The sequence below is a fragment of the Protopterus annectens genome, chromosome 4.part0 (genome assembly GCF_019279795.1).
Source record: "Protopterus annectens isolate FY-2018-M chromosome 4.part0, PAN1.0, whole genome shotgun sequence".
In the NCBI taxonomy this organism is placed as follows: Eukaryota; Metazoa; Chordata; order Ceratodontiformes; family Protopteridae; genus Protopterus; species Protopterus annectens.
In genome coordinates, this window is record NC_056733.1 from 977304759 (window position 1) to 977376847 (window position 72089).

A 72089-nucleotide genomic window follows, 5' to 3' on the forward strand; every position below is an offset into this window, starting at 1 on the left:
TACATAGAATAGAATCATGCATACATAGAATAGAATCATGCGTACATAGAATAAAATCATCCGTACATAGAATAGAATCATCCGTACATAGAATAGAATCATCCGTACACAGAAAAGAATCATCCATACATAGAATAGAATCATGCATACCTTGAAAAGAATCATGCGTACCTAGAATAGAATCATTCCTACATAGAACAGAATCATGCATACATAGAATAGAATCATGCGTACATAGAATAGAATCATGCGTACATAGAATAGAATCATCTGTACATAGAATAGAATCATCCGTACATAGAATAGAATCATGCATACATAGAATAGAATCATCCGTACATAGAGTAGAATCATCCGTACATAGAATAGAATCATCTGTACATGGAATAGAATCATGCATACATAGAATAGAATCATGCGTACATAGAATAGAATCATGCGTACATAGAATAGAATCATGCGTACATAGAGTAGAATCATCCGTACATAGAATAGAGTCATCCGTACATAAAAGGGAATAATTTGTACATAGAATAGAATCATCCGTACATAGAATAGAATCATCCGTACATAGAAAAGAATCATCCGTACGTAGAATAGACTCATCCGTACATAGAATAGAATCATGCATACATAGAATAGAATCATGCGCACATAGAATAAAATCATCCGTACATAGAATAGAATCATGTGTACATAGAATAGAATCATCCATACATAGAGTAGAATCATCCATACATAGAATAGAATCATCCTTACATAGAATAGAATCATGCGTACATAGAATAGAATTATGCGTACATAGAATAGAATCATCCGTACATAGAATAGAATCATCCGTACACAGAATAGAATCATCCGTACATAGAATAGAATCATGCGTACATAGAATAGAATCATCCTTACATAGAAAAGAATGATCTGTACATAGAATAGAATCATCCGTACATAGAATAGAATCATCCGTACATAGAATAGAATCATGCGTACATAGAATAGAATCATCCATACATAGAATAGAATCATACATACATAGAATAGAATCATCCATACATGGAATAGAATCATCCATACATAGAATAGAATCATGCATACCTAGAATAAAATCATGCGTACATAGAATAGAATCATCCGTACATAGAATAGAATCATTGTTTCGTAGAACAGAATCATGCATACATAGAAGACAATCATGCATACATAGAGTAGAATCATCCATACGTAGAATAGAATAATCCGTACATGGAATAGAAACATGCGTACAAAGAATAGAATAATGAATACATAGAATAGAATCATGCATACATAGAATAGAATCATCCGTACACAGAATATTACAATCTGTACATAGAATAGAATCATGCATACATAGAATAAAATCATCCATACATAGAAAATAATTATCTGTACATAGAACAGAATCATCCGTACATAGAATAGAATCATGCATACAAAGAATAGAATCATGCGTACATAGAAAAGAATCATCCATACATAGAATAGAATCATCTGTACATAGAATAGAATCATCCATACATAGAATAGAATCATCCATACATAGAATAGAATCATGCATACATAGAGGAGAATCATACGGACATAGAATAGAATCATTCATACATAGAATAGAATCATGGGTACATAGAATAGAATCATGCGTACATAGAATAGAATCATCCGTACATAGAATAGAATCATCCGTACAATGAATAGAATCATCCATACACAGAAAAGAATCATCCGTACATAGAATAGACTCATCCGTACATAGAACAGAATCATGCATACATAGAATAGAATCATCCTTACATAGAACAGAATCATGTGTACATAGAATAGAATCATCCGTACATAGAGTAGAATCATCCATACATAGAATAGAATCATCCGTATGTAGAATAGAATCATCCATACATAGAATAGAATCATGCGTACATAGAATAGAATCATGCGTACATAAAACAGAATCATACGTACATAGAAAATAATGATCTGTACATAGAAAAGAATCATCCGTACATAGAATAGAATCATGCGTACATAGAATAGAATCATCCATACATAGAATAGAATAGAATCATGCGTACATAGAATAGAATCATCCATACATGAAATAGAAGCATCCATGCATAGAATAGAATTATCTGTACATAGAATAGAATCAAGCATACAAAGAATAGAATCATGCATACATAGAATAGAATCATACGTACATAGAATAAAATCATGCGTACATAGAATAGAATCATCCATACATACAGTAGAATCATCTGTACCTAGAACAGAATCATGCGTACATAGAATAGAATCATCCGGACATAGAATAGAATCATCCGTACCTAGAATGGAATCATGCGTACATAGAATAGAATCATGCGTACATAGAATAAAATCATGCTTACATAGAGTAGAATCATCCGTACATAGAATAGAGTCATCCGTACATAGAATAGAATCATGCATACATAGCATAGAATCATGCGTACATAGAATAGAATCATGTGTACATAGAGTAGAATCATGTGTACATAGAGTAGAGTCATCCGTACATAGAATAGTCATCCGTACATAGAGTAGAATCATGCGTACATAGAGTAGAATCATCCATACATAAAATAGAGTCATCTGTGTATAGAATAAAATCATCCGTACATAGAATAGAATCATCTGCACATAGAAGAGAGTCATCTGTACATAGAATAGAATCATGCGTACATAGAATAGAATCATCCCTACATAGAATGGAATCATCCGTACATAGAATAGATTCATATGTACCTAAAAAAGAATCATGCATACATAGAACAGAATCATGCGTACATAGAATAGAATCCTGCATACATAGAATAGAATCATGTGTACACAGAATAGAATCATCCATACATGAAAAAGAAGCATCCATGCATAGAATAGAATTATCTGTACATAGAATAGAATCAAGCATACAAAGAATAGAATCATACGTACATAGAATATAATCATGCGTACATAGAATAAAATCATGCGTACATAGAATCGAATCATCCATACATAGAAGAGAATCATCCGTACCTAGAATGGAATCATGCGTACATAGAATAGAATCATCCGTACATAGAATAGAATCATGCGTACATAGAATAGAATCATCCCTACATAGAATGGAATCATCCATACATAGAATAGATTCATACGTACCTAAAAAAGAATCATGTATACATAGAACAGAATCATGCGTACATAGAATAGAATCATGCGTACATAGAATAGAATCATGCATACATAGAATAGAATCATCCGTACATAGAATAGAATCATGCATACATAGAATAGAATCATCTGTACAAAGAATAGAATCATCCATACATAGAATAGATTCATATGTACCTAGAAAAGAATCATGCATACATAGAACAGAATCATGTGTACATAGAATAGAATCATGCATACATAGAAAAGAATCATGCGTACATAGAATAGAATCATGCTTACATAGAAAAGAATTATGCGTACATAGAGTAGAATCATCCGTACAAAGAATACAGTCATGCGTACATAGAATAGAATCATCCTTACATGGAATAGAATCATGCATACATAGAAAAGAATCATGCATACATAGAATAGAATCATGTGTACTTAGAATAGAATCGTCCGTACATAGAGTAGAATCATCCGTACATAAAATAGTCTCATGCGTACATAGAATAGAATCATGCGTACATAGAATAGAATCATGTGTACATAGAATAGAATCATCTGTACATAAAATAGAATCATGCGTACATAGAATAGTCGCTTAACAGAATCCACAAGCAAAGGAGCAAAAAAAGTCAAAACAAAATATTGAAAATTACAAATAATAAAAAAACACACAACAGCATATACCACTGTGCTCTCCAAAGATAAAAACGCAGCTTCAATGGGGCCTGATGATATCACAGGTTGTCTCTTAAACATCGTAAATCAGGACTTATCAGGCCTATTAGGAGCTCTATTTAACCACAGTCCCTGGACTCGCTTTGTCCTGATCGATTAAAGGACAGCAGCAGTCATCCCGCTGCATAAATGGGGACCATCTACTGACCAAGGAAATTACAGTCCCATAATTTTGATTAGCCTTATATGTAAGGGCCAGTGTATTAGCTATAGTGGGTCAAGTGAGCATGGAAAACCATATTTCTTTCCTCCTTGGCTTATTAGTAAGTGTTATATCCACCTGTGGGGTTTTAATTCCTCTTGTGATTTTTAGTAGAAAACTCCTATCACTGTGTGAAATCTCAGTTCAGCACCTGGCAGGTTTTAGAAGGTGCTTTTTTTAAAGAGTTTAGCCTTTACAAAGCTGTTTGAGCCCTTAGAAGGGCTGTTGTGTGAATCCAGAGGGCCCTAAAAGTGAGCCGTTGAGGTATGTTTAGCCCTGAAAAGGGCTTTTTGGTTTCCCTTTATGTTTCAGGGAAAGAGCCCACTAGGGAGTTTTAGCACTGATAAAGGGTTGTTGTAATAGTGAGGTATGAACTTGGGGGCTCTCTCATGGAAGCTCTCAGAAGGAGCCCTGATAATGGCTGCAATCCAGTCCAGTTTCCATGGCCCTTTGGCCCTGGGGAAGGTAAGAGCCCTTAAAAGGGCTGTGGTCACAGACTCAGATAGGCAGGGCCCGAATGCTCAGATCCCCTATATTAGCCCTGAAAAGGGCTGGTGAGTATAGTCCATGGCCTTGGTGGTCCTGTGTATATCAAGTTCCCTGATCACCAAACCCAGGGGGCTTTTTATGTGAACTGCTGTGATGGGAGTCTTGCCAGTCTAAGCGTTAGCCCTGATAAGCACTTTTGAGCGGATAATTAGGATAGTCAGTCTCATTCTTAAAATCAGCCCTGATAAGGGCCATTAGTATAGTGTTGGTTGACAAAGCTGCAATCTTGCACAAATAAAGAATCAAGCTGGAGTCCCTGTTAAGTTCCTCTCTGGAGTCCTTTATTGAGCTTCAAATATTACAGATGTTTGCTCTGCAAGCGCTAGTCAGAATGATCTGATAGCAGTTGGCAAGTTACAATTTAAGGAAAAGTCACGGAGCGGTTCTCCAGGCCTGGGCCAATCATTTGTGGGGGTGTGAGAGGTGGAAATTCCCTTTATTTCGAACAATTGTCCCTTGTATGGATGGTGGACCTAGTTGTGAACCATGTGTGTCCTGTAGTTTACATCAGCACATCATTACACTTTATTTACCAACTGTTTTACATTTCTTGCAGACAGTTCTTAAAAAACTTGCTTTACAAATGTTTCAAATTATTATTATCTACATGTCCATTTTAACAAGTTTGGTGCCAATCCAAGTATTAAGCAATGCATTCTTAATGTGTGAAACAGGTTTGTAATAAAGTACTATTCTACTTTTTTTCCTTTAGTTATAATTCCACTCTTGTTTTCTGTATAAAAATATCTACATTGGAGTGCTGTCATGTTTAGGGTACCTTGCAATGTCTGTACCTTTGGTGGTTACACAGTTTATCTTTAAAAAAACTTTAAGATTTTAGCCATTTTTGTGGTGTCACCATTATCTGAGAAGTAAAATAGTTAGTTGAGACCATATGTGAAACATTTATAAAAAAGGTCAATGCGTTCCCTACTAACATGATTAAAGTTCCTTTTATAGCTTCTTGGATACTATAGAAAATGCCCCTGACTGCTCTTGGGTGTTACGGCATAGGTATGCCAGGGGGATTCTGGGTTTTCCGGCGCTTTCGACTACTGTTTTCAAATAGATGAAATCAAATAAAATATTCTTCTTCAGAGAGAGCTACATGAGTAATTGGGTCTTGGGGATTATGGTGAAAAAACTCAGAGGGAATCGGCTATTGGAGATGCTTACTATTAGTTATGCAGTGTATTTTACAAGTTCGAGTATTAGAGTGCAGGTTTTGGCACCATTTGCAAAGTTAGTATATATAGTTGCCTTAAAATGACAAGCAAAAGCAAATTAATCTAGCCTAAAATCAAATAAATAAATAGAAATAAAAATAAAATGATGGAGTGATCTATAAATATGTTTTAAGGTCACAGAGCGTCTTTTCTTCCCTTTTTTAGTTGTACAGTCTTCTTCGGGTAGGTTTTAAACCTGCATGTCATTAATATGCATTTAATTCAACAGGGGAAAAGATTGAGTGCGGCTGTTTGATGCCAGCTGAATGGTTTCTTATCTTACATGCCAGTGGGTTTGGAAGGTGAAGTGTAGTATGGAAACATAAAAAAAAGTAAATTACAGGTGGCATCATATCGCGTAAAATAAAAATGAAACAACTAACATAAACACACTACCAAATAAAACAATCTTAAGTACATTACAGAGTTACTGCATAATTCAGTGTGCTCATTTGTAAAAGAAGATGTGTACTTGTGCTCAAAATCAAAGTGGAAGTCCACTGTCAGGTAGAATGGATTCATTAGCATTGTTTGACGAGTGAATAGCTCAGAGAATCTGGTGCTGGTCCAACTGAGTATCAGAATGGGGAAGGTGCCAACGTTTAGCTAAACCTTGGAGGGAGAGCTGTATAAAACATTTTATATAAAACATTTTATATAAAACATTTTGTATAAAACATTTTGTATAAAACATTTTATATAAAACATTTTGTATAAAACATTTTGTATAAAACATTTTATATAAAACATTTTGTATAAAACATTTTGTATAAAACATTTTATATAAAACATTTTATATAAAACATTTTTTCGCCTTAATTATGTTCATGCCCTGCCTAAGGATATGCTTAGGATTTACCAGTTTTTAAATTTTAATTATAATAGCCTAAAAGTAAAAAGTGACCAAAAGGTAATGAATTAAAATTTTTTTAGTTGATCAACCAGATAAAATTAACTCCACTAGTTTGAAAATTAAAATTAATTAACAGTCCAACCACATAACCCTAGCCCAAAAGAGCATGAAAGTAACTCGGCATGCTGGCTGGAAAGAGAATCCCAGTCAGTGAATCTTTTTAGCCAGGGTGGGCTCAGGGTGGACAAGCATGTCAGTGCTGTGTTGGTTGCGGGTAGATGAGGAAACCCTGAGTTCCAGAATTTATAAACCCAATAAAGTCGGGTGGATGAGGTTGGAGAACTACAGTATTTAGTTAATTTGGTAGTGATCTTGGGCTTATCTACCAAGTAGGACTGGGTCAAGTGTTGACTGCTACAGTTGCTTTGTGAGTGCTTTAATGGTCGGGGTGCTACTAACATGGTGTCTTGTTACGGTTGCTGCATAGTGATTGGGGAAAATGGCAAGGACCGGCCTAGGGGTTGTATTTTAAAAAAAGGAAGAAAGAGCTGATGGCTAAAAAGTGGGGGAGTGTGTGAATGAGCACGAGTCACCATCTATTTGTGGTGACATAACGTTTCAGCCTGGTGGCAGAACCGCCAAGTTTTCGCCTGTGGGTTCCTGGGAGGAAAACCTGGGATGAATAACTACGTGGTCCCTGGGAAATTACAAATATGAATGGGAAAAGCTCCCCATTGGTTTGAATGTGTGCTAATGCATACGGGTGGGAGCCTGACAGTGGCTGAGCTTATATTACTAGATAAATGTTGATAGGGAGACGTCCCTCTAGTTGAACATGAAGGCTATACCAGAAACAAGAGATTGTGGAGCTATGGTGTTGTGGGGAAATCAGCGAGTACACAGTGTGACCTAATCTAATCCCAGCCAGCCAGTGTGTGAATGAGGGTGGGACCTGTGTGAGAATCCTCTTTAAGTTAATAAGGAAATTAAAAGTGAAATCTGCATTGTATGGGAAAAAAATAATAACTATGGAATTAATGTAATATGAACCTTATTAACATCAGCATTAGGGACAAAAGAAACCTTATTAAGATTAATCAAAAAACTGAACTCTTCAAAAGCTGTATAATCACTTCGGCCACTATGCAGGCTTAATGGAAAACGTTGGTAATAATCCTACATTAAACCCAAAAAAAAAAAAACAGAAGCTCAAAACCAACAGAAAAAAATGACACACATTTGCAAATCTTATTAATGAAAAGTAAACCATAATGAACTGATTTAAGGAAGTAAACCGTAATGAACTGATTTAAAGAAGTAAAGCCTAATGAACTGATTTAAGGAAGTAAACAGTAATGAACTGGTTTAAGGAAGTAAACCACAATGAACTGATTTAAGGAAGTAAACAGTAATGAACTGATTTAAGGAAGTAAACCATAATGAACTGATTTAAGGCCCTATAATCTATCTAGAAGGCAGGTGTCATGAAAAAATATAATGCCAAAATGTTTTACTAAACCCTTGAACCTAAAAACAGTGGGTAAATGTCAAGCCTTGTGGGATAAATAAATAAATAAACATACCGTTAGTGTCCATAGTCCAATCCCTCGGAAGTTCTGGGTGTTCATCCATAAAAAGTGTGGTTCAATGTCCTCAGGTTTAAAACTGGGATAACTGATTCCATTGTGTTATATCCAGGGGGGTTTCTGACTTTGAGTTCTATTTGCCAGAGCAGTTCGTTTTCTCCAGTTTTGAATTAAAGTCCCCAGATAAAGGGTCTTTTTCCAAAAGATCTAGAATAAGGAAATGGAAAGTGTTATGTCCTGGTCTCTTGGTGGCATGGACTGTGGACTGCAAGAGGGTTTGTCTTATTGAGGTGTCTAATGTCGAACAAGTGCTTGGCAATCCTGATTTTGAGGGCATTGATGGTTTTCCCGATGTAAAACACTTCGCATTTGTGACACTGCGCCTGTAGACTACCCCCTCAGTGGTGCAGCTGCCTAAGATCTTGGTTGTGAAGATATTCTTGTTGTTGAGGCACATGAATAGGTCAGTGTTGCCCATAAATCTGCAATAATGGCATGGTGGGCTGCCACAGGGGAATGTCCCTGTTGTGCAGTATATCTTAGGAGGGCATCTTTCCATGTGGTCTGTGATATCAGCGCCTCTTTTCATGGTGAAGTTTGCTGTATCAGGAAAAATGTGTCCAAAGAATCTGTTGGTTTTGATTATTGGCCATTTGTTCCTGATGACCTTCTATATCTCTCTGTAGTCCATGGAAAATTCCAGGATGCAATTGAGTTTAAATGCTTCTGCATTGGGTCTGTGGATTCTGGAGCTTTGGTGTAGCCTAAACGGGTTTCCCTTTCTATTGTTGATGAAGGGGTTCAGAGTTTGGTGAAGCATCTGATCGTAATATCCTCTGACTAGAAAGGCTCTTTCTAGTTGTTTTAAATTATGCAGGAAATCCTGGCAATCCTGAGCTTGTGATTTTACAACATTTCTTTTTCATTTGTAGATGCTTTTTCCATGAAGCAAAAAGTTGACTCTTGTGGGTTTTCTGTACAGGTTCTTCATGTTGTTATCTTTCTTTAGTAGAAGATCGAGGAATTCCACACAGTCTTGGCTGGTTCTGGATGTAAATCTCAGGAAGCTGGTCATATTGTTGATATAGTCCAGGAATTCGTTTAATCCCCCTGTGCTACCGTTCCAAATCAGAAAGATATCAATGAAATGGTAGTAGCAAGCCATGTCCTTAAAGTAGGTGGAGTTATAAATAAAGTCTTGCTCCCATTTCCTGAGGGCTGTATTTGCGAGGCTGGATGCCATTGCAGCCCCCATTGCGATACCTGTGGTCTGCCTGAATATGTGTCCATTGAAACCAAAAAAAGTTGTTCTTGAGGACTAATGAGAGAATTTGGCTATACTTTTCTGTCTCAGCTGGTAGTGCTGTGCAGTCTGTGTTGTATGCTTCCACCATGGCTTGGATGCAATAGTCGTGGGGTAGCACTGAGTATAATGCTTCAATGTCAGTGGTGACTAAAGTTGCCTCTTCATTGATGGGGATGTCCTTAATCTTGTATAGTAGGTCCATAGAATCCAAAATGAAAGACGGGTTCCCCTCCACTAGAGGTTTTAATATAAAGTCCAGGTAAATAGCTAGGGGTTCCATGATTGATCCACCGCTTGCTATCACCGGCTTGCAGGTTCTTATGCTATATGCTTATATTATGTTATATTTGCTTGTGTTTCTTCTTAAAAGTACTCAGTTATATTATTCTGCTGCAGTTATTACTGCTTGGTAGTAGCCTGATTAAATTGTAACTGTTTATGCTAAGCCTTTTGGTTTAAGCACTAGGGCTTCAAACCAGTTGTTTTACATTAAGAAGGTTTGTGGACTGCATTGTTGTATCAGGACAGGTAGCTTACATCCTTCTAAGTTGGGAATTGCTGATTGAAAGCTCAGTGTCTGTTATTCTAAAATTGCATTAGTTCTGGTTTAAGCACTTGGGCTTCAGGCCAGTTATTTTGCATTAAGAATGTTTGTGGTCTGCACTCTTGTGGGCGGAGAGGCTAGATTCTGTCCTTCTGAGCTGGGAATTTCTGGTTAAAGGCTTATTGTGCCTGTTTATTTGATCTGTTTCTTTCTGAAATTTGCATGCCTTGTTTGCTGTAGCCCAGAAGTTAGTAGTTTATTGGCCATTTTGGGCTAATTTCTTTCATTTCCCTGCTATAAAAACCACATTTGCGTGGTTTTGCGCACCAGGCAGTGCTGGTTAGCTAGGGTTAAACTATCCCCGGCTCCACGAAGTCTGCTTTTCAATTTTTCCCTTGGAACTAGACAAAGTTTAAACTTAAGCATTCAAACCATTCATTTCACAGCTCAGCACTTGCGCAAAACTCATAGCAAGCACTAATTAATCCTAGCACTAGACCCCCCTATACTGTCCAGAAGGACAAGGCTCTCTATTCGTCACTACCAGCTAATCAGTAAAACAGTTCACTTTACCTATTCAGGCATGTCCAAAGGGCAATTTCAGGTGTACTGTCCAGTCAAACTGGTGAATCTGGGAATTTTGAGGCAATGTTACAACTGCCTCATGTATACAGACAACCCTCTCCTCCTACCATCAAACACTAATATATGCGAGAGATGCAGGTATACAGCCAAACTGGAGGCAAAGCTCTCTCACCCCAAGACTGAAACTGACAGTCAAGAGGAGAAGGAAAATACTTGCACCACACCACCAGTCTCACATAGACCTACTAAACCAACACCGGCAAATAACACACATAAATACACAAAAACATACTCGGAGGCTCTAAATAAAAATCTGCAAAAGCAACAGAGACCTCCAAAACAGACACCCAAGCAACCTCCACACCCCATCACAAACCATGAAACACATACTTCACATAATCAGTGTGCCACGCAATCACAGCCCTTAAGGCAAAATAACGTACCCAACATGCTACTAATAGACGACTGTATAGTCAGGCACACTGATGTCCCACTAAATAGGCTGGACAAGGAGAAGGTTACAGTTAGCTGCCTGTCAGGTGCCAGGATCTGCCACATAACACAAGCACTCAGGTCACTCCAGAACAAGTACAAATATGACTCTGTCATTGTCCATGATAGTGTAAATGATCTGAGAAGTACCTCAATGGACTACATGAAAAGAGACATGGAAGAGCTCTGTGATCACTTAGCCCAAGCCAGTAGGACCCTGACCCTGAGTAGCATCCCACTCTTACCAAGAATGATGCCACAGTATAAAGAAAAAAACGATCAATTTCAACAATTGGCTAAGTTTCTGGTGTCATTCAAAGGGGATCCAGTATCTGTCCACCTTGGCATGCACCTGTCACCGTTAGGCTTTTGAATACTGGCCAAGGCTTTTGCCACCCCATAGTGCCTTTTTTAGGCAAGGCTCAAAAGACAAACCCACCACCGTAAATAGCACAAGTAACAAAAAACTGAGGGTAATACTATTCAACGCCAGAAGTCTAAACCTCAAAATACATGCACTCGAGGCACTCCTCAGTATGCAGAACATCGATATATATGCAGTAACAGAAACCTGGTTTAAAGCTCCAGAGAGCACACCAGCACTACCAGGCTATAACTCATACCATACATTTTGGCCACAGAATCTGGACCGAAACACAAAAGGTGGGGGTGTATCCATATTCGTCAAGGATATCCACACCTCCAGGTTAGTGGCACAGCACAATGCCTGAGCGATCATCCATGTACAACTAACAGGCAAAACTACAGTTCAAATTGTAGCTTGTGACAGATCACCCACCATGACCCAGGACCCCAATTCCTCATTTCTGGAGACACTGGAAAATATGAAGGTCCTACCAAATGCCCTAATATTCGATGATTTCAATTACCCAAACATTAACTGGGAGAACTACTCAAGTACTAACTCCCTTGCCCAATACTTCCTAGAATTTATAAACTCAAACGCCTTGGATCAACTGGTCAACACCCCCACCAGAGGTGACAACATATTGGACGTGGTCATCACCAACATGGGAAACCAGTGTTCTACACCGGATGTTAAACCCTCGCTGGTTAAATCAGACCATAGACTAATCACTCTGGATATCCACATTCTGTCCCCACCCCCAATCATGGAAACCACCGTGAAAAATGTTTCAAAAGCAAACTTCACATTACTTAAGACCAAGGCGGAAAGGTTCACAGCCCCCATGCTAAAGGACAATGTTGTCCAAGCTGCTGAATCCCTTACAAAGGCACTCTATGAGCACCTGCAAGATTGCATGGATCATGCTATCCCAAGCAAAACCAAGACTCACTCCTCCAAGAAAAGGAAACCAGCCTGGTGGACCCCTGCCATAAACAAGCTATACAATAGAAGGAGGAAACTAGTACAGAAAAGAGTAAAATCCCAAGAAGGGAAGACATCCCTGATCAGTATCAGCAAGAAACTACGTTCCCTCATAAAATCATCCAAGGCTTGCTTCGAAAGAAAAATTGCCAAGGACTCCAAGGATAACCACAAAGCACTATTTAGCTATGCCAAGAACCTAAGTGGAAACTCTCAGATCTGCTCTGAGTTAGTGTAGAATGGCACAAAATACATAGAACCAACTGATATTTCCAACATTCTGGCAGACAGGTTTAGTGCAAACTTCACCCCCCTCTCTCCCCCGAAAAGGGCCCATAACCATACCATAAGAATGTAGTGACCCAGCAATCACTGACACACAGGTTAAAACAGCCCTTTCCAAAGCCAAAAATACAGCTTCAATGGGACCAGACAGTGTCCCAGGCTGTGTCTTACACGAGCTCCAAAATGAACTAACCTCTCACCTAAACACCCTGTTCAAACTCAGCCTGTCTACAGGCTACGTACCCATAGAGTGGCACGCAGCAACAGTTATCCCGGTCCACAAAGGTGGAACCACAAGGGACCCTGGGAACTATCACCCTATAAGCCTGACTAGCCTGGTCTGCAAGGCTATGGAGCGCATCATCATGGAATTCATTAACAAAGACATTGGTAACCTTCAAACAATGGACCCTACCCAGTTTGGCTTTGTTAAGGGCAGATCCTGCTTCCTAAACCTGGTGGACTTCTTTGAGACAGTTACCAAGGCTTTAGATGAGGGAAAGGAGGTTCACACACCCTACCTAGACCTTGCAAAGGCTTTGGACACCATTCCCCATTCTGGTATTATAGACTAGCTTACCAGCCTGAACATAAACCCCTACGTCATGAGATGGGTTGCCAATTGGCTTATGGATAGAACCCACACAGTGAGAGTTGCAGGCTCTAGGTCTGACTCTAAACCAGTTACAAGTGGCGTCCCCCTGGGCTCAGTCCTGGGACCCCTCTTGTTCGGTATATACTTCTCAGAGGTACAGACAAGCACAGGAGGACTATGGCTGACCAAGTTTGCAGACGACTGCAAACTGTGGGCCTTAATTGACTCTCCAGCTGATACAGACATCCTCCAGAAGAGTCTCACTGAGACGGATACCTGGTGTCAAAATCATGGTCTCATGCTAAATGTCAAAAAGTGCATAGTCATCCCCTTTGGAAAAAAAGTGCCCGCGAACTATCACATATGTGGTATTCCCCTAAATACAGAAAATGTAATAAGGGATTTGGGGACCCAAGTAGATAGTAATCTCTCCCATCATATTGCCAAGGTGGTTAGAAAGTCCTTCTATGTGGCCCACCTAATCACAAAAGAGCTCGCATCTAGAACAAAAGAGGTTATTATGCCCCACTACTCATCACTCATCAGACCCATCATAGAGTACAACGCCCCATTTGGGATGTACCTTACAAGACACCCGCACTAGCTGGAAAGACCACAGAAGTACCTCACCAAGAGGATTACTGGCCTCAAACATATGCCCTATGCAGCCCGACTGAAGACACTCCAGCTGTACTCAGTTGCATACCACTTACTCACAGGTGATCTCTGCCTGACATACAAGGCCATGTCTAACCCAGAATTGATGGACATGCTCCACCTAAAAAAAAAAAAACAAATCCCCAAGAGCCACACACTCTAGGGATCTAAACCTCACCACAATGATAAATAGGACATGCTGGAGGGATAGATTCCTGTCCCAGAGACTCCCCATGCTTTGGAACAGGATTCCAATATACATTAGGCAGAGCCCCTCACTAACACTCTTTAAGAGAAACCTTGACGAGTAGATGAGAAACAGAAAATTTACCCCGGGGATCACTGCAGTGGCTTTTCTGGACAGATGCACAGGGAACTAATGGCTCTGCTGGACTGAGGCACAGGGAACTAATCTAAGGGGGTGGCAAAAGCCAACACATTTTGGCTAGGCTTATAGATGCCCTCGGGCAGATAGCCTAGTACTTACCTATGAACCTTATGCGGTTTGGGGATCCCAAAGAAGTGTGGTGGGAAACCTTTGTAAAGCATGTTTTTTAAGAACTGTCTGCAAGAAATGTAAAACAGTTTTTAAACAAAGTGTAATGATGTGCTGATGTAAACTACAGAGCACACATGGTTCACAACCAGGTCTGCCAACCACACAAGGGACAATTGTTCGAAATAAAGGCAAAGCCCACCTCTCACACCCCCCACAAATGATTGGCCCAGGCCTGGAGAACCGGCCCCTGACTTTTCCTTAAATTGTAACTCACGACCTGCTATCAGATCATTCTGACCAGTGCTTGAAGAATAAACATCTGCAAATTTTGAAGCTCAGTAAAGGTCTCAAGAGAGAAACTTAACAGCGACTCCAGCTTGATTCTTTACTTGTGCAAGATAGCAACTTTGTCAACCAACACTATATTAATGGCCCTTATCAGGGCTGATCTTAAGAATGGGACTGACTAGCCTAATTACCGTCTCAAAAGCTCTTATCAGGGCTAACCCTTAGGCAGGCAAGACTCCCATCACAGCAGTTCCCATAAAAAGCCCCCTGGGCTTGGTGATCAGGGAACTTGATACTACACAGGGCCGCCAAGGCCATGGACTATACTTACCAGCCCTTTTCAGGGCTAATATAGGGGATCTGAGCATTCAGGCCCTCCCCATGTGAATCTGTGACCACAGCCCTTTTAAGGGCTCTTACGTTCCACAGTGCCGAAGGGCCATGGAAATTAGACTGGGTTACAGCCCTTATCAGGGCTCCTCCTGAAAGCTCCCATGAGAGAGTCCCCAAGTTCATACCTCACTATTGCAACAGCCCTTTATCAGGGCTAAACCTCCCTAGTGGGGTCTTTCCCTGAAACATAAAGGGAAACCAAAAAGCCCTTTTCAGGGCTAAACATATCTCAATGGCTCCCGTTAAGGGCCCTCTGGATTTACACAACATCCCTTCTAAGGGCTCAAACAGCATTTGTAAAGGCTAAACTCCTTAAAAAACACCTTCTAAAAACCTGCCAGGTGGCTGAACCGAGATTTCACACAGTGATAGGAGTTTTCTTCTAAGAGTCACAAGAGTAATTAAAACTCCACAGGTGGATATAACACTTACTAATAAGCCAAGGAGGAAAGAATTCTGGTTTTCCTTGCTCAGTTAAGCCACCATTGCTAAGAGTGTTCTATACACAGTTTATACCACCAACATGGGATAGGCTACACTCTTTTAAGGATCTAAACCTGCTCTAGTGGTTATATGTAAGGGCCCAGAAAGAATAATCATGGACCTGATAAATAATGACATAGGAGACTTCTAAACACTGGGCCTGATCCAATTTGGCTTTGTCAAGGCCAGGTCATGCCTAGTGAATCTGGTGGATTTCTTTGAGAAAGCCACTAAGGCCATGGATGAGGGTAAAACAGTAAATACTGCCTACCACAACCTGGCCCAGGCATTTGACAGAATTACCCACTCAGGTATTATAAATAAACTGACAAAACTGGACATAAATCCCAGGTCTATATTATAAAGGTTCAATGTATGAAAACTTCGAATCTCATATGGTCGACTCCATATGAGTGAAATGTTCAAACATTGAACTTAAAATGTAAACAAAGTAAAAAAAAAAAAATACCTGAGCACTAAGCCCCCCTGCACCCCCCACACCCCCGCTACTTAAATATACCAACTCCGAGATCGCACTACATTGAAGTGAAGGGAAGAATTACCTACGGTGATCTCCATTGAAGCATTTGATGTTTGAAAACTTCCTTCATATGATGTCGATCATATGAGATTCAAAGTTTTCAGACTTCGAACATTTAATATAGACCCTAAATCCCTACATCACCAGATGGATACAGTTAGCTCACAGACAGGACATGTGGTTAAACTGGCTGAATCCAGATCCACGAACAAAACAAAGAGGTGAGTTCAACAAACCACAAGAAGCCGAAGTGGAATCCAAAATATCTTTTACTGGAAACTTGTAAGCGCTTTCGTGTTATGGTATCCAAACACTTCTTCAGACAAGTTCTTTTCGTTTCCAACCACAGTTTAAATACACATCTCTATTACCACATTTATTCAATTACATAAAAAAACAATTAAACCAATGTTTCAATTAATTAATTAAGTAAGTTCTGCCCAAATGAAAACTGAATGCTGTGTTAAAAACAGTTTCTTTTAAAACCAATGTTATTTTTACAAAATTCATTACTTAAAGTTAAAAACCTAAGTCAAAGTAAGTTTAAATACCATTAAATATGTTATAATATCTAAAAAACATATTTATTTTCTAACCATAGCAAGCCAAACTTGTTCTTATTAAATTTACTATTTAATTTTTTAATTTTTTATTTTTTGTGTATATATATATGATGTATATATACTAAAATTGTTCATATAGACAAATAAATAAATGAATATATAAACAAAATATTTAAGCATTTAAACAAAATGTATAGACAAAATGTATAAACAGTATCCCCAACTTACATATATTAAAATAAAACAGTTGTTTTTTATGTGACAGAATTTTTATTATTATTATTATTATTATTATTCATTTGCTTGTAAATAATATATATGAATATAAATATATTTATTTATTTTTTATAAATATATTTATATATGCGATTAGTAGGCGGACTATGTCTAATGCACTTGCAAAACATATTTCAGAAAACATCAATCATAGTTTTATGTTTAATGTTGTGCAAAAAATAAGAACAAACCCCAGGGGAGGACCGTGGCATTTAAAGTTAGAAGAATGTGAGTTGCTTTGGCAACTAAAAACAAATGCACACATCCACCCTGGGATAAACGAAACATGTTCCATTAAATGTCTATTAAAACATAAAACAAAAAGCACTTTTAAGATAATATAAATATATTTATATTCATATATATTATTTACAAGCAAATGAATAAAAATTCTGTCACATAAAAAACAACTGTTTTATTTTAATATATGTAATATATATGTAAGTTGGGGATACTGTTTATACATTTTGTCTATACATTTTGTTTAAATGCTTAAATATTTTGTTTATATATTCATTTATTTATTTGTCTATATGAACAATTTTAGTATATATACATCATATATATATATACACAAAAAATAAAAAATTAAAAAATTAAATAGTAAATTTAATAAGAACAAGTTTGGCTTGCTATGGTTAGAAAATAAATATGTTTTTTAGATATTATAACATATTTAATGGTATTTAAACTTACTTTGACTTAGGTTTTTAACTTTAAGTAATGAATTTTGTAAAAATAACATTGGTTTTAAAAGAAACTGTTTTTAACACAGCATTCAGTTTTCATTTGGGCAGAACTTACTTAATTAATTAATTGAAACATTGGTTTAATTGTTTTTTTATGTAATTGAATAAATGTGGTAATAGAGATGTGTATTTAAACTGTGGTTGGAAACGAAAAGAACTTGTCTGAAGAAGTGTTTGGATACCATAACACGAAAGCGCTTACAAGTTTCCAGTAAAAGATATTTTGGATTCCACTTCGGCTTCTTGTGGTTTGTTGAACTCACCTCTTTGTTTTGTTCGTGGTTTTCAACTCTTTGGAGTTCATCTTGGTGTACATGAATCCAGATCCAGCAAGAGGCCACAGGGCTCAGTGCTGGGACCAGACCAGTTACTGGTGGAGTGGCACAGGGCTCAGTGCTGGGACCAGACCAGTTACTAGTGGTGTGGCACAGGGCTCAGTGCTGGGACCAGACCAGTTACTAGTAGTGTGGCACAGGGCTCAGTGCTGGGACCATTCCTGTTTGGAATATGCTTCTCTGAAGACAAGGCAAATGTGGATGGTCTCTAGATGACAAAGTCTGCAGATGACTGCAAACTGGGGACAATCAATGAATCCCCCAACAATGTAGATATCCCTCAGGAGGATCTATTTCAGACAAATTATTGGTGCCAGAACCATGGCCTAAAACTAAATGTAAAAAAAATGCATTATCATCTCCTTTGAGAAGTCAAATACCCCTGCAGATTACAACAAATTGAAGGCGTGAAAAAATAAAAGAGGCAGTCTATCAATATTCATTAAAGATAAATACACCTCCAGATTGGTTAAACAGTATGATTCCCTGGAGATACTTCAGGAGCAATTAACTGTTGGGAGGACACCTATTCAAGTCACTGCCAACTACAGGACCCCCTTCATGAGTCAAGACACCCACTCTGCCTATTTGGATCGACTTGACTCTCTCAAGATACATCCAAACACCCTGGTTTGGATGACTTTAACTACCCATCCATTGACTGGGTAAATTACTTGTGCTCAAACTCACTTACCTAAAGGTTCTTCAGCTTCATTAACTCCAATGCACTGGACCAGCTGGTTGACAGTCACACAAGGAGTGGCAACATCCTGGATCTGGTGCTTACTAATAAGGGGGACCACTGTAGCACACCCACTGTGAAGTCTTCCCTGGTGAGGTCTGATCATAAATCCGTCTCATTTGAAGTAATTATCACACCTGAACTCCCCCCCCCCCCCGAGCAGCAACTAAATTAAAAAAACTCTACAAAGCAGATTATTACCTGTTACAGGTTGGTATAAATAGCTTCACTGCACCTCCCCCCCAGATGGAACTGGCAACTATGCTGAGTTCTACACCAATGCTTTATACAAACACCTGTACAACTGCATTGACTTAGCCGTACCTGATAGGACCAAAACAAGCTCCTCAAGGAAGAGCAAACCTGTCTGGTGGACAACTGCCATTAACGGGCTTTACAATAAGAGGAAGAAATTACTGTCTAAGAGTAAGAGGAAGTGAGCCCTCGTACACTGGAAGCACTCCCTCCTCAACTTAAACAAGAAAACAAGACTTCTTGTGAAGTCCTCCAAAGCAAACTACAAATCCAAATTAGGTTCCTCAACTAAGGACAACCATAAGGAGCTCTTTAGTTACATCCATAACCTAAAAGGAAAGGCCCAGATTTGTACTGAACTTGTAGTTAATGATACCACATATACAGAGCCTGTGGACATAGTTAACCTGTTGGCTGACAGGTTCTGTGAAACTTCAGTCCTCTATCCCCGCCACACGTACCCCATGAGGGTCTATATCATATTATCAAAGAGGCATCACAGCGAATGCCTCTTTATCGACATGAAAAAAGCAAAATGCGAATTATGCAAAAGGCTGATCAGCATAAATTTGCCCCTTTCCCCACTGTAGTGCAATCTCGGACTTGGTATATTTAGTTAGGGGGACATTGGGAGGTGTGGGTATCAAAACCCCCCACTTTAAATTATTTTTAGTGATATGTCATTTCTGGCCAAATCAGTGATTTTTTTTTCCCCTAGGAAAAAAATTGTTGATTCGGCCGTTTGCATAATTCATGGTTCGGTCTTTTCATGTCGACAAAGAGGCAGTCGCTGTAATATAGACCCACCCCATGACAGCCCTACCACCTGTCCCCCACCTTGTATCTCTAAAGAACAGGTTGTAAATGCCCTCTCTAAAGCCAAAAACGCAGCATCTATGGGAGCTGATAACATCCCGGGCTGTGTCCTACATGGGCTCCAACAAGAATTACTAACACCACTGGGTACTCTTTTCAGTCAGTCTGAGCACCATCTTCATCCCAGCTGAATGGAAAATGGCCACCATTATTCCCTTGCACAAAGATGGCGATTCCTCTGACCCTGAGAACTACAGACCTATTAGCCTGACTAGCCTTACCTGCAAAGCCATGGAGCAAATCATCATGGACCTTATCAACAAAGATATAGGTAATCTCCAAACACTTGACCCTACTCAGTTTGGATTTGTCAAAGGGGGATCACGTCTGTTTAACCTGGTGAACTTCTTTAAGACGGTCGCCAAGACCCTGGATGAGGGGCAATCTGTGCATACAGCCTACCTAGCCTTAGCCAAGGCATTTGACACTATCCCCCACTCAGGCATCATTGAAAAACTCACCCAGCTAGGTATCAATGCAGGAATGGTTAAGGACAGGTAAATTCAAACCAAAAGATGAAAGGTTAATATTGGCAGCCCAAGATAGTGGGTTATGTACACTTTGGTTTACAAAGTCCATTGAACATGTGGGAGGAACAGACAAATGTAGGTTTTGTAAAACAGAACTGGAAACAGTTGCACACCTTGTTGCTGGTTGTGACATATTAATGGCAGAAGGACTGTATACTGAAAGGTATAATAATGTGGCAAGACTTTTGCATTTGGGATTGTGCAAACATTATGATATTGAAGTAGCTGAAAAACACTGGAAACAAGCCACAAAGCATTATAGAAAATTAAGTTTATTTCATATGGGATCACCCACTAGCAATGGTTCAAAAATAGATGTTAGAAAAGCAGATATAGTAGTTCATGAAAGTAGCATTGATCATTGAAATTGCTACACCCAGTGACTGCAGTGTGTTACGTACAGAGACACAAAGTCATAAAATATCAGGATTTGTAGGCAGAAATGAGAGCAATGTGGAAGAAAGATACCCAGATAGTTCCAATAGTAGTAGGAGCAATGGGTCTTATAAAAAAGAATCTACAATCATACTTAGATACATTACTGATACATGTAACTCCATACGACTTGCAGAAGGAGTCATTACTGGGCACACTGCGGGTGCTACGAAGAACACGTTTGGCTGATATTAAATAGTGAAACAATACTAATTTCATGAACTTTAATTGTACTTTGACTTAGAAATGGGGGTCCATTCCCATCATGGCATTAAAAGGCCAAACAATTTGGAGAAATAAAAAAAAACAAGGTATCAACCCTGATATCATTAGATGGGTTGCTAACTGTCTCACTTATAGAACCCATGTAGCCAAAATAGGGGAATCCACCTCCAACAGCAGACCAGTAACCAGTGGTGTTCCACAGGGATCTGTCTTGGGACCTCTACTTTTTGGAATCTATTTCCATGAAGTGCAAGCTAAAACTAAAGGTCTGTGGCTGACAAAGTTTGCTGATGACTCCAAACTGGGAGCGGTCATAGAATCTCCAAATGATGTCAACATCCTATAAGAGAGTCTTACACAAACAAATGATTGGTGCCAAAGTCATGGCATTAAACTCAATGCATAAAAATGTATTATCATCCCTTTTGGTAAAAGTGATGTTCCTGCTAACTACCACATCAATAGGAACACCCTAAGTATGCACTAAGTGGTGAGAGACCTGGGGACACAGGTCGAGAGCAACCTTACATTTTATCACTTGTCTCTACAGTAGTAAGAAGGACATTCTATACTGCTCATCTGATAATTAAGGGCATTGCCTCCAGAAAAATAGAAGTTATGACCTCCCTGTACTCTTCTCTCATCAGGCCAATAATTTAGTACAACACCAGTTTTGCTATGTACCTTTCCAAGCACCTGCAGCAATTGGAGAGACCACAAAGGTTCCTCACGAGGAAAATTCAAGGTCTTCATCATCTGTCCTATGTGGATCATCTGAAATCACTGCCACTTTATTCTGTTTCATACAGACTACTCAGAAGTGATCTCTGCCTTGCACATAAGGCAATCTCCGACCCTCCTTTATTGGAAATGCTGCATTTCTGCAAGTCAAATGGTACACGGGTTACTCGCTCTAAATACCTTAATGTGGTATGTGACATTAACAGAACCTGCTGGAGACACAGATTTGTCTCCCAGAGGTTACCACACCTTTGGAACAAACTCCCACTTCATGTCAAACAAAGCACCTTATCAAACACAATCTGGACAATTGGATGAGTACCCATAAATTCACTTTGGGGGTTGCACATGAGTCCCTCTTGGACAGGGACAGTAGGTGCTGACCATGGAAATAAGGGTAAAACTTGGTTAGGCTTGTAATGGCTCTATGGTCATTAACTTAGTAACTTCTTATGATCCTATGACCACTAAGAGTAGACTCAGAGGGGAGAGATCTAGGTACACAGATGGTAGCCTGAACCTTGACCACCAGGTGTCCACTGTGGTGAGGAAATCCTTTTAAGTGGCACAACTTATAAGTAAAGGTATGGCATCCAGATCCAAGGAAATTATAGTCCCGCTGTACTCAACCCTCATTAGACCAATAATCGAGTACACTGTACCATCTGGCATATACTTGGCTAGTCACTTACAGCAGCTGGAGTGACTTCAGTGGTTCATCACAAAAATACAGGGTGAACACAACATGAACTATGCAGATTGACTAAAAGCCCTAACCCTTTACTCTGTCTCCTACCAAATATTAAGGGGTGACCTATGCACTAATGAAGGTGCTATACATCCGCAAGTGACACACCATGAAGGTCAGCTGATCTTGGGATCTAAACTTAGTCAGCAACTCAAAAAAAAATGCTACAGACACAGATATGTGTGTCAGAGATCACCCTTCTTTGGATCAGACTTCATATTCACATTAAGCAGAGCTCTTCCCTGGCCATTTTCAAATGCAGTTTGGATCAATGGATGGGAACTTACAAATTTCTGTAAGGCAATCTGTAAGGTACTTGGGTGAACAGGCACAAATCCATGCTGTCTTCTTGCCCCTAGGGTCCATTTATTGGATAAAATCAGGTTATATTGACTAGACTTGTAAGGGCCCTTTAGCTATTATCCGTGTAATCTCCTGTGAACCTATGAATATACAAACCTATGAACTAACATCACAGCTGCACTACAATGTAGCAACAGCCAACACCAAAAAAAAATACTATGTTCCCATCCCACACCAAATATGTAGCACTTTGACAAAAAAATAGACTAGAAAAAAGAATACAGAATGAAACATTATAGTGCAGTGAGCAATTCTCTGAAGTAGAAGCTAATGTGGAAGGCCTCTAGGAGATAAAGTCTGCAGACGACTGCAAGCTGAGGGCAATCAATGAACCCCCAATAATGTAGATGTCCTTCAGGAATGTTTAGATAAGACAAATGACTGCTGCCAGAAAAATGGCCAAAAACTAAATGAGAAAAAATGCATTATCATATCCTTTGGGAAGTCAAATACCTCTGCAAATTACAACATAGCACACCCAGGCCAATCAGGAATAGCAAACGCACAACTAAAACAGTATAAGTCAAGTAGACATCATCCAAACAATCCTGCTTTACTAAGTAGGGATTCTTTCAGTTTGCTCTCAGTAACACACCACTACATTTTCTTGATGAACCAGATGCCAAATGCTACAGTCTGCTTTCAAATTCTGCAATAAAAATGAGCCTGAATGTAGGTATTAGGTGATGCCATACTCTAATTTAGGTATCACCACCCACTGCTGACAGGTGTATACATCATGGCTCTGCTCCCCTCCCTCACTCACCATCTCCAGTAGGATGTGGTATTCAAACCTGGGCTTCCTGCACTAAAGGAAGCAAGGAATTCCCCAACCCATATGGGAGTGGGTACTGTGCTGCAGACTATGTTCAGGTTGGCAGCATATCAGGTTTATGCTGCTGGGGTTGTAGGTATGGGCAAAGTCCACACCATACCTCTCAACCTATTAGTTCAAGATTTGGGAATAAAGACACAACTTAAGGACAAAAACCCAACATCAGGGCTGACTTTCACTAATGCTTAAAACTTGCTCAATTAACAGGTTTTGCGCTAGCATTTCATGAAGGATGTGATGTCTGAAACCCAAAATGCCATCGTTCTTTAGTGATTACAGTCTTCAACTACGTGCTGGAAAACCACAAATGTTATGAGGAACAAACCTAATATATAAGTTAATATCCGGAATAGTGTCTGAAATCAGAGATACATGAGAATTATGTCCAAAAATCTTTTAGCACAAGAAGCAGGAACAAAGTCAAGGTAACGCTGGGAGAGCTGGCCAGTGTCAGTGACCACGTGGATGTACATTCAGAATGATGTGGGAAGTCAAGGTAACATTGGGAGAGCTGGCCAGTGTCAATGACCACGCTGATGTACATTCAGAATGATGTGGGTTTAGCCTCCTAGTGGTGTGAACACTGGCTCTAGATAATGGTCACTGACCCCAGGTACAAAATGGGAAAAAGGGTGTTGATGCCAATGCTGATGGCATGTTATTTTAACAGTTTGCACATTAGTATAAATGTAATGATGGATATGACATCAGACAGTCAAATGTCTGTCATTATTCGGGGACTCCAAACCCCAATGTAAGACTAGAAACCATGGATTTTATGGGGAATAACACTGACTTTGTGGTATATATATATATATATATATATATATATATATATATATATATATATATATATAGAGCCATTCTGTTAAATCAGTGATGGCTGATAGTTATGGGTGCTGGATCTTTGCTTCCACATGGATTTTGGGACTGCATTTATAAATTATACCTCTATAACTTCCCAGATCCTTGTGGTGGTTAAATGGCATATAGCAGATTGATTTTTTTACGTTTTTGATCGTTCCTGCGCTAGCTTGATTTTTTTTATGTTTTTGATCATTCCTGCGCTAGCTTGATTTTTTTATGTTTTTGATCGTTCCTGCACTAGCTTGATTGTTTTTACATTTTTGATCATTCCTGTTATAACTTGATTTTTTTATGTTTTTGATTGCTCATAGTTTCATAGGTTCATAGGTGTGTACTAGGATAATGGCCCTGGAGTCTTTACAAGCCTAGCCCATAGGATTACCCTGGCATCGTGCCTCCCGACCTTAGTTCCTAGTGCCTCTGTCGAGTAGAGCCACTGTAGTGATCCCCGGGGTGAATTTTCTATTTCCCATCCACTCGTCAAGATTTCTCTTGAAGAGGGCCAGTGAGGTGCTCTGCTTGACATGTATAGGAAGTCTATTCCATAGCATGGGCAGTCTCTGGGTTATGAACCTGTCCCTCCAGCATGTTCTGTTAATTGTGGTAATGAGGTTGTGGTCTCTGGAGTGTGTGGTGTGGAGGGATTGGGATTTCTTTAGATGCAGCATTTCTAACAGAGCTGGGTCAGACATGGTTTTGTAAGTCAAGCAGAGACTGCTTCTAAGTAGGTGATATGAGAAAGAGAATAGTTGGAGTTTTTTGAGTCTGTCCATACAGGACATGTGTTTAAGGCCTAGGATCCTGTTTGTGAGGTACCTTTGCAGCCTCTCCAGTTGTTGCAAGTGTCTAGTGAGGTACATGCGAAATGGGGCATTGTACTCGATGATTGGCCTACTAAGGGAAGAGTAGTGGGAGACAATGACCCCTTTCTTCCTGGATGCAAAACCCTTAGTAATGAGATGTGCCACATAGAAGGACTTTCTGACCACAGTGGCAACGTGGTGGTCAAAAGAGAAGTGGTTGTCAACCTGTGTTCCATGATCTCTTATCACACCTTCTGTATTCAGTGGACTACCATCAATGTGGTAATTCAAGGGAACCGGGTTTTTCCCAAGGGGGAATGATGACACATTTTTTGGCATTGAGCTTAAGGCCATAAGGTCATGGTTCTGACATCAGTCATTGGTCTCATTGAGTCCTTTCTGTAGGATGTCAACATCACTTGGGGAGTTAATAATAGCTCCCAACTTGCAATTGTCTATTAACTTTGTCAGCCAGGGTCCCTTCATGTTGGCCTGGACTTCAGAGAAGTAGATACCAAACAGGAGAGGACCCAGGACAGAACCCTGTGGGACTCCACTTGTGACTGGTCAGAAGTCTGACTTGGAGTCAGCTACTTTCACACTGTGGGTTCTATCTGTGAGCCAGTTTGCAACCCACCTAGTGATATAGGGGTTGATGCCAAGCTTAGTGAGTTTTTCTATGATTAATGAGTGGGGAATGGTATCATAGGCCTTGGCCAGATCAAGGTAGGCTGTATGAACCACCTGGCCTTCATCCACAGCTCTGGTGACTGACTCAAAGAAGTCAACCAAGTTGATTAGGCATGCTCTACCCTTCACAAAACCAAACTGTGTAAGATCCAGAGTTTGGAGATTCCCTATATCTTTGTTTATTAGGTCCATGATGATGCGTTCCATAGCTTTGCATATCAAACTCATCAGGCTAATTGGGCAATAATTCCCTGGGTCTGTAGTTGCTCCTCTTTTGTGGGGAGGGATGACTGTAGCAGTGCGCCATTTGGTAGGGACAAAGCCTGAGGTGAGGCTGTGATTGAACAGGTGAGGTGCCAGTTCACTCTGTAGTTCACGCAGAACACAGCCAGGGATATTTTCATGTTCCATAAAAGCTGTATTCTTGGCCTTGGACAGTGCTGTTTTAACCTGTGCAGCAGTAATACTGGGTGCCTGGCAATCTACCAGTATTGTGATTGGTCTTTTGAGGAGGAGGGGTGGAAAGCTAAAATTAGCACTGAATCTGTTGGCCAGTATATGGGCAATATCTGTTGGCTCTATATAGGAGGTACCATTGTGCAGTAGCTCAGAGCAAATCTGGGTATTGCTATGGAGATTATTTACATAACTATAGAAAGCCTTGTGGTTGTCTTTACTATCTGCTGCAATTCTGTTTTCATAGATAGCTTTAGAGTATTTGATGAGGGATCTCAAATTTTTGTTGAGGCTGATAAGGGAGTTTTTCCAGTCTTGGGACTTCACCTTATTCTGCATCAGCTCTCTCCCCACACACCAAAGCAATCTACCTAACCATACAAATTTCAAATCTCAGCTACTCACTCATCTTTCTTCCAAATGGGAATGCCCTTGCCGCGCTCCAACTTAACCCCCCCCCATTCCACCTTGCACTGACTCATCCAACTACCTCTACTATTACTTCATCCCACCCAAAACAATCCCTCCCCTACCAAAAACAAATTTTCTCTCTAATATCTATTGTACTATACTCTCCAATCTCAATTATACTATTACCCTTTCCATGCATATTTTCCTAACCTACTGATGGTTAGTAGCTATATATTTTGAAAGGTTAAACCTACAATTGAGTTTATAACAAAAATATTCACTTTATGTAAATATTGAAACTTCTGTATTGAATTATGTCTTTTCATTTTTGTAACATTGTGACAAGCCAATTTCAAATATCATGGAGCTTATTTGTAAATGTTTAATTAGCTGTATGAGCTATGTCCTTTTGTAACATGTGAAATGTAATTTGCAATTATTGTGGAGATATTCTCCCTGGGCCTCCACTAAAAACAGGCTCTTCTTGGCCCAGTGGACTTCCCCGGTCATCAAACTTAAATAAAATAAATAAATAAAATAATAAAATCAGTTTCCTCCTTCTGTTGTAGAGTTTGTTTACCAGATCGGCTTCCTTTTTTTTGAGGAGAGTGTCTTGGTTCTATTGGATATGTTGAGAACCATGCATTTGTGTATGTGTTTATACAGTCCATTGATGTATGATTCAGTGGTCATGCAACTATTCTCCATTTGCATGGGTGCAGTGAAGTTAGCCACCTCTGTTTTTAGGAGCCCAAAGTTAGCTTTGGAGAAGTTTTTCATGGCGGTTACCTTTGTGGGGGGGGGATTTCCAAGGTGATTAGATTTTGGTCAGATCTAACCAGGGAGGAGTTGACTACTGGTGTAGAACAAAGGTCGCCCATGTTAGTAATGACCAGATCAATGATGTTGCTACCTCTAGTGAGTGTAAGAACAAGCTGATCCAGAGCATTGGAATTAATGAATTCCAGAAAGCATTGGCAAGTGTAATAGTAAATGAGTAATTTTCCCAGTTAATGGAGGGGTAGTTGAAGTCACCCAGTATGAGAGTGTTAGGTTGGACCCTAATATTCTCCAAGGTGCTTAGGAATGTGGAGTGTGAGTCTTGGGACATGGTTGGGGACCTATAGCAGGCTACAACCTGAATCGCTGTCTTAACCAGTGTTAGCTGCACCTGAAGTATCTCAGATGTGTTATGTTGGGCTACCAGTCCGAAGGTATGGGTATCCTTTAGGAATATGGAAACAGCACCGCATTTGGAGCTTCGGTCCAAGTTCTGGGGCCAAAAGTTGTGGAATGAGTTGTAGTCTGGCAGTGCAGGGGTGCTTTCTGCTGCTTTGAACCAGGTCTCTGCTACAGCACAAATGTCGATGCCCTCCATTTTAAGGAGTGCTTCGAGCAAGTGCATTTTGAGATTTAGACTTCTAGCGTTGAGCAACATGACTCTCAGATTGCATTTGTTTGTAGCTGTTACAGTGGTAATTTGGTCTTTGGAACATCACCTAAAAAAAGGCACTATAGGGGTGGCAAGAGCCTTAGCCAGTATCCGGGAGCCCAGGGGTGAGAGATGCAGGCCATCTCTGGCAAAGCATCGAGGTCTGTCAGTCATGTCATCCCAGGCAGACAGATACTGGATCCCCTTGGAATGACACCAGAAACTTAGCCAATTGTTGAAATCAATCATTTTCTTCTTGTACTGTGGTATCATTCTGGGTGACGGTAGGATGCTGCTCAGGGCTAGGGTCATACCCGCCTGGGCTACATAATCTGAGAGCTCCTCCATATCTCTTTTCATGTAGTCCAGGGAGGTACGTCTCAGGTCACTCACACCCACATGTACAATGGCAAAGTCATATTTGTACCTGTTGTTGAGGGACCTGAGTGTGTGTGTTATGTGGTGGATCCTGGTGCCTGCCAGGCAGCTGACTGTTACTTTCTCCTTATTCAACCTACTGAGTGGGACATCAGTGCACCTCACTATCGAGTCACCTATGACTAGTGTGTTGGGCCTGCTGTTTTGCTTTAGGGGCTTTGGTTGAGTGGCATACTGTTTAGGAGAGTTATGTGTCTCATGATTAGTGTTGTGTTGTGGTGGTCGAGTGTGTTTCTACCTTGGAGGTCTCTGCTGTTTGGGTAGATTTTTATTGAGAGCCTCTGCAAAGGTGGGTGTATGGTTTGTGTTTTTATGTGAAGGCAGTGCTGGTGTGTGTTCTGGAGGGCCATGTGTTCCATGTGGTGTGGTGCAAGTGTTGACCTTCTCCTCTTGACCAGCTATTCCGGTCTTGTCTGGAGAGTGCGTGGCTTCCAGTATGGATATATATAAGTGCATTTCTCGCAAATCTGAGTGTTGGGAGGTAAGAGGAGAGGGCTGTCAGTGTACATGAAGCAGTTGCTACATGGCCTCAGGATGCCCAAGTTCACCAGGTTAACAGGAGAAAGCAAAGGAAACTGACCTATAGACATGCCAGGAGGAGTGGGCATTAATAAGTACTGGAGCTGTTTCCTTGTAGAACATTTAGTGCTGGTAGCATGTTTGTGTGCTACAATAATTGCTACAAGACATCTGATAAAGTGCTAAACTAATAAGCTATTAAAATGCAGGAGAGGAGAGAACTAGCAGATACAAGGGAAAAATTGAAGAGCAGTCTTTGGCACCACTCAGAAGCTTACAAATAGTCCTGGATACAGCAAATCTGTATCTGGACTAGACTAGTTACAGGAAAGGCTGGAAACAAGCACAAATGCAGGCTTTTAAAACAGAGAGTTGAAGGAGATGGAAAAACTGCCCAAATGGTCAATAAATTACAATTGTTGAGTCAAAAACCACTCCTCTTGTGGTAGATATGCTACCTAGTACTTACCACTCTCATTGATAAACTAGAAGGCTTCCCTCCAACACAGAAAGGCTTAGAGGGCTCAGATGCTTACCAACAGTCCTGGATACAGCAAATCTGTATCTGGACTAGACTAGTTACAGGGGTTCATTTGTGCGCTATCTTTTATGTTTTTGATCTTTCCTGCTCTAGCTCCTCTTAGTAATTATGTCACCTCCCATGGCTGTTCAAGCAGTTCAGTTTTTGCTGTTTTACCCATCAGTGACGGAAACACATCAGTTGAGTATCTCATACAAAGCATGGCTGAAATGTGTCAACAAGTAGGGCAGCCAAAGCAATGTGATCCTTATCACAGCATACACCGCGAAACAATGATCGAGGCTACAGATAACATCAGAATCATTGGAGTGGGGAATATATGTACCCAAGGAGACAGCAAAGTTTGCAGTATTCAGATACATGAGGATTGAGCCCGTTTCACTGACTAATAATCAGTAGAACAGTCATTTACCTCCAAGACTTAAATTTGGTTCATAAATGATCAGGGATCAGAGGTGCAATCAGTAAGGATCAAACTGACAGGGAAACTGTAGTGGTCAAAACTTGCTGTTTTACTGTGAAGGCATCTTTTGCAGGTTAGCTTCATCTGAGCACCCCAGTCCCTGCACCTTACATCCCTGTACCCCATCCCCTGCACCCCAGTCCCTGCACCTCAAACCCCTGTACCCCACCCCCTGCACCCCAGTCCCTGCACCTTACATCCCTGTACCCCACCCCCTGCACCCCAGTCCCTGCACCTCAAACCCCTGTACCCCAAGCCCTGTTTGCCAACCCCTGCACCCCACCTCCCTCTACCCCATCCCCTTGCACCCCATATCCCTGCCCCCAACCCCTGCACCCCACATCCCTGCCCCCAATCCCTGCAACGTCCAAAACTGTTGTATCTCAGAGAAAATTGAATTCTTCAAGATACCACAATCTTAGTCTTTAAACATAGGTCTAACAAATCTCATATTATACTATCGATCATGAATGACTCACAGATACCTGAAGTTCTTGATGTCTTCATTTTCGTAGAATAACTTTTGCTGGTCTACCTTTGTAAGTACAAATGCCTTGGACCAGTTCGTTCATATGACCACTATTGATCTGGTCTTCATATTCCAATATGCTGATCAGGGAAGAGAATGGGGTTCAAGACATCCGTAGAGAATTTGTAGTAAACACATTTAATTCCATGTCATTCAATTGTTAAATTAGTAAATAACTCTGTCTAAGCGTCCTTTTCAGCAATGACCCAGGCAACAATGCCCAATGTCACTAGAGACAAGACTCTCACACAAAGCCACTCAGAATAACAATCAGGTTGTTGGTAACATAAGCATTAAACCCACCAAATATAGTACTGACCAAACACATAGACCCACATATGCTGAGGCACTTAAAAACAACCTTCCTAAACCCCCAAAACCTCCTAGACATTCATTCTACAAAAAGTATCCTCAGCAACCCCAAAAGCAAATCCACCAAAACAACACCCAACCCAATATTTTAATCATAGGAGACTCCATTGTGAGACAATACAGGTGCACCGCTCACCAGGCAGAATAAGGAGAAAATCATGTTTATTTGTCTATCAGGACCCAAGAGCTGCCAAATCAGCCATGCACTAGTTAGCAGGCCACATGTAACAGTATGACTCAGTCATACACCATGTGAGTGTAAATGACCTGAAACACACCTCCCTGGACTATATAAAGAGAGACATTATCAGAAAATTTACATGTTATTCCCCAAGGTACAAAAACCGGACTAGGCTAGACAGAAATTATATTTCACAGGAGCATGTGCATTTAGTTGAAAGTTTTGATATGCATCCAATACCCATTTCAGCTCATGTGTCAATAATAACTAAAATAAAATTCAGCTAATGAAATAACAATGAGTCATGGGTACCTCCCCACCTATCTGTTAGAAAGAGACAAATTTAAGGAATGGGTAGTGGAAATCATTTGGGAGGTATTAGGGAAGACAGAAAATACACCAGAAGTTATAACTAATGAGTGGGATAACATGAAAGTGGTGGTTAAAAACAGGGTAGAAATAAAAGAAAAAGAGATATGGTTAAGAAGTAGCTAGAATTATTAAGAGGGATTGACAAAGGTTAAAGTGTTGCAGAACAGGAGAACCTCACAAAACAAGAAGAGTTGCAAGTGCAGAGTGTTGAAGAGAAAATAAGGGATCACCTCGATAATATGCATGAGTTTAGCCAGATTGCTGTTAAGCAACTGTTTATTGATAATAACTCCAGAGCACAAAAGCTTTTAGCACAACAGCTCAGGCAACAGAAAGTAGAAACGGTTGTAGCCAAGCTTTGGGAACCTATAATGGGGAAAACAACCAGAAATCCTGTAGAGGTATTAGAAATATTTCAGAAATGTTATGAAAATCTAGATAAAGCAGGGCGATGTGGAAATCATGAAAATGTACAAGTGGAAATGTTTATGGCAGAATTAAATATGCCAAAGTCAAATGTATATAAGGCTTAATTACTAACAGTTAGGATAGGAGGAGACGAGATAAAAATGGTGATGTATAACCAATCCACAGGAAAGTCCCCACTAATAGATGGTATTTTTGTGGAAGTTTGGAAGCTAGGAGGGAAAAACTGATAAAGATCTGGAAGGATTTGTTTAGCAGTATCTTAAGAGGAGAGGCATCAACATCCTGGAAGAAGAGAGTGGTAACAGTAACACCTAAAGAGGATAAAGATATATCAGATCCAGCTTCATATAGACCCATATCACTTCTAAATCATGAGTATAACATAGTTATGTCTATAATGGCTAAAGCAATAGCAAAGGTGTTGCCAGAATTCATCGATATGGATCAGTGTGGTTTGGTGTAGGGAGAGACAAACATTTGACAACATTAAAAGAACAATAATGATCCAGATGGAAGCAGAATGTAAGCAAATACGTCTGCTGTTGGTGGGTCTTGATGCACAGAAAGTAATCAACAGAGTAAGCTGGGATTTTATGAGTAGGGCAATGAAAGCATTTGCATTCCCTGATATAATAATAAGGTTAATTAAGAGATAATATGAGGGATCGGAGGCATAAATTAAAGAGGAGTCCCCTCTCAGAAGTTCTGTTTGAATAGAGGAACCAGGTAGGGGTGTCCACTTTCCCCTTTGTTATTTGCATTATATTTAGAACCACTGGCAAGAAAATAAGAGACTCAGAAATTCAAGGATATAATTGGTATGGTAGTTATGAAAAGTTGGCTTTATTTGCAATAATATTATTTTGTATCCGATAAAACCAGAAATGGACATCTCAGTGTTGTGAATGATTCTGAGACACTTTCAGGTCTTTTTGGGATACAAAATTAATGAAGATAAAACAAAGTCAATAACTGTAAACTATGTACCCACACAACAATTGGTTTAACAATACTCGTGTTTATGGAGACATGATAAAATAAAGCACTTAGAAGTATGGGTTAAAAAGGATTCTATTATGGCAGCTAAGGATATGTGGGAAGAGACTAAACAAAAGATAATACAAAAACTGAGACATTAGAAACTCTGTTTTATGGATATATATATATATATATATATATATATATATATATATATCAGGCATATTTTAATCAACCAGAGGAGAAGTTGTGGATAGGAATTAATAAATAGTTGAAGGATTTTATCTGGGAGGAGAAGAGGGCAAGAGCCAAGTGGGATCAGCTGATCCTTTCAGCAGAACAAGGTGGTATAGGATTATCTGATTTGATGTGGTATTTTACAGCTACATAATTACGGCTCCAATACATAGCACAAGCAGTAAGCTATAATTCAAACAGGAAAGAGATGATGATGAAATGGGGGGGGGGGGTTCAAGAAATAAGAAGAGACTAGAATTTTGGATGCATATCCTTATGGAGAATAACAATAACCATGCAGAATATTATATTTCTAAAGTATCAGAAAGTATTCCAAGAAGAAAGCCAATGCAGGAATGGTGAAATGAGATTCTGCAGATAAGGGTGGCTGCAATTAGACATACAGAGAATAGACAAGAGGGGGCGGAAATTTACTGAAGAAAACTGGAAAAGGAACCAAGGCAATGGGAGCAAACAATTAGATAGGAAAGGTAATAGAATGGGAAAAGGTCAAAAATACATTTGGACTACAGGCTAGAGATGCCTTCCCTATCAAGGATTGACAGAGTATAAGCAAAGAGAAAGGAATATGGGGATCCTAAGTGAAAGGTCAGCACTGGTAGAATTTTTAGTAGAATCTAGAACAGAAGCTGCTGTTGATAAAAAGAGATAATTAGCAGGGCATGTGCAGCCCATGCACTGGTCCAGTAATCAAGGAGCCTCAATCCTTACCACTAAGACCAGTGAGGGATGTGCACATTGGGAGGATGATAGGTATACACACAGTAAAGTATAATTTCCCTTAAGAGCACACAGAGACCGCAGTCAGTTTGGGGCTGGTTTCTCCCTCTCTCTCCAGATCTCCAATAAGACTCCCCACTGGCACAGCTATAGGGTTAATATCTTAGCCAAGAGGTCAAGCCAAAACCTCCAGCACCCTCTCTGTCCAAACAGTGCTTCATGTCCCTGCCCAAGTAGCTGACACACACACACACACACACACACACACACACACACACACACACACACACACACACACACACACACACACACACACACACACACACTTTGAGATTTGATTTATATACAAACACACAGACACTTCTGGGGAAGGCTGGCACAGGTTCACTAGCTGTACTCCCTTCTGCCCAGACTATGAGATAATTATCACTGCTACCAACCACTACTTATCAGCTACTCTAAACTCCCTTGCCAAAGGGTGCCCAATCTTACAGTTTAATGTTACTATCATTCAAATGGTAAGTATGACCAGGGCCAAAGCTATCTAGAAGTGGCCTATACAGTATCATCAAATACATATGCAAGTACTCTAAGAGCTTAAATATCTTTAAACAAAGCCAGCCACAATTAAACAGTTTAAATATATTTAATAATAAATAATAAAAGTACAAGACAATACTCAATAACTCAAAAAGTGACAACAGAGCTCAGAGTCAGAGGAAATATTTTAAAACAACATTGCAGGACAATCTCACATAAATATAGAAAACATTTAAACTAATCTTGCTGTATTCCTATCTATCTCTAAGAGATACTATGCCCTAAATGTCTTACTTACAGAGCCAGGCAAATACAACTGTTGAATGGATGTTCTTACTAGGTCCAAGACAAGATACAAAATGCAAAGATTCACTCTCTAAGATAGTTCTTAAATTATTATCAAACATTTCTGCTGGGTTATCTCTCATTAGATCATTCTTGTCACCTCTGCCTTTAGTTTCCAGGCAAACAGAAACTTAAACGTTAGTACCTCTGTGTTAAACACCTTTACATTTGAAACCTGTAATTATTTCTGTTTCCAGACAATAGGAAAACCTCTAGCTTCAGACATTGTGTCTGCTCGGAGATAACCCTGAGATAACTGAATCGTAAAATAACTTCCACTTATTTTTTTGAGGGTTTGCAAGTTAACTCTGTATGTTCCAGCTTCTACCAAGAAAACACACATTTGCACAGACACATAGTCCATATACATTTCTGCTCTTTCCAGCAGGGTACACTGTGGTTACATTCTTGAAGCTCAGTACATAACATACAGTTCACAAATTACATATATTTTATTTACAAAATTCCAAATAACTGGGTTGGCAGTGTGATATTGATATATTAATATTTTCAAGTGACATATAATTATTTACAAAATTCCAGCTAGCTGGGCTGGCAGCATTTCAGTTTGTCACAGGGCATATAAAATATTGTATAATAACTATAGGAATCAATCTGAGGAGGTTGGAAAGGACTGGAAAGAGAGACTGAATAAGCAATTCAGAAAGAAACAACAGGAGGATATATATGTGGCTCCCAAATATGCAACAATGTCTAGATGATTTAGGACTACAGGAACAGCCTAGATGTACCTCTGCTGTAGTCCCTCTAAGCTTCCTCATTCCAGCTACAGCTGGCTGATTGGGATTTGCCAGCCATCTTCTCACTGGCTGTCTCAATTCCTTTCCTTCCTTCTCAGTACTACCTTCCCTTTCCTGTTACCACCCACTGTTTTCTGCGATCTATCCGCCCTACCCCTTCTTCTTCCTTTCCTTCCCACCCCTAGTCTGTGTAGTGATGCTGCTACCCGCAGTGCCATTTTTAAATAATCACTTTGACCCACTCTGATCGGTTCTGCCGTAGGCTGCTGGCTTTGCAAAGTAAGTGCTGCACAACATCAGGCTTGCTGCCATATGGGCAATTGATTGTATGCACTGTATAGACTCTCCTCTAAGTTGATTGTTGTTTACTATGAAGTAGGATGGCTGTGTGAATGCGTTACAGAGCAGTTTTATCAATGCTCTGAATGCACCCTAAAACAATGCCCTTGATAAAAAGCCCAGATTGTGTATTTTGTATTTGGACCACAGTGCAGTCTGGAAGTACTACTGTGGCCAACTGTTTTGGCCAACTGTTAAGTTCTTCATAGTGTTTGCTAATCTGCCTCGGCTACTTAGTGGCCAGCTGCTACGTTCTTCATAGTGTTTGCTGATCTGTGCCGGCTCCTTAGTTTAACCATGGTAATTGCTTTGCTGAGCTGTTAGTACTTCATGTAGTATACTCAATACTTATAACTACTCAGAAAGCCTGTTGCCTGGCTTCATATTTCTTAATTTTAATTCACAGTTTATACAGAATGTAATCTGCATCATTTGGAGCAAATTCAAAGAGAAGCATAGTCTGAAACTGTTAATGCTTAGTTTTTCTAGAATTTGTACACAGACTTAATATATTCCACTGTTTATATGGAATGTTATTTGCATTAATAGGAGTGAATTTGAAGAGAAATGTAAACAGAAACTGTTACTGCTTAGATGCTTTGAAGCAGTACACAGCTGATATTGTTTTCTTCATCTTTATGCTATTAACCTTATTATTCAAAGCATTTAAAGTCACTTTCTGTTGGTTAGGGATTATAAGCAGTGCACAAACTGCTTTTATCTCTGTGTAATTTATACTGTAACCTCAGTAGTAGCCTGCATTTTCTATGTTTACAATAGCAGAGATTGTTTTTCATAACCCTGTTATCTGTATTATTAGTTGGAACAGTAATTGACATACTGATCCAGATACGTTGTTTTGTTAAGCCTCTGCTTCCTCTCTTCCCAACTTTCCCTGCTTCCTCTCTTCCCTACTCTCCCTACTCTCCCTGCTTCACTCTGCTACAGCCCTCCGTGTCTATTCCTCTTCCCCTGCTCAACTCATTTTGTGTTGTTCCACTCTTCTCCCTACAGTTGTTTGTGCTGCGTTCAACCCTCTTACTACATCCTACCCTATTCCACTACACTCAAAGAAACATCCCCTATAAGGATATCCAAAGTGGGTCTTCTGATGAGCTTGCAAAAGACAGCCTCCCACAAGAATTACTTGAAGTGTATGTACTGCAATTTATCACTACATCTGCCTTTAGTGCTCACACTATGGTAGTGTCTGTGCTTTTTCCTGTGCTTGATAAGCAGCCTACAGCGGTCTTTTTTATTTTCCTTAATTTCTCTCTTTACCCACTTCATTTGGCCACTCTGGTCCCACTAAGCTGTAATTCATATATTTATAGTGTAAAAGCCATTTCTATCATATTTCTGTTCTCTCCCAAGCAGTCCCCCACTCTCATAATATACTTACCCTGCCAGCCTGCTTTAACTAGAGAATTACATTTTTTGTTCTCTTCCCACACTCCTCAGCCTGGACTTACCTCTGCTGTTCCTGTAGTCCCTCTAAGCTTCCTCATTCCAGCTACAGCTGGCTGATTGGTTTTCACCAGCCACCTTCTCATCAGCTCTACCTGCTCCGTTCGCCCACCGGGGTCACTCCGCTCCCCTACCCTGCCCCCATTTCCCACCCTCCCCCATTAATCCTATTTTTGTTTCAACTTCAGACCCGTCCCACTCCCATTCAACCAATCATCTCCTTACTTTACCCCCTCCCCTTTGTATATCCACCTGCCAATTACAACCACTCCAACCCCACCCTTCAAAGTCTCTATTCAAATCTAAATCCACTCCAACTATACACATATACAATCTGCCTAACTCCTTATATACTGCTAATAAACACATACATCCCTCCACTATGCCATGTCTTCTACCACAAACCCTTCTCATCCCATCCATCAGCATATTATTCTTACACCCTTTATACCACGCTACCTCCTACTCCTATAACCAACCCCCCTCCTTCCTGTCCTACACCCCTATTCCCAACCTCCATCCTCATCCCACTAAAATGCACTTCCATACCATGGACCTTTATTTATTTATTTATTTGCTTTATTTTACATTTGTTGACCATGATAGTCTGACTGGATGCATGTGCATTTTCAGTGGAGGCCCGGGAAGAAAAGCTCAAAGGTAAACAGAAACATTAAAGACATGCTACAATTATAATTTTGACAAAGAGTACATAAGCAAGCAATAATAAACATGTTCCACAGGGTAGAGTTAAACCCTGGCGAAAGCCAGGGGTAAATTAAATAGTAGCTGATTAATAGGTGTTAAACAATCTAGAAGAGAGTTAGCCAGGCTTGATACAATGAATTAGCCAATTTAGTGCCAGATATTGTTTGAGTCTAGTTTTAAATTGACCTAGGGAGGAGAGTAAAGTAATGTCAGCTGGAAGTGAGTTCGAGGATATGTCTACAAAGTTTGCAAAAAGAGAGTCACTGGCTGCATTGTTAATTTTTCTTGTCTGAATTATTAGTCTGATAGAGGATCTAAACAGTCGTGGATTGTGATAGGGCTGATAAGATTTTTAAGCGCAGGAGTATTATCCGGATTATAAAGGATTTTATAAGCCATGATCAGTTGGTTATATTGAATTAGACAGGGTAGTTCAAGCCACCGAAGCTGGTTAAAATTGATGCAATGATGTGTCCTAAAAGGCAGCCCAGTGGCAAACCTGGCGATGTGGTTATAGCAGGTTGAGAGTTTAAGTACAGTCTTGTTTATATTAGAGAGTATAGGGTATGCATACAGAAGTGTTGAGAGAAGGTGAGAGCAAGCTATGGCAATTTTCACTGGAGGGGTTAGGAAGGCTTTTATTCTGTAAAGTGACCCTTGTTTTTTATTGATGGTTTTGATCGATTGGTTTACATGTAGGTCGAATACCAATATTAAGCTAGAGACCTTCATACTAGGTGATGTAAACATAGATTGGAATAAAACCAATAACTCTAATCCCACCATATCCATCAATCTATTCAACTTTACCCAACTAACTAACTCCATTACTAGACCCAATAAAACAAACCCCCCAGGTACCACACTAGACTGGATCCTAATCACTCATCCTAATAAAGTTTTAAACTCAGGCATCCTAACTGACTCTATAGGGGACCACCTGCCAGCTTTCATCTACCGAGCAACCCACTCCTCTCCTCACCTACACCAATATATTCACACACGTAACCTTACAAACTTCAACCCCAGAACTTTCTCTAACTACCTAAAACAAACTGGAACTCTTTAAAAACTCTTCCACTAGACAATGTCGTAGAATTTTTCAACTCAACCTTCTTAACTGGCCTCAACTCCCTAGCTCCACCAAGAACAAAAAGAAAAAAAAATACTGCCCCATGGCTAACCAAAGATACCAAAAGACTTATGCAACAAATAGATAAATCCTGGAAACTATACCATCAAAACAAGCAGCAAGAAACTCTTCTTAAATATAAACAGCGGCGCAACCTTGTTAAAAAACAAATTATCAGAGACAAAAAATCCTGCAATATCAAACTCCAGTCTAACCACTCAAAAAACCCCAAACATTTCTGGAAGTCCATTAACTCACTTCTCAACCCAGGTACCAAAATCAACCCCTGCCCTGACACCAGCATATCTGATCCTGAAATAGCCTCTCTATTCATCTCCTTCTGTACCAACGCCATAGCAGAAATGACCAAGACCTTCCCAAACAACAACCCTTCCCCTCAACTAATCCAATCTTCCCCAGCCCCAGCACCACCCACTACCTCCAATCCTCCTCCAATATGTGAAATTAAACTCATCTCAACCTCCTACATAAAAAAATACTCTCTAAACTAAAACCATGCTCCAATGCCCCTGACAATATCCCATCTCTCTTACTAAAAATTGCTGCAGATGGAATCGCTCTCCCCATTAGCATCCTGATCAATAGATCCATACAGGAATCTTATGTGCTCAAACTGTGGTGCGCAGCCTTTATTCTACCTCTTCATAAAGGAGGCAAAACAGTAGTATCTCTAACTACCACCCCATAGCTATCCTCTCCCCAATCTCAAAATTTCTGGAAAAATGCATCCACCTTCAGCTTATTGCATTCCTAACCAATCACCAACTAATCACTCCAACCCAACACGGCTTCCGACCTGGCCATAGTACTATCACTGCCCTTCTCTCCTTCTTAGATGCAATAAATCTTGCCCGTGATTCTGGAAAAATAGTATTAACAGTTCTACTAGATCTGTCCAAGGCATTCGATACGATCTCCCACACCCATCTCCTGAACCATCTTTCTAACCTTAATCTCTCCCAGAATACCTTATCCTAGTTCTCAAGTTACCTCTCTGACAGATCTCAAGCTGTGAAATGGAGAAAATGCACCTCAACCTTTCTTCCTACCCACACTGTGGTACCCCAGGGATCCATACTCGGTCCAATGCTGTTTAACATCTTTATCAATGATTTCCACACAGCCATACCCAACACCAAAATCGTACAATATGCAGACGACTCAACTTTAGTCTGCTCCACCTCTAACCTCCCTGAGCTCCAAACAATGACTCAAACTGCCTTTTCTACCACTGAGAAGTGGATGCTCCAAAACCCCCTCTCTCTAAATGCCAACAAATCCAAACTACTACTGTTCTCTCCTTCGAACGCCTCCCCTCTTGATAAAAACTCGTTCCGAATTATTAACCATAACAGCTCTACTATAGAGGTTGTTCCCTTCGCTAAACTAGTTGGGGTAACTATTGATGAACACCTAAAATTTGATACTCGCATCCATCAAAACATTAAGAAAACCCATATAAAACTTGGTATGCTATACAGAAACATCCACTTTCTCTCTCCTTCCACAAGACAAACTCTCGCCACTACCTATCTACTCTCCTCACTAATGTATGGCGCTCTTCTACTAACAAACATATCATATTCTCTCTCCTCCAAACTGGAAGTCTGTTATAATAACATTTCTAAATTTGCAACCAAAGCCAAATTCTCCTCCCATCATTGTACTGCCCTTCATTTGGTAAATTGGCTTGAACTCTCCAACCATCTAGACTATCTCCAAATTACTACTGCCCACAGACTAATTTTTCAACCTACTAAGTGCCCAGCACTAACCAACTTCCTTCAACCTTACACCACTCAGAGAACTCTAAGATCTACTCACCAGAACCTAATCACTGTCTGCAAACCCATTCCCCCTGTTGGTCAGCTTCTTCTACCTTTTCCTTAGCTGAAAAATGGAATTCTCTTCCTTCTTCTCTAAGGACTTGTGAAAATTGTAAAACTTTAAAACTTTAAAACTCAGCTACATTCCTACCTTTCCTCTAACAGGAAATGCAACTGCACTCTCCCCACCTGTCCTAATAATCAATTCACCCCTTAAACTCCTGACTAACTCTGAGTACAAGCAAGCCTAAAACATACATATTGTAAATAGCTCATTCCACCTTTCCTCTCTACTTCAACTAAGTCATTACTCTCTTTCAATGAAATCACCACTGCCATCTTAAATATTTAAATGCTATGTAACCAAATAATTATTCCTGTTCTCTGATATGAAATGTAATTGTAATTGTAAATGTGTTTACTATACTCTGATTGCATCTGTAATTAACTATGTAATGCAGAGCTTTTCTCCCCGGGCCTCCACTGAAAACGGGCTCCCAGAGCCCAGTGGACCTCCCTGGTCATCAAACTGCAAATAATAAATAAATACATTTTGCTTGGAAGTGTTTACATCGGTATTTTTATACCCCAAGCAGACTCCAAATAATTTTTCCTCTGGTAGATTGCAAATGTTAAAGGGGTGATGGGGAAGAAAGAGGTAATTGCTAACATATTTTTTGGGAGTCTAAATGCAATGAGTTGGCAGACTTTAATAATTCCCTGCAGACTGCTCTGTCAGAAATACAAGGGGAGGAAATAGGTGTAACTAAGGAAATTATTTTTTGAGTTGTGAGACAGAGTCAAAATTGCTAGAAGGCCTTGCTGAGTTTAATTCTGGTGACTGCCAAAAAAGCAATTACTAAAAAATTGAAATGAAAGTCTAAACCAACCATATTAGAAGTAGTGAATACAGTAACAGAGCTAAAATAACTGAAGTGCAATCTTAATGGTAGGAGCAAATTACATAGAAAACATGGAAACTGTGGGAACAGTACATGCAAAATAATGTTTTGGAGGATGAAAGAGGTTTAATGGAAGTCAGGGATTGAATGAGCTATGTAATGATCGAATGACAATGCCTGTATAGGAGATTCTATGTGATGTGCAATGTTTGCAACTGAAAATATGTCAGTAAGGTCTGTTTAAATTTATATAAACCCTCCCAGATATCAATGAGGGGCAGGTCCTAGATGCGCTGTCTAAGGCCAAATACACTGCAATAGTGGGCCCAGATAATATCCCCAGATGCCTCCTAAGTAGCCTGAAACATAATCATTGGGACCTTTGGAGTCATTGTTTAACCACAGCCTCTAAACAGTCTTTGTGCCACACAAATGGAGAACTGTAAAGCTCATTTCTCTACACAATGGCAGGCTTTCAATGTACCACAGGAACTACCAACCCATAAGTCTGACAAGTCTCACATGCAAAGCCATGGAATGAATTATTATGGAAATGATTAATAAGGCCATAGAAAACCTTCAAACCCTGGATCCAGCACAGTTTGGTTTTGTCAAGGGCAGATCATGCCAACAAAACCTGGTGGACTACTTTGGCAAGGTTGACAAGGTTGGCAAGGCAATGAATAATGGCAAAATGGTGCCTACTGCATACCTTGACCTGGCTAAGGCATTTGATACAATAGCCCACTCAGGCATTGTAAATAAACTTATGGATAGGTTCATAGGTTCATAGGTTCATACTAGGCTATCTGCCCGAGGGCATTTACAAGCCTAGCCCATAGTTTTGTGGCTTACGCCACCCCTTTAGTATGGGGAACTATACCCATTATTTTGCTGTGCCTCTGTCGAGCAGTGACACTGAGGTAATCCCTGGGGTATATCTGCGATCTCCCATCCATTGGTCAAGATTTCTCTTGAACAAGGCCAGCGAGGTGCTCTGCCTCACATATACCGGGATTTTATTCCACAGCATAGGGAGTCTTTGGGTGATGAATCTATCCCTCCAGCACGTCCTATTAATAGGTATAATCCCCTATGTTACATTATGAATAGCCAGCTGGCACTCAGCTAGGATCCAGGAAGTTAGGATATGGGAAACTATCTCTAAAAAAGAGGCCAGTACTAGTGGAGTCACTCAGGGCTCTGTCATCACTAATGTAACGGGACTCTGGCTGAACAAGTTTGTTAATGATTGCAAACTAGAAACAGTTATATAATCCACCCAAGACACTGATATTGTACAGGAAGGCCTAACATAGACAGATGGCTGTTGCCAAACCTATGGCTTACAAGTCAGTATCAAGAAATGAATAATAGTACTCTTTGGGAAATCAGACACCCTAGGAAATGTCCTCATCGATAACACATCCCTAAGAGTAGAACCAAGTCAGGGCTTTGGGTAATTATGTAGTTAGCAACCTGGCTTTAACCAATATATGTCTAAGAGAGTAAAGAAGTAATTCAATGTTGCTCAACATATAAGCCAGGGCATGATATCTGGATCAAGAAACCATCAGTCCACTGTATTTGTCCCTCATGGGGCCCATCACTGAGTATAAGGCTCTTTAGTATGTACCTGACCAGCCACATGAAACAACTAGAATGTCCACAGAGATAACTCACTAAAAGAAAACAGGGCATAAACAGCATTTCCTATGCAGACCACCTCAAATTCCTGTCTCTATACTCTGCTTCCTACAGACTGTTCAGAGGCGATCTATGCCTGGCATAAAAGGCATCCTTGGAGCCCACTCTGATGGAACTTTTGCATATCCAGAAAGTCAAAGTCAAACTAAACTTTATTGTCATTTAGATCTGCAGCTAAGTGAAATTACATTGCTATGTTCCCAGTTTAAGAAGCATACATACATACAGTTACTATTTAGTAATACTAGGACAGGCACTTACAGACATTACATGCATAAAATGTGCCATTTAGGGTATTGCAGAAATAGATATTGAGCAAACCTGAATTTTCACATTAACAGGTACCCGTAAAACAAAAATATTGCATAGAGTATTGCACATTCAGGTTTCAGGACAAGTGAAGATTTGGATATTGCACTAAAATATGCAACTAGAAGCAGTGATCTTAGAGTAACTGGACAGGAGTGTATGTCATTTACTGGATTAGTCAAGAGAATCTTCAGTTAATTGGTTGAAACAGCAGAATGGCTTCTGGCATGCCTGTTGTTAGAATTCAGCAATCTGGTAGATGAGGGGAAAAACCTTCTATTTAGCCTGGAAGTCTTACAGTGCATGCTGGGGTAACATCTAACTGAGGAAAGGTGGGAGAATATACTGGAAGCGGGCTGGGTATGGTCATTTATTATCTTTCTAGTTCTTACAACACACATTGAGATTTATGGCAATGCAAGTACATGAGTGGAGAGCCAATGACTCTTTCTGCTGCTGTTGCTCCTTGTGATCTGAGGCATTGCACTTCCCATACCACACACTGATGTCGTTTATCAGTACACTCTCCATGGTTCCCCTATAGAAGGCATGGAGGATGGACTGTAACAGGTTTGCTTTCCTCAGTTTATGTAGGAAGTGCAAATGTTGCTGCGCTTTTCTGACGGTGTGGTTGGTGTGCACTGACCAAGAAAGGACCTCTAAGATGTGTACCCAGGAACTTAGTGCTCTTGACTCTTTCTACTGCTACACCTTTGATTTACAGAGGTTGATGTGCTCCTTGAGACCTCCTAAAGTCTGCAATCAGTTCCTTGGTCTTGTTGACATTCAATGCCAGGTTGCTGCTGTCACACCAGCCAAGTGGATGTTCCACTTCACTGCTATATGCTGTTTCCACACCATTTCTGACAAGAAATATGACTGTGGTGTCATATGTGAGCTTGACAATCCAGTTAGATTCATATCTGGCAACACAGTCATGTGTAAGCAATGAGAACAATAGAGAACTTAGGGCACAGCCCTGTGGTGCACCCATGTTCAGAGTTATGCTTTTAGAGCTATTATTTTCCACACATACTTTTTGGGGTCTGTCAGTGAGAAATTCTAGTATCCAGTTGCACAAGGGGGTGTTGATGCCCAGTTGGAGTAGTTTCATCACTAGGTTCTGGGGGATAACAGTATTAAAGGCAGATCTGAAGTTGATGAATTACATCCTGACATAACAGTCCTTATTTTCCAAGTGAGTCAAGGTTCCGTGAAGTGCTAAAGAGATGGCATCTACTGTGCAGCAGTTTGACCTGTAGGCAGAGATGGCATCTGCTGTGCAGCAGTTTGACCTGTAGGCAGAGATGGCATCTACTATGCAGCGGTTCGACCTTCAGACAGAGATGGCATCTGCTATGCAGCGGTTTGACCTATAGGCAGAGATGGCATCTGTTGTGCAGCGGTTTGACCTGTAGGCAGAGATGGCATCTGCTGTGCAGCGGTTCGACCTTCAGACAGAGATGGCATCTGCTATGCAGCGGTTTGACCTATAGGCAGAGATGGCATCTGTTGTGCAGCGGTTTGACCTGTAGGCAGAGATGGCATCTGCTGTGCAGCGGTTCGACCTTCAGACAGAGATGGCATCTGCTGTGCAGCAGATTGACCTGTAGGCAGAGATGGCATCTACTGTGCAGCGGTTTGACCTGCAGGCAGAGATGGCATCTGCTGTGCAGCGGTTTGACCTGTAGGCAGAGATGGCATCTGCTGTGCAGCGGATTGACCTGAAGGCAGAGATGGCATCTGCTGTGTAGCTGTTTGACCTGCAGGCAGAGATGGCATCTGCTGTGCAGCAGTTTGACCTGTAGGCAGAGATGGCACCTGCTGTGCAGCGGTTTGACCTGTAAGCAGAGATGGCATCTGTTGTGTAGTGGTTTGACCTGTAGGCAGAGATGGCATCTGCTGTGCAGCGGTTTGACCTTCAGACAAAGATGGCATCTGCTGTGCAGCGGTTTGACCTGTAGAATTACTGGATCTACAGATTTAAACTTTGCTTGTGACATGAACAGGACATGTTAGAGGTAACGGTATGTGTCTTAGAGAATTCCCCTTCTCTGGAACAGTGACATGAACAGGACATGATAGAGGTAACGGTATGTGTCTTAGAGAATCCCCTTCTCTGGAACAGTGACATGAACAGGACATGTTAGAGGTGACGGTATGTGTCTTAGAGAATTCCCCTTCTCTGGAACAGTGATATGAACAGGACATGTTAGAGGTGACGGTATGTGTCTTAGAGAATCCCCTTCTCTGGAACAGTGACATGAACAGGACATGTTAGAGGTGACGGTATGTGTCTTAGAGAATCCCCTTCTCTGGAACAGTGACATGAACAGGACATGTTAGATGTGACGGTATGTGTCTTAGAGAATCCCCTTCTCTGGAACAGTGACGTGAACAGGACATGTTAGAGGTAACGGTATGTGTCTTAGAGAATCCCCTTCTCTGGAACAGTGACATGAACAGGACATGTTAGAGGTGACGGTATGTGTCTTAGAGAATCCCCTTCTCTGGAACAGTGACATGAACAGGACATGTTAGAGGTAACGGTATGTGTCTTAGAGAATTCCCTTCTCTGGAACAGTGACATGAACAGGACATGTTAGAGGTGACGGTATGTGTCTTAGAGAATCCCCTTCTCTGGAACAGTGACGTGAACAGGACATGTTAGAGGTAACGGTATGTGTCTTAGAGAATCCCCTTCTCTGGAACAGTGACATGAACAGGACATGTTAGAGGTGACGGTATGTGTCTTAGAGAATCCCCTTCTCTGGAACAGTGACATGAACAGGACATGTTAGAGGTAACGGTATGTGTCTTAGAGAATCCCCTTCTCTGGAACAGTGACATGAACAGGACATGTTAGAGGTGACGGTATGTGTCTTAGAGAATCCCCTTCTCTGGAACAGTGACATGAACAGGACATGTTAGAGGTAACGGTATGTGTCTTAGAGAATCCCCTTCTCTGGAACAGTGACATGAACAGGACATGTTAGAGGTAACGGTATGTGTCTTAGAGAATTCCCTTCTCTGGAACAGTGACATGAACAGGACATGTTAGAGGTAACGGTATGTGTCTTAGAGAATCCGCTTCTCTGGAACAGTGACATGAACAGGACATGTTAGAGGTAACGGTATGTGTCTTAGAGAATTCCCTTCTCTGGAACAGTGACATGAACAGGACATGTTAGAGGTAACGGTATGTGTCTTAGAGAATTCCCTTCTCTGGAACAGTGACATGAACAGGACATGTTAGAGGTAACGGTATGTGTCTTAGAGAATCCCCTTCTCTGGAACATTGACATGAACAGGACATGTTAGAGGTAACGGTATGTGTCTTAGAGAATCCCCTTCTCTGGAACAGTGACATGAACAGGACATGTTAGAGGTAACGGTATGTGTCTTAGAGAATCCCCTTCTCTGGAACAGTGACATGAACAGGACATGTTAGAGGTAACGGTATGTGTCTTAGAGAATCCCCTTCTCTGGAACAGTGACATGAACAGGACATGTTAGAGGTGACGGTATGTGTCTTAGAGAATCCCCTTCTCTGGAACAGTGACATGAACAGGACATGTTAGAGGTAACGGTATGTGTCTTAGAGAATCCCCTTCTCTGGAACAGTGACATGAACAGGACATGTTAGAGGTAACGGTATGTGTCTTAGAGAATTCCCTTCTCTGGAACAGTGACATGAACAGGACATGTTAGAGGTAACGGTATGTGTCTTAGAGAATCCCCTTCTCTGGAACAGGCTTTCCATCCATATGAAGCCGAGTTCTTCCCTAACCCTGTTCAAGAGAAACCTGGACCAGTGGATGGAAAATCAGAAATAAACCGTGGGTCTAGCGCCCATGTCTCTAATGGACAGAGGTAGCCTGTAAACCTTGCCATAGCTTACATATAACCCATAAAATAACCTCTAATGCACATAAACTTGCTGTTTAAAATTGGGATGCTTGGTTAGGCTTATAAAGGCCCCAGTGGTCATTAGCATAGCACACACCTATGAACCTATGAAATTAATATAAATGGGCAGTTTTAGAATAGCTATCAATCAGCGCACACAAAGAAAACTCCACCTGGACATAAGGAGAATATGCAAACTTAAAACAGAGTAACAGGAGGTCAGGCCTAAACCATGGACTTTGGACCTGTGAATTAGGGCATTGTGAACTAAAGTGAAGATTATGATGAATTCTTGACTCATTCTGAGTGAATTTACAAAATAGGCTCCCAGAAGCAGCAGTATTTATTTATTTTCTTTGTGATTACAAGCCTGATTTTACCTTCTACAGTAAAGCTATCAGTGTTTTCAGTATCAGAGAAAAAAAAATATTTATTTTCTGTATTTAACATTTGGTTACTGGGAAAATCCGACTGGACACAAGTCTTTTTTCAGCAGAGGCCCAGGGAGAAAAGCTCCACATATAACATAGATTAATAGCGAACATTTCACAGGTACAGAAGAAAAACACTATGCATTCTACATCCAATAAAACTAGGATAATAGCACTTTAAACTGTACGTCAAGTAAAGTGTGATGAAAAATGATACATTATACAGGCATAAAGATGAAACACCTTAATGTGTACAAACAAATATTCAGTATGCTATAGTATTGTAAAAATATAAAGTACACACCAATGTCTTTACTTAGAAGGACCAGTTAACTGTTGAAAGGAAGACAGAGAGAGACGAGGAATGAGACTGGTAAGATAAAGAGAAGACCTGAAAAAATAGGTGGGAGAGTTTGCCCCAGGGTGAGCAAGAGGGAGATGGAGTTAGGCCAGCCTGGGGAGTCAGTTACAGATCCAATTAATTTGTAGGTATGTTTTAGGGATTTCTTAAACTGAACTCAGCATGTTGTGACTGATATATTAGTGGGCAAAGTGTTCCATTTTTTAGCTATAAATATCACACTTAATTTGGAGCAGTTCTAATCGCTGCAGTATTTTGTAATGATCTGAAAGCAGTTGGGAGGGGTATATTCTACTTTTGTATGTAAGATATTCTTGTCAAACTGCATCTGGCTACAGATATAAAAAGCCTAGTAAGTTTATAGCTGAATTTTGTTTGATGTTTTCCGTGATGGTTTTAGTACAGTAACTGAAGGAAAAAGAAAGGTCAAATGACACCCTTAGATATTTGAACTTCTACATGCAGTCAGTCTTATATCTCACAGGATCATAAAGATCTTACCTGAGACTTGCTTGAGCTTAAAAATAACTTATTGGCACTGAGCCACTGCCAGACCTTTTAAACTGATTCTAAAGGGTTTTAATGACCTGAGGATCATAATTTCCACATGTAAACACAAAACCAACTTGTTTCCATAAAATTTGACTTGTAGGTCAAAAATATCTTCAGAGACAATAGATGAATAAAATTAAGAATGTGGAGACCAGAACTGAGCCTCGAGTAACCCAGATAAAGCAAAGGCCAGAGCAGACAAAATATCACATCCTAAAAAGTATGATTCCAAAACCGCAAACCACATTAACAGGCCTCCCCCAAAGATGAAATTCCTGACTTTTTCAAATGAAGGGAGTAGTGTATTAAGTCAGAGGTCATTATGAGACACACAGAGAGGGTTCCCATAGTGAAATGTTGTCCATAGTTGAGAAAATTGAGTCTCTAACCTAGTCCAGAGTCACGAATGTTCTTTTCCTAAAAAACTGTTTTGAGTTTCTGCAAACCGTAAACAACTGGTGGAAGAATGCACATAGGACTGCAATTAGCAAGAAAGGAATTGTCAAAAGTTTTGAGGCATGGAAGAATAAAAGCATTCCTCCAGTGGGGAGGAACAATGCCAAATGAAAACAAACAAACAAAAAGATTGAACATGCAAACTTAATGTCTGGAAAAGCAGCAGCCATACTAAAAGGGATGGGCGAAGACCATATACCCTTATTTTCTATAATAGCAAGAAGCTTCTCCATGACCTAGGGGAGGTAGTTCTGAACAGAAGTTTCAGCCTGTCACAGATTTGAATAAGATGTTGATCAGATGAGCCACAGGAGTGGGCAGGAATGATGTGAAAGTGAGGAAAAATAGCTCCTTAGAAGATCAGCACTTACTTTCATGAGGCTATCAGTCCAGCCACAGAAGGAAAGAAAATCATTTTTCACAACAGACTTTCTTAATTTCAACATAGTAAGTTTTTAGATTCCAAACAAGATGGGAACACATGTTCACAATAATAATATGACTTAACTTGTACTGCAATTCTGCAAGAATATAGGCTTTGTGCAGAGTCATATGAATGGCAGGTTGGCAGCATTTCCAGTCTTTGTCTCTGACTTTTAATAGCGTTTTTACTTCCTTAGTTAACCAAGTACATCTAAAACATCTAACTCCTTTCATGATATAGCAAAACAACCTTTCTTGAATCACAAGAAGCTAATTAATTATTCTGTCAATCTATCTATCTATCTATCTATCTATCTATCTATCTATCTATCTATCTATCTATCTATCTATTTATCTATCTCTGTCTATCTGTGTATTTATCTCTCTTGCTGTCTGCCAGTCCCTATCACTGTCTGTCTGTCCATCTATCTACCTAACCATATCTTTGTCTTCCTAGCTGTCTACCTATTCCTGTCCCTATCTGTCTGTCTATCCATGTCTATCAATATATCTATCTGCCTGTCCACCTATCCCTATCTCTGTCTGCCTGTCCACCTATCCCTATCTCTGTCTACCTGTCTGCCTATCCCTATCTGTACCTATGTATCTGTCTATCTACCTCTCTTTGTATCTATTGGTCTACCAATCCCTATCTTTCTTTAATTTCTAAGACAACAAGGTGAAGCTTAAATTCCTCTGAGGAGGAAAATGAGTAACAGATATTAGCCAAAAGTCAGCTTCTTGAAAATCAGTTGGAAAACCGAGAGCAGTGATCCCCTTAGTTTTAAATTGGACAGTTAAATCATGGTATCTGGTAGGACTATTTGTTAGACTAAAGCCAAGTAGTGAGCTATCTTGAATGACAGATCTGATAATTGACGGTACACCTTGGGATTTATTAAACATTACAAAATGGAGTCCAGATAACAATTAAGACACTCGTAGGTTAAGACAGACAACTGAAAAATTAGATGAAACAGGTGGATATACATAACCTTAAATATTTTAGTAGACAATCAAGGCAAACTATGCAACAAGCAAGGCTGGAGCAAAAATATCATGAGATAATAGTCTCCTAAGGGAAAGCACCAGGAATTGTTCTGGTTACCTCAAGTAAGCATCCACTTTCTGTCCTATTAGGAGGCCTATCATTCCCACAAATCCATAAGGTGAGTTACAACAACGCCTCCTCTGAGCCATGATTCCAATATTGCCAGATTGTTTAGATTCCCTTAGAAGATCTTAGTGTTAATGGTGGGCGGTCATTAATGACGCAACAAATATTGTGTCCCTTGATATCCAGTCATTGCTGGGCACCATAAATGGCATTGAACATATTTCTGCTTTCTGCAGCCTTTGGACAAGCCATCGAAAACAACTTGAAAATGTACAACGATTCCATATTGTAAAATAATAGAGCAGGATATCTTGTACTATTCAGAAATAATTCTGAAGTTGTCACTATATTATGTTTTTGTATGTTACTTCTGTTTGGACTATAATGCAATTTCTGATGTAATTTTGCTTGAAAGTCTATATCAGGAATACTCTGCTGGGGTACAGAACACCTGCCTGTGGAACCTAGTATTACAAATAAATGCCAGTAATAAACAAAAAAGTGGAATATATATTTCAAAATGCCTTCCAAGAGTAAAGAGTAAAATTCCTCTTGCAATCAATCAAGTCATTTGATAATTCCCTTAAGAATAAATGCTATTACATGCAAGTGGAATAGAAAACATCAATGTGGGGTCGCAGTAATCATGCGCCTTTGAAGGCTAGTAGGTTAGAAGGTTGCCAATCACAGCTGTGAACCATTAAACAATGTGTAATTTGACTTTAACATTTCCAGAAGGGCACAGCAGGCCAGGGATGTAGAAACAATCCGATAAAAGAGAACTGGTAGCAGGGCAAGTGGAGGGGGTATGGCAGCCATGACAGTGGGGTAGCACAGCAAGTGGACAGTGTGTGTGCGTGTGTTTGTGTGGTTTTGAGTTTTCTGTTTAGTTAATAGTCAGAGCTGCATACTAGAGAAGGTGAAGCTATCGGTTTACCATCAGAATGTTGAATGACAAATGGTTGAAACTGAATTGGTTGAACACACTATATTGAATGATCAAAATGTTGAAATTAAATTAGTCTAAACTCACAATGTCGAAATTATTGAATTTTCCCATTTCTGCACTGTAGTGCGATCTCGGAGTTGATATATTTAAGTAGGGGGTGGGGGTGCAGGGGGGTGTAGCCCCCCTGCAAAATAGTAGAGTTGATCTCATTGCTTTTTCAATGTAATGATTGTAGGCATTCTGACAATTCAAGTTTTGGGTTGGGATCTAATTTTTCAACCAAATGATAGACATTTTGTCATTCAATATTATGATGGTAAACCGAAGCTAACTGTTCAGTTTGTAGCATATGTCTGGCAGTTAGTGACATGGTTAAGTCTCTGAGCTGTAGTTCCCGTGGTACAGGGTTTGATTCCCCCAGCCTTCGTGTAAGGGAACTTGGCCTACAAGGGCTATTAGCCTAGCACTTACCTATGAACCAAAGAGCAAACTGAATAGTGGGTTACTTTACATTGCAAGGGGTAAAACAGTAGAGCAAAAAGGGCACAAATCAGCCCCTAGACACATACCCGACACTGTCTAAATCTGCAGCAACTTCACTGGCTTGAACTGACTAACATGCTGTTACTTTCCCAACTCACGTTTGTCCAAAGAGCTTTCTACCAACCTCATAACACACCTGTACTTTCTAACCTCTTAACCCCTTATTCTAATCTGAACTCACTCCGATCATCTAATAAACTGCTAGTCACCTTAACCAAATCTAATAACCTAGCTGGTGATTCCCTCTTCTCAAATTCCATTGGTAAACACTGGAATCAACTTCCTACCGAACTTACTTCCATTGCATCTACTGTCTTGTTTAAACAAAAACTTAGAACCTACCTTAAAAGCCACTGGATGTGCCCCTGCTCTAATCCTGATTGAAAGTTAATTTTCCTTAGTTAACCCTCTTTTTCTCTCCCTATTCTTTTATACCTCCTGCTTTCTCCCTTAATTCTCTTCCTCTACCACTTATGGACCTCTCCCCCATATCTTTCCTCTATAAGGCTATGACTCTACTCCAGAAACTATATATCTTTTATATTTTTTAAATCTGCTCTCTCTATCTATCATTGTTTCCTCTTCCTTGGTCTTGCACTTTCTCTTCTTGGTTTTAAAAGATGTAATAAGCCTTAACATGTTGCTATTTACAATGTCTAGGAATTTAAAGTCCTTTTCCTGTGGTAATTATTTTCATTGTCAACGTCCTATCTGAGTGTAATCTGTTATCGTTATACCTCTTTGTCTATATGTGGAGCTTTTCTCCCCGGGCCTCTACTGAAAATGGAAATATATCCAGTTAGACCAGCCCGGTTAACAAATGTAAAATAAATAAAATAAATAAATTAGCTCCTTCACCTACAGAATGTTGGTACCTCGGGTTTGGGCTGCGATCACTGGACCACACAGGACTGTGATCAAAGGGTAGAGGTAAGGAGCAGAGGGGGCAACCACAAAGATTAATGGGCCATACAATTAAAGACAGAATTTGTGAAAGTTTGTATGAAATGGTTCAGACCACAACACAAATCACTAAAGAAAAAAAGAAAAAAATGCAATGCATTTCATTCTCTTTGCTGTTGTACTGTAATTGTATTTTAGTAGTGTGTTATGCATTGTCTGTACAATTACCAAATGATTTTGTATTGTTGTATTTGTCTGACATGCATTGTGTTTCAGCTATATTTGTTGTAATTATGCTACTGAAGGTGTTCATTTCAGGCTTCCACTGTAATGTGCCTGGCCCACCAGGGTATCCTAGTCACCCAAATAGATGCTATGAAGACTGAATACTACAGATCTGTTCTCGGATTTTCAGATCTAGTACCATATTATTACCAATGTTTAATGGTTGAACATCAAATCTTTAGCAAGGTATCTTTACACAAGGCTGCCTCTACTGATATAGGGGTTTTACTCCTGATTATCTTATAAGCTACAACATAGCTACAAATACTAAACTTGGACCAGTGTATCCCGACTGGAAGATAGATGAAATGTTTAATGCTTGGAGGAGGACAGTGTAGGAATAATTCCCTGCAGGGCTGATTCTTGATGGAGATCTAGTGGACAGCAGCATGCAACACTCATTAGTAATTTTACAATAAAAGATTATTAGTCCCTACCACCATGATGCAGAGGAATAAAGCTCTGGCTGTATCCTAGGCAACCCATTGTTGATTAGCAACATGGGAGATGGACAGGCTGTGCATGATAGTTGTGAGTGGCCATTGCGAGCGCATGACCCAGGGAAGAGGAAGGTGGGTCTAGCCTGCCACGTAGGTCACATGTAGATCCACAGGGCTCAAGTCTACTGAGCACAAGCTGCCAACAGTGTATAACATTCACTGGGGCAGATGTGCATGGAGGCTTACATATTTGGGGGAGAATACCTAATAAAGGTCAAGAGAGCCAATTCAGAGGCAAGAGGTCAAAGGGAATTGGAAGGAGGAGTCTGCAGTTCCAGCACTTTGGACTTTTATCCATCATCTAACTTTTGTCACATGCTGAGTAGTCCTTCCAACCAAAAATGAATGGGCTGTACAGTTCCTTCCCCAAGAGGGGGAAAAGTGGGTCAGTTAGGTAAAGGAAGGTGAGACACTGTCAAACCCCAGGGGATGAGATAGGGTAAAATAACAAAGGTTATAAGTATTCAAAATATGAACAGTGATTTGTTGTTTACAAGTACATGTTCGATGTAAATCAAGCATTACTCACAGAAAAAAAGAGTGGTTTCAAAACAAAACAAAGCAAACAGACATTGTGGATGTGGCTACATAAAAATATTACATCTGCTATCTTATTTGGAGCACTAAATGAGGAAAAGAAACTGACTATATTAACTATTTTAAAGAAAAATTCTGCCCTGCTACACATTCAGTAATACGCCCAAAGCAAAACATTGTATACCAGATTTTTAAAAACTGTAGTAAATCACTCACAGTATGTTTGGCGAATATAAGCATCGTAATGTAAACAGCTCAATGACTGCACAGTTATGACTCCCTAAACAAATAATAGCAACAACTGCAATCATCACCATCTACAGATGCATACATACATACATACATACATACATACATACACAAATACATATGTATATACATACATACATACATACACAAATACACATGTACATACATACATACACAAATACACATGTACATACATACACACATATACATACATACATACATACACACACACATATACATACATACATACACACATATACATATGTATATACATACATACATACATACACAAATACATATGTATATACATACATACATACATACACAAATACACATGTACATACATACATACACAAATACACATGTACATACATACACACATATACATACATACATACATACACACACACATATACATACATACATACACACATATACATACATACATACATGCATGCATACATACACACATGTACATACATACATACATACGCAAATACACATGTACATACATACATACACAAACACACATGTATATACATACATACATACACACATATACATACATACATACATACATATACATACATACATACATACACAAATACACATGTATATACATACGTACATACGCACATACATACATACATACATACATACATACATACACTGGTACAGTACATCACTTAATAACAAGTGCAATCATTAGCATCTGCACATACAGTTATACATACATGAATACATGCACCCGTACATACATGCATGCACACATAAATACATACATACATTTTATTTATTTATTTATTTTGTTTGTTAACTGGGTAGTATCCATCTGGGCTAGAAGCCTATTTTCAGCTGAGACCTGCACACAAAAGCTCCACATGCATACACACATGCATACATACATACATACATACATACATACATACTTACATACACGTCTGCAGTACCTCCCCTAACCATTCCTAAATGCTGAATGTGAAAACAGGAAGAAGAGCGTGTGAAGTCCTGCAACACAATCACATGATTTAACAAATGTCATTCATTTAAAGCAACATAAGAGCAGGACACGCTGTTTTATGTGGGCGATTCAGGGTTTATGCACACCTGGCTTTATTTAGGCAGTTGGGAGGCCAGCATTATTGCTGTGCAGATTGTCAGCCCTAAAATCCTGCAATGGGTTTCAGTACATTTTGGGTATTTTTAAGGCCATTCTGCTATGTAAGACTAATTGCTGAATCTATAATTAGGCAGATAATCTTACTGTTTTCCAAATTAAGGATAACTAAGGAAACCCTAATTCACAAGAAGACTATAATTATGCCCAGAATAATGTACCAACTGTGCCAATGCTTTAAAGTTAATGAATTAAAAACAGTGTATATGCCTAACACCAAGATGGCTGCAAATGCAAGAAATACATCTGAGACTGAGGTTCTGCAGGAGGACTGGGTTTCTTTATACTAAATTCTAAAAGAAATAAAGGAAGCAAATAAAGCTCCAGGATTATATCTGTAGTAATGACCCCTGTCTCTTAGACACTGAGCAGAACCTAAGCTAACAATCAGATGCACTGCAATTGTTACTGAATCAGACTGCTGACCCCCATACCTGGTAGAAGCTACTGAGGGCAGACTACATCACACTGACCAAAAACGAACTGTGTCTGCATATAGAATGCATCACAAGTATCAGGGCTTGTGTGGGGTTCAGGGGAGCTTATAAGGAGGTGATTGTTCACAGTTGATCAAGCAACAGGTGTCTATATGGACTGCCATGCCTTCACATGTGATTAAAATAGAGAAGGCAAACAGACCACCCTGCAAACAGAGCCAGACCAGCAATAGGCAACCTAAGCAGTTGACTAGGTCCTGCTGGCTTGGAGCAGGGGGTGCTGAGCAGGGGTCTGTCACAATATTTAATTCAAGCAATTAAAAAAAAAAGGCATTCTGCATGATTTCTTTTTTTAAGATGCACTCTGGTTCTGTGTGTGCATCTTGCTTGCATCATTCTAAAAATTCACTCACATCAACACAATTTTAAATGTTTTGTGCGAGATTTTAAAACACAGAGAACCAAGCACATGAACATGGAGAGCTGCAGAAATGCCATGAGAGAGATGAGCGAGCCTTTCAGTAGGTTGGGAGGGTTGCCTAATGGTTAAGGTGTTTTCCTTACAAGCACAACGTCCTGGGTTCAAGTCTCCCAAGGGATAATTGGCTAGGCTTAAAATGTCTCACAAGGGTAGTTAGCCTAGTACTAATCTATGAACCTATGAACCTATGAGTGAGATTCATAGGTGTTTACTAGGTTAATGTCCACAAGGGCCTTTTTAAGCCTAGCCATGCATACGAAATCTGTGATGAGATTTGATACCCTTGATAAGTGTAAGCATGGGAGATGAACCATTTACAGGTTACCTGTTTGCATTAGAGACATAGGTGCCAAACCAGGGGTGAATTTCCAGCTTCCCGTCCAATTGTCCAAGTTGCACTTGAATTGGATTAGGGAGGAACTCTGCTTCACATTGATGGGGAACCTGTTCCATGGACGGGGTAGTCTATGCGATACATACCTATGACAAAAGTATGTGTGTCTGCTCAGTATGTGAGTGAGATGAGATAGGTGTATGTGTATGCCCGTTCAGTAGGTGCGTGTGTGTGTGTGTGTGTGTGTGTGTGTGTGTGCGTGTGTGCGTGTGTGCGTGTGTGCGTGTGTGTGTGTGTGTGTGTGTGTGTGTGTGTGTGTGTGTGTGTGTGTGTGTGTGTGTGTGTGTGTGTGTGTGTGTGTGTGTGTGTGTGTGTGTGTGTGTGTGTGTGTGTGTGTGTGTGTGTGTGTGTCTGCCAGCGTGGTGTGTGTGTGTGTGTGTGTGTGTGTGTGTGTGTGTGTGTGTGTGTGTGTGTGTGTGTGTGTGTGTGTGTGTGTGCGCACAGGTGCATTTGTAAAATGCCCTAGTTAGAAATGGCAGGTTGATAAATTAACTTGTTCAGGCTTAAACCCTGCACTTGAATTTCAGGAGACAAGAGCCTGAATCTTCTCCACCAGCTACCAGACTGTCATCAGGGATGCATTTTCAAGGAATTGTTAGTTTCAGTGGAAGAGAAGTTTACTTTTGCTCACACTAAGTCTGTTTTCAATATGCAACTGTTTTGTTTAGCAAATGTCCATCATCATTGTTTCTGCAATAGAATTTGTTAGTTTCACAACAGGTAGCATACTTGCCTTGGGTGCAGAAGGCTACGGGTTCTACTCCCACACCATGTAGATGGATTCCTGATATTGTGGTGCACTTTAAAGAGGCATCGGGTTTGCTGCACTTCTGAGTGTGTCCTCCTTTAGATGAGATGCCTAGTAACCATGAAACTGTAGTCGGTTTGCCAGCCATTCCCTGTTGCAATATTAACAGTTTTAACACTTTTTTTAATGCAACAGGGTCAATTTATTCTTCATGGGAAATAGGCATTTAATTTGTACATGAAACACTGAAATGCAAAGTTGTTGCCAGCAGCAACCTCTTCATTAGTTATACTCTGCATACCTCTCAACTGTACTGATTTTTGCAGAATGTCCAGATTTGCGCCTTATATTTTTGTTTTTTTGTCTGGAAAATCATTAGTGATTCAATAAAAAATGAAGTCAGAAAATAAAGACAGACGTGAGTTTTAGACTTCATACCCTTCACAAAATTCATGCTAATGTAAAACCTGTTATTCTATCAACTATTATAATTAAAAAATTGTCCCTATTTTTGGACCTTTTTCCCCCATTATTTAGGCTTTGTCCAGATTTCTTGCTCTATAAGGTTGTGATGTATGGTTATAGATGTGGAATTATTTAAATGACTTTTACTTCTGCATAGATTGTATATATTGACTGATGCTGGTGGATTCTAATGACAAAAGGTCGAGTGGACTTTTATGGTTGAAGTGTTCTGTAATGGGTCATTTTGTCATTATTGGCTCATAGATTTTGTTTCATTGCTCACTGGAAAAATGTTCAAACCTACAAATTTAAAACACACTCTAACAAGCAATGCTGTATTGTACAAGGAATATGATTTAATACAATCAGTATGGTGCATCAAAGAACATGTACATGTCTGCACGATCCTAAAAATGTGTGCAAGGGGCCTATGGTTTGAAAACAGCCCAAGGGTAAACTTAATCTGCCACTAGCCAGATGTATTTTCTTTGAATGCGGATTTCAATACTGTTTCAATGAATGTGAGATTCAAGGACAGAGAAACTTCCTGTTCATGCTAAGTCTGTTTTCATTGTGAAGTTGTGTTGTTTTGTTTAGCAAATAAAAGTTTTAAATATCTGTAATCATTGTAGAAGTAAATAAGAAAATAGTATGCACATTGACAGGTTTGAACAGTGTTTATGGTAAATGGGGAGAAATAGCCAAGTAATGGGACACTGTAATGGCTGTAGTTGGGGATCTGCTGGGGGGAGGACTTGATCCATTACCCTGCATAGGGCTTCATTTGGCCATGATCCATGTCTGTATGCAAACTCCAGTCAGATGACGCAAGACCTCCCTGAGCCACTTTGGTGACATTAGAAATGCATACACAAAAATAACAGATTTTGACAGAGATATGGAAACCCATGAATGTCCTTAAAATTAATGACAGACAAATGTATGCAGACCATAACTTTTTGTTTTTCTATATGGGAAAAAAAGTGTCATTTTTCCCTGAAATAAATGCCTGCATAATAAAAGGCATTACATCTTGTCTCCTTTACCCAGCTACACTTAAAGGTAATGATTTCTTCAGGCCCAAAGTTATTTACAGATCCAGAACAAGTCCTGTTGGCAGTAAAAGCCAACTTTGCAGAAATACCTCCATCATGCACTACTCAGTCCAGTACATGGGTGAACATCAGATCATATTGGGCTAGAATACAAGCAGCAGCTCCTCGTCAAGATCCTCCAAAACATTATTTCCCTTTGTTCAAGTGGCAGCAAGTAGTCAGAGAAAGAGCTCAGATTGCAACAAAGAAATTAGTTAGTAAGACAGTTAATACCTGAGGACTTCTTAAGAAGCTTTGGCATTCTAGATCTTTCTTCCATTGAAGAAGAAGGTTTGAAGATCAGTACCGTTTTCAAGCGATTCTTACTCTAGGCGATCATAGCACCAGTTGACATGATTAATGTCTGCTCCCCCACAAAATCTGTTCCATTTTTTCTCGTTAATTTATTCCTAAGCAGTGGAAGGGGGAAGGTTAGCAACAAACTGGACTGGATATAGCTTGCTTTCGATCCCTACTATATGTGAGAAACATTTGAGTCTGGGCAATTCATGCATAAGAGAATGTGCTTAACAAAAAGTGGTTCTTTTAGGGCCTGTTAAAAAGGTGCATCAGAAGCAAGCAAGGTTGTTGTATCAAGAGCATTGAATCTCTCCATGGAAGCAGTAAAACATTTATAAAGGTGTACATTGTTTTGGGATGGGGGATGTATTACAAGTAATATTCTAATTAATGGTGTCTTAATGTCCAATACTTATGCTTTCCAACAGAACTCTAAGCTGTTTAACTTGCAAACTATCTGTTTAGATAAATGGTTAATACTGATATATATATATATATATATATATATATATATATATATATATATATATATATATATATATATCTACGAACAAAACCATAAAAAATCACAAACTTAGCAAACCCAAAAGGAAGGTAAATGAAAATGAAAGTAGCTCTCCGCAACCACAAAAATGAAATACGAAGATGTTTATTAAAGTAAGCGCTTTCGGTGGGATCAATGTCCCACCTTCATCAGACAAACATACAAAATGCGCACTATCTCCTATTTATACCTTCAATAATTAACCCATTAAACAATAAATTACTACACAATTATATAATTATCATTACACACCCTATACTTTTATAAAAAAAAACAACAAAATTACAATGAAGGTGCAGTATATCATGGGAATCAAGCAAGCGTTAACTTATTTACATATATTATTCATCCCATTGAAACACTACTAATAATTATAAAAGTAATTATAATATAACCTAAAACTTTTATATACACAGTTGTAATTACAAATACCCTACAACTATCTGACCTTATTAAAAATTAAATTAATTCTAAATCTACAGCACTAAAACATTTTGTTTATATAAACCAAATAAAATATTACTATATCTGTTGTGCATATAATTAAAAAAATAAAAATATATACATTTTAACTCTAATAGCCACAACAATATAAAACCATAAAGTTACCTACACAGTGCCTTAAGCTTTAATATACTTTTAATGGAGACAAAATCATTTAAACCAGGAAATATATATGCAGAAGTCCTTATTTGCCACAGTAGCTCTTGTTCTTCCAATAATAATTGCCATGGCCCCCCTCTTGGGTCCAGATGGATCTGATGCATAACTGAAAAGTGAAACTCATGAGTATGATACTCCAAAACATGTTTTGCAAGAGCATTATTAGTGGCACCCTTACTAATACTATAGTAATGCTCATATATTCTTTGTTTCAATTTTCTTTCCGTTTTCCCTATATAAAATGAGGGGCATGAATTACAACATGCAACATATACCACAGCTTTTGAATCACAGTTGAAAGTACCATTAATTCTATACTTCCTATGATTAATCATGGCAATAGGACTTACTCTAATATACTTACATTGTGGGCAATGTCCACATTTCCCCATACCTAAAAATACACACTGAGGGCATCTAAAACTCCTGTTATTATTGTTTTTTACTACATTTTTAAGGTTCAAACCTCTTCTATATGTAAACCCAGGTCTAACACCCAGGGTGTTGCAGACAGAATGGTCCTCAAGTATCACTGCCCAATTTTTGATAAAAATTTCCTTAGTCCTCTTAAAATCTGATGAAAAGGTACTCAAAAAATTCAAATGTTGGGACACATTCTCCCTTGTTGTTATGTCACCCTGTTGCACATAGGTGGCAAATAAGGACTTCTGCATATATATTTCCTGGTTTAAATGATTTTGTCTCCATTAAAAGTATATTAACGCTTAAGGCACTGTGTAGGTAACTTTATGGTTTTATATAGTTGTGGCTATTAGAGTTAAAATGTATATATTTTTATTTTTTAATTATATGCACAACAGATATAGTAATATTTTATTTGGTTTATATAAACAAAATGTTTTAGTGCTGTAGATTTAGAATTAATTTAATTTTTAATAAGGTCAGATAGTTGTAGGGTATTTGTAATTACAACTGTGTATATAAAAGTTTTAGGTTATATTAGGATTACTTTTATAATTATTAGTAGTGTTTCAATGGGATGAATAATATATGTAAATAAGTTAACGCTTGCTTGATTCCCATGATATACTGCACCTTCATTGTAATTTTGTTGTTTTTTTTATAAAAGTATAGGGTGTGTAATGATAATTATATAATTGTGTAGTAATTTATTGTTTAATGGGTTAATTATTGAAGGTATAAATAGGAGATAGTGCACATTTTGTATGTTTGTCTGATGAAGGTGGGACATTGATCCCACCAAAAGCGCTTACTTTAATAAACATCTTCATATTTCATTTTTGTGGTTGCGGAGAGCTACTTTCATTTTCATTTACCTGCCTTTTGGGTTTGCTAAGTTTGTGATTTTTTATGGTTTTGTTCGTGTGTGTATATATATATATATATATATATATATATATATATATATATATACGACAAGCTGAAGAATTCTGTACTATAATATTAAATCGAGGCTTAAACATTGGCACAAGACTTCTTGCTGGGAGAACCTTTTTTCTACAAGTGATATCAGCTACCCTTAGTTTACTTAGTTGGAACATTAATAGACTCAATAACCCTTTAAGGAGTCATAGAGCTCTTGATTAACAGGTATAGAGTGGCTCTATTGGGTTCTTATTACATGATCGAATGCTAGAAATAGTAAATGCTCATTTGTCGAACCCAAATGCATGAAACCATAGAATATCGAAGGAACAGGTCATCAAATTTTTTCCCAGGGTAAAAAATTTGGTGGGCCGTTCTCCAGACTTTGCTGTTTTCTTCACTGTGTTCCGATCTTGCAGTTGGTATATTTAAGGTGGGGGGTTGTGGGGGGCAAAGCCCATCACTTTATGTTGCCTGTACATTTTTTTTTTTTTGGATTAGTGAAGGTTTTCCCTGGGAAAAAATTTGCTGATCCATTCCTTCGACATTTTGTGGTTTCATACATTTGGGTTCGATAATAGATCGTTCAATATTTCTAGCATTCAATCATGTAACATGAACCCTATCTATTACCCCTACAAGAGACACATTTAGGAGCTCAGCATATTCTGTGGCTTAATAAGAGGGGTTTTAGGGGATTTAGGAGAGTGCTGGTCCTGTAGAGAGCTCCATGGTCATTTCAACTGATTGATTGTGTGTCTGGCACTCAAGGAATGTTTGCAGCAAGAAAAGGTATATTGGTTAGAGTGACTTTAACTTTGGCATCTATCAATCTTCTCCCTTTTTGTTCAAGAAAACAATGACCAATTTGCTAGGTTTGAGGAGGGATATGCACTATTTGCAAAAGATTGGAGTCAGACATTTAATAGAAAAGATGTGACTGTGGGCCCAAGACAGGTTGAAATACTGAATACAAATAAGTAGATATTAAGGTCATAAATGCAAAATATGGGTTTGGTAAATATAAATAACAAAATAATTGTAAAACCGGCACCACAATACTCATAAAAGAAAACAGACTTTATCCATTTCTAATAATAAATGAACTTTATTCAAATGTTGTTCGTACTATAACAACTTTCACCTTCAAGGTTTCCTCAGGTAGACATAAGACTGGGAACCTCTCAGAAGGATGTTCCAGGTTATACCCTTTGCTCTGCGAATGTCTGAGACCTGGTCTGCATTATACAGAGGACATACATTTACAGAGCAGTATACTTTCAGGACTTCCGACAGGTCGTTAACTTCTTTCTGATCATGCACCTGTAATAACAACTCTTCCAGCTGGGAGGAAACAAGGCACATAGCAAAGCACTACCATTTTCCATATATGCTAAATGATCCTGAATTTAAGATGTGAGTACAGCAGAAAATGCAAATATGTTTTCAGAAAATGAAGAGCAATCTATGAGAGATTGGGGCTTGCTGAACCTATTGTTTCATGACATGGTTGCCACATGTATAAATGTATTGAGATGACAGACTGCTAGAAAAACAAGAGAAATTCTGAAATTAATCAATCCTCAAACAAACAAGGAAATGCTAACTCACCAACAAAAGAAAACATTCAGACAAATCAATACTGAAGTACAACATTAGTTGGATGCCAAGATGGCGCTCCAGAGGGCAGCTCTGCAATGTGCTGTTGCAGCAGCATCTCCAAAAATACAAGGTAACTGACAACATATCTTAGGCAGCAAAAAACAGTAACACCTTCCGGGCAGGTTTGGCGTAATGGTTAAGGTGTTTACAGACACAAGGTACAAAGTTTATTTCTCACCTTTGAGGATAACTTGCCCTTGCTAGGATTAAAATGGCCCACAATGGCAGATGTCCTAGTAATTAACTATGAATGCAAATTGAAAACCAGGGGGAGACTGTACAAATCCCAAGGAGAATCTTAAATATTTTTGCAGATTTTTTTAGTGGAATGTATAAAGGAGATAAAAATGAACCACCCAGGGGAATGCAGAGGGAAAGCTTTGTGAAGGATTGGACCTTAAAACTATAACACATGAGCAAAGGTGTACTCCGTTTAAACCAATAACATATGTGGCGTTATTGGAAGCTGTAAAAAAATAAAAGGGAAATCCACAGGGTCAGATGGAATCCACCCCGAATTTCAGACACTGCAGGGAAGGAGAATCTAAAAGATTTGGTTTGAACTCATGAACAGAATCTTGTTGGGGGAGGCTCCCCCACCATCTTGGAAGCAAGCGGAAAATTCTCCTACAGCCTTCATCCTACCAGCCAGTATCTGTTTTGAAACATGATTATAAAGATGACCCTGAAGCTAGAAGAATGGTCAACCTATTGCCTGAGTTAATACACCCAGCTCGATGTAGTTTTATTCTCCATGGAAGAACCTTTGATAATATAAAATGAACATACTTAATTCTTCAACAGGCTGAGACAGATGGTAACCCATTGCTAACTCTAATCCTAGACACAGACATACCTCTCAACCTCTTACCACAAACAAACTGGACAAAGCAAAAAATAATGGGGACAAAGCCTAAAAATAGGGACAAATTTTAAATATTACTTATATAAACTTAGAAAAGTACTGCGGTGGTGGTGCTGTGGTAGCATTATCGCCTCACAATTAGACATTGCCCGTTCGATTTTCAGTTAGAGCGTCTTCTGTATGGTGACATGCATGAATGGGCATTCCTTCATTGAAGGTTGTGCGTTAGGCCCGGGAAGCCAGCACGTAAAAATCTACTGCCAATCATTAGCGGACCAGAGTTCCGCTGTGGAGACCCCTAACCGGGAAAAGCCGAAAGACACAGCAAGTACTTATATAAACTTAGAAAGTTGATAGAATAAAAGGCCATGCTTTACCATGCATTTTCTGAATGACATGAAGTCTGAAACTCAAATGCCTGTCATTATTTAAGGAGTTCAATCCGTCACTGAGTTGCCATAAAAATCCAGAAAACCACAGATTTTATGAGGAATAGAACAAAAATACGAGGCAAAAATCTGGACAGTTGAGATGTGTGGATACAGATAAAAAGTTTAACAGAGTTAATTGGGATTTTTTTTGTTTCAGACATTAAACAAGATTGACTTCTCTGAGAAGTTTATAACTCTTCTTCAGAACATATACTGGGGGTGGAAGCAAAAATCAAGATCAGATCTGTATTATTGGACAAATGTCTTTATCTATTTGTAATCACTAGTGGGGAAGCTTCACGCTTCAGCTGTTCATGCTTGACTTTGGGATACTTTAGACATGAAACTCTTCTGCCTAGTGACCACCTGTAGGTCTGGGATTTTGAGTACCCTGCCTAAGTCTCCCGCCACTTACCCTACCTAGGGACCAATTTTTAACATTTTTGGAAAAGCCTCTTCCCTTAAAGACGCAAGAAACTCTTCTGCCTAGTGACCACCTGTAGGTCTGGGATTTTGAGTACCCTGCCTAAGTCTCCCGCCACTTACCCTACCTAGGGACCAATTTTTAACATTTTTGGAAAAGCCTCTTCCCTTAAAGACGCAAGAAACTCTTCTGCCTAGTGACCACCTGTAGGTCTGGGATTTTGAGTACCCTGCCTAAGTCTCCCGCCACTTACCCTACCTAGGGACCATTTGTTAACATTTTTGGAAAAGCCTCTTCCCTTAAAGACGCAAGAAACTCTTCTGCCTAGTGACCACCTGTAGGTCTGGGATTTTGAGTACCCTGCCTAAGTCTCCGCCACTTACCCTACCTAGGGACCAATTTTTAACATTTTGGAAAAGCCTCTTCCCTTAAAGACGCAAGAAACTCTTCTGCCTAGTGACCACCTGTAGGTCTGGGATTTTGAGTACCCTGCCTAAGTCTCCCGCCACTTACCCTACCTAGGGACCAATTTTTAACATTTTTGGAAAAGCCTCTTCCCTTAAAGACGCAAGAAACTCTTCTGCCTAGTGACCACCTGTAGGTCTGGGATTTTGAGTACCCTGCCTAAGTCTCCCGCCACTTACCCTACCTAGGGACCAATTTTTAACATTTCTGGAAAAGCCTCTTCCCTTAAAGACGCAAGAAAGTATGTCCTTCAGCTCTTCAAGGTTTCTCAACATTGTGTATGCTTGTCTTAGCCTCAACTATTGTTAATCTCAAAGCAAGTTCTGCCAGCAGCCAACCTTAGCTTCTCCCCTCCCCGACCACCAGCTACCTTTAGTAACTCCTCTTTCCTGATTCTCTCCACTCACTAGCCTAGACAGTAACCCTGGTAGCATTTACCTGCTGAGTCCACTAGGTGGCTCCCTACTACCAAATTTGCTTATCCTTGCTAACTTTTCTTTCCACATACCAAGTCCTATATTTCCCACTATCCTGCTACCCTTTTTGTGTTTTTCACCCTCTTCCTTTCTCTGCCTTTCTCAGCCTTGCCCCACTTAGTCCTCACTCTCCTAGTATTCCTCTTTCTCCTCGGATTACTTACCTGACCTATCAGCAACTTCTGATTGTTCTCCACTCAACTTCTCTTCTTTGGCTCTAAACTCTTGTCCTTATCTAACTAACCAACCTTAGCCCACTCTCCCTCCTTTTTATTCACCTTCCCCTGCTTCTACTCTCACTTTATCCCTACCCTTACTTTACTCGACTCTTAATTTCCCTCTCACTATCTGGCATACTACTCCTTCGGCGTATTTCTAATTGCCTCTCTTTACATTAAATTAGCTACCTAGCTTCCGTTTATTTTCTCCTCTCTCTGCCTACCCCCTGCCCCTCCCCTTTCTACTCTCCAATCCCATCTACTCTCCAAAGCTATAAATACACCTGTATGGCTTCGCGCCAACTCTTTTCCCTTAGTTCACCCTGGCTGCTGTGCGTTCCTGCCTCTGGAGACTTGTAATATTGTAAGTTAAATGCTGCAAACAACTCTTGTTATTGAACTGTGTTTAACGTATGTCTTCCTAGATTTAAACGCTTAGCACATATAGCCAGTTATTTTTCTGTTACTGTCTACAACTCCTGGTACTGCACTGTGTTTTAGCGTACTTATGGTATGACCTAAACGGTTTTCGTTATCGCCAGTATTTTAGGCTTGAGAGCGAGTATGTTGTAGAAGTGCTTTTTGCATTTTTGTGAGTAAGTCTTTAATTGATTTTTGCATTTTTCTGCTCGCACCCTTTCTAGCCTTTACTGCCTAGCTGATAGAAATGGTTTAAAGCTTGTATGCTCCTAACCATAAGGCTTGAGAGCGAGTATGTTGTAGAAGTGTTTTTTGCATTTTTGCGAGTAAGTCTTTAATTGATTTTTGCATTTTTCTGCTCGCACCCATTCTAGCCTTTACTGCCTAGCTGATAGAAATGTATTAAAGCTTGTATGCTCTCATTATCATTGTATTGTAAAGCAGGTATGCGAGTGAGCTCTTGGAATGATGGTAGTGTTTTACTGCTTGCACCTGGTGTAGCGATAAATATGTCGTAGCTGGTTAAAACTACATCTTAGCCTGTATGCTCGCTTTGCTTTTGTATATAAAGCAGTTGTATTGGCTTGCTTTAAGGGGTACCTTAGCGATCCCTAGCAAACTCTCCCTGACTCACTGTGAGAAAGTTGCGTGTTCTTTCTAAACTGCCTGACACGCTAACTTTGAGTATGACTGACTCCTATTTAGGATAGATGCATGTTCCTCTATTATTCCCCGATATGCTAGCCTGAGTTGAGCAGTATGCTTCAGACTACTACAGTAAATGGAATTTTTTGAGACCGTTAGTATACGAATCCAAGATATCACTTCAGAGTGTTAAAAACTGGTGTCTCGCTTTTGTACTTGGCGCCCATCTATCGCACATACTCTCCTCTCTTTTCTTTTGCGCGCTAGGTTCCTAGCGTGTTTTTTCTCCCAGTGCTCTACCTACTTAAGCCCTCCATTATTCTTACCAACTATAGCACGTGGGGATATCACTACTCCATCTGCTTTCCTCGCCTCAGCTACTTTCCCTAGCCCTTTAGAGGGTATAACATATTTAACAGGAGCTTCGCTTTCAGACTCAACAGGTTTTAGTGTCCTTATTCTTACCGAAGCAGTACTTAGCGTGTCTTTTCACAAATCCTCACCTACCCTTACTAAACTGACTTGTGCTTCCCCGCGCTTATTTTAGGCGGGTGAAGCACACTTCCCACTGCCCTAAATTGCATACCAGCTTAAGTCCAACGCCTAGGAGGCTCTACTCCTTCCTCCCCTACATAATTCCCATACAGATAGTCTCCCAGCTTATGTTATTTTTATTGCTTATTTTAGGCGAACATGCCTGTATATTGTATTTTCTATAGTAATTAGAGGAGTTTGACCACTGTAGCTTTGTAGATCTGTCTACTGATTTCCTTCTGAAATATAGATGTATTTGTGTTATCCTGCACTGATTACTCAGCATTATTGACACATGGCTGAATGATTTACATGTTTGTTGTAATCTTTGGGTATTGTATTTGCTTTTTTTTACAGTTTTTGTTGCTCTATATTTAACCCTCTTTTTTCTCCCTTCCTTTTCTTAGCTCTTCTGCCTAGTGACCACCTGTAGGTCTGGGATTTTGAGTACCCTGCCTAAGTCTCCCGCCACTTACCCTACCTAGGGACCAATTTTTAACATTTTTGGAAAAGCCTCTTCCCTTAAAGATGCAAGAAAGTATGTCCTTCAGCTCTTCAAGGTTTCTCAACATTGTGTATGCTTGTCTTAGCCTCAACTATTGTTAATCTCAAAGCAAGTTCTGCCAGCAGCCAACCTTAGCTTCTCCCCTCCCCGACCACCAGCTACCTTTAGTAACTCCTCTTTCCTGATTCTCTCCACTCACTAGCCTAGACAGTAACCCTGGTAGCATTTACCTGCTGAGTCCACTAGGTGGCTCCCTACTACCAAATTTGCTTATCCTTGCTAACTTTTCTTTCCACATACTAAGTCCTATATTTCCCACTATCCTGCTACCCTTTTTGTGTTTTTCACCCTCTTCCTTTCTCTGCCTTTCTCAGCCTTGCCCCACTTAGTCCTCACTCTCCTAGATTTCCTCTTTCTCCTCGGATTACTTACCTGACCTATCAGCAACTTCTGATTGTTCTCCACTCAACTTCTCTTCTTTGGCTCTACCCGCTCCGTTCGCCCTGCGGGCTCACTCCGCTCCCCTCCCTACCCCCAATTCCCACCCACCCCCAGGGGTCCTACTCTTATAGCTCCATAGCCACACCCCTATCCCTCCTGGCCTATACATCTCCTTCCCGCCAAAATTTTTATCCAGCCTATACACACCCCTTACACTCCACCCCTTCTTCTTTCTTAGCCCTAAGACCTTACTTGTACTATTACCTCTCTCCATTACATACACTTCTCCTTATACACGCTCTTTCCTCTCCAACCATCCCTTCTCTATCTCCTATAGAATCTATTCCTATTTTACCATTCTGCTTTAAATAAATTTACTACCCCTCTATTCCATTCCACACTCTTATTTCTCCCCTTATACTCTCCTCTCTGCTTCCTCTCTTCTCATATTACTAAATCATGACTCCTACATACTAACCATGCCTCTACTCTCAGTCTTAATCATGACTACCCTTCTCTCAACATACCATCTCACCTTTATTGAAATTTCACTTAACAACTATCTTATCTCCTCACAAACACACACTCCTACTACACTCACTTTCACACCATACCCTAATGTTAATTCCACCCCTAGCTATCATCTATCTAAATACCACAGGCAACATCACCTTACTTACCCCATACTATCTGACAAAAAACCCAAAACCCTAACATTTCAAAAGAGTAAATTCTTAACTAAACTAGTTAACCCAACCCTACTAGATGGAGACATCCACCCCAACCCTGGCCCTAACTCACCACCTCACCTAAACCACTCTCCTAACCTCAATAATAACTTACTTATAGGACACCTTAATATCCAAAGCATAAATAAGAAAATACCCTTCATCCATGCCCTTTTAGATACCCACTCATTTGACATTCTCTGCCTCTCAGAAACCTGGCTAAACACAGGCACTAAAGACACAGAGATTATACCTCAAGGTTATAACATAGTAAGACATGACCGCTTAAAACGCAAGGGTGGTGGAGTAGCAATACTTTTCAAAAATCAACTAAACATCACTACTCAACCAGCATGCCCAAACCAAAATAGCAAAACAGAAGCCATCATTATTAAACTACAACTTAACACCAAAAAATATATTTACATTATTTGTTTGTATCTTCCCCCAGGTAATAACATCCCAATATTAGAAGATTTTCTAAGTTGGGTCTCTACCACCTACCCCCAAGAAACTATAATTCTTGGCGATGTTAACATAGACTGGAACACTATTAATAATGATAACCCCTCCTCTCACATTAACCTACATGGTTTCTCACAAACTATTACCTCAACTACAAGAGTCAATAAGCCCAGTAATAAAGAGAGTATACTAGACTGGATACTCACAAATAAAGTTAACAAACAATATAAAGTAGGTACCTTGCCAGATGACATCAGCGACCACTCCCTAACCTACATTACTAGATTAAAATCAGAATATGTCAACCTCCCTAATACAAGGCTAATTCGATCTCTCAAGCATTTTAATATAGACCTCTTTAAAGCTGATCTGAGAGCATGTAAATGGAATTGTTTAAAATCAC